The following is a 72,089-nucleotide window of genomic DNA, read 5'->3' on the forward strand; positions in this document are numbered from 1 at the left end:
CACTGCCATACTCACCGTGGTGGACCGCTTCTCCAAAGTTGTGCAATTTGTAGTTCTTTCTATACTCCCTACAGCCGACAGCCTTGTCCATCACGTCTTCCGCCTCTATGGAATTCCCTCTGATATTATTTCTGACCTGGACCCTCAACTCATCTCTCAATTCTGGAGATCCGTTTGTCAAACACTTGGAGGCTCAGTAAACCTGTCCGCCGGCTTCCATCCTGAAACTAATGGTCAAACAGAACGAGCAAGCCAGGATTTGGAAGCAACTCTGCCAAGAACCCGTCATCATGGAGCACCCATCTCGTTTGGGTCGAGTACGCCCGGAACTTCATGGTCCGCACCGCCACCGGAATATCTCCCTTTGAATGCTCACTCGGTCACCAACCCCCTCTGTTTCCCGCACATGAAGATGCCATTTCTGTGCCTTCTGATCAAGCCCATCTCTGCCGGTGCCGCAAGATCTGGAAGGACGCATTCGTGGCCCTGCTCTGCTTAGCCGACCAACCGGAGGGTTGCCGATCGCCATCGAATTCCTGCACCAAATTATCGGTCTGGGCAGAATATTTGGCTCTCGTCAAAAGACATCCCCCTCAAGAATGAACCCAAGAAACTCGCCCCTCGCTACATGGGACCATTCGAGATTGAGAGTGTCATCAACCTCGCAGACTCAAACTGCCCAGATCCATGCACATTCATCCCATGTTCCAACGTCTCCCAATTGAAACCTGTATCTGTCAGCCCTTTGTGCCCTCCTACCGAACCCCCTCCACCCGCCCGGATCATTGGCTACCAGTCTGCGTACACCGTCCAGCGAATTCTGGATGTGCGCCACTGAGGCAGAGGTCTCCAGTACCTTGTCGATTGGGAAGGATAGAGCCCAGAGGAACGCTCCTGGATTCCCCTCTCCTTCATCCTGGACCTTTCCCTCCTCCGTGATTTCCATCGAGACAATCCGAACAAGCCCAGTGGTTCCGCCGGAGGCTCCCATTGAGTGGGTTCGGGTATTTTCACGGTCCCAGTCGTTAATTCCCTATCTTTCTCCTAATTTCCTTTGATTGTTCCACGTTTCTGACCGTTAATTTCCCATTTGCTTATAATTCTCTTTGATGATGGCACACCCGGTTTCCATGTAGACCTGTAGCATAAGAACCCTGTGAATAGACATGAGAGGTGTAGAATAAGTGGGAGGCCCTCTGGGGCCGTCGGTGAAATACCACTTCTCTGATCGTTTTTCCCCTTATCGAGTGAGGCGGGGAGGCGAGCCCCAAGGGGCTCTCGATTCTGGTCGGATGCGCCCGGGCGGCCGGGCGCGACCAGCTCCGGGGACAGTGGTAGGTGAGGAGTTTGACTGGGGCGGTACACCTGTCACACCGTAATGCAGGTGTCCTAAGGCGAGTTAATTGAGTACAGCAACCTCCCGTAGAGCCCCGGCGTTAAAACCACTAGTCGCCAGATTGTTGGTTTTGCCTGTGTGGTAATTTATGTTTCCAGGCCGCATAGGACAGTGTGTTCTAAGTTTTGTTCTAGTTTCAATATTTAGTTATGAAACTCCATTTCTCTGTGTCAAGGCTCCGTTTCAAGCTATCTCCTGTTTGCTGTTCAACGTTCACGTTCGTGTAAGTATCCTAACTCAATCTCCGTGCCTGCGTTCTGCACTTGGGTTCTCTTCATTCGCTGAGTGCAACAGCTTCATTATTAAACTATGGAAAATTAAAAAAAAACATTCTTCCGCATTCACTCCCTAATCCTTAATCCCTTCACCAATTAAGAACCTATCAATCCCAGCCTTATAGTCACCCCATGACCTGCCCTCCGCAGACCTCTATGGTAAACAATGCCACTAAGTGATCAGAGTCTGGCTGAAGAAGTTTCTCCTCACTTCAAAGTTACCTTCATGGATCTTGAAGCGGTTCAATCGGTTCCTGCAATTTAAAATCCCTCTCCACACCTACACTATCCAGGCCCTTCAGTTTTCAATACATTTTAATGAGAGCCCCTCATCTTTCTGATCATCGAGTAGCGCCACTGTGGCATCAACTGCTCCCCAGTCATTCTGCTTCTCATGGTCGCAATACCATCAGATACAGAAACAGATTTAGGTAAATTGGCGCATTGAGCTTCCTCCAGAATTTCATCATTGCTGATGCAGAAGACCAGAGGACCATAAAACATAGGAGCATAATTAGGTTATTCAGTACATCGAGTGGGTCTGCCATTCCGTCATGGCCGGTCCCCAATCCAACTAAACCCACTGGAACTGCCTTCTCGCTTTGTGATTTGATGCCCTGACCGATCAGGAAACTTTACCAGCGTCGCCTTAAATATACCCACGGACCTGGCCTTCACTGCAGTGTGTGGCAGGGCATTGCAATCCTTGACACGAAGCCATCAATTCCATTTTCCAAATCATTGACAAACAATATGTAACATAGCAGTCCCTATACTGATCCTGAGGAACACCAGTAGTTACTGGCAGCCAACGGGGAAAGACCCCATTTATTCCTACGCGCTGCCTCCTGGCTGTTAGCCATTCCTCTATCCACGCCAGTATCTTTCCCGTGACGCCATAGGATTTTACTAAGCATCCTCATGTGTGGCACCTTACCAAATACCATGAAAATCCAAGTAAATGACATCTACAGATTCTCCTTTGGCCACCCTGCATGTTACGTCCTCGAAGAATTCTAGTCGATTTGTCAGACAGTATTTCACTTTACAGAAACCATGCTGACTTAGACGTTTCATAATTAGTCTCCAAGTACACCGAAACATCGGCTGTAATAATAGACTCCAATATTTTCCCAAACACTGAGATTAGGCTAACTGGCCTATAATTTCATTTCTTTTGCCTTCCTCTGTTCTTGAAAAGTGGAGTGAATTTGCTATTATCCAGTCCTCCGGGGTTATGCCAGAATCAAGTGATTCTTGAAAGATTATGACCAACGCATCCGTTATCTCTTCAGCAAAATATTTCAGGACTCCGGGCTGTCATTCACCTGGTCCAAGTGACTTATCCACCTTCAGTCCTTTCACTTTGCCGAACACCTTTTCCATTGTAATAGCAAAGACACTCACTCCTCCTCCCTGACACTTTTGGACCTCAGGCACACTGCTCGTGTCTTCCAAAGTGATGACAGATGGAATGTACCCATTAAGTTCATCTACCAATTCTTTGTCCCCCATTGTTACCTCACCAGCATCATTTTCGAGTGGTCCATTACTACCTTTAACCTTCCCTTTACTCTTCATATAACTGGGAAAACATTTAGTATCCAGCTTTATATTATTGTCTAGTTTGCCCTTATTTTTAATCTTTTCTCTTCTTATAACTTTTTTGTTGTTCTATGTTGGACTTTAAAAGCTTCCCAATCTTCCACCTTCCCACTTATTTTTGCTCCCTTAAATGCCCTTTTTTAGCTTTAAAGCAGACTTTAACTTCCCTTGTTAGCCATGGTTGCTTACACCTGCTATTTGAGAACTTTGTCTTCAGTGGGAAATACCCATCCTGCCCTTTGTGAACTATTCCCAGAATCTTCAGCCATCTCTGTTCTACCTTCATTCTCCAATCCACCTGGGCAAACTCCTTTTTTGCCTCTGTAATTCCTTCTATTCCATTGTGATACGCATACATGTTGACGATGCTACCCCCCCCCCTCCTCAAAGTGTAGTATGAATTGTATCATATTAGGATTACTGCCTCCTCGCTGCTCATTTTCATTAAATTCCTGAGCTATCTCTACCCCCTTTCATGAATAAGGGATCAACATGTGCAACCCTCCGATCCTCCAGAGCATCTCCCCATTGATGATGCAAGAACATTTCCAGAGGCTGGGCAATACCGCCCCCCTCGCCTCCCACAGTAGTCTAGGGTACATTTCATACGGTCTTGGAGACATATCCAACTTAATGCTTTCCAAAAGCTCCAGCACATCTTCTTTCTTAAATTCTATATGCTCAAGCTTTTCAATACGCTGTAAGCCATCCCTAGAATCGCTAAAGTATTTTTCGGTAGTGAATACTGAAGCAAATTATTCATTAAATATGTCAGCTATCTACTCCTGTTCCATACACACTTTTCCACTGCAACACTTGATTGGTGCTATTCCCACACGTCTTATCGTCTTGCTCTTCACATACATGTAGAATGCCTTGGGATTTTCTTTAATGATGCTGGCCCAGGCCTTCTCATGTTCTCTTCTGGCTTTCCTAATTTCATTTTTAAATTCCTTCCAGCTAGCCTTATAATCTTCTAGATCTCTATCATTACCTAGTTATTTGAAACTTTCGTAAGCTTTTCTTTTCTTTTTGACTAGAGTTTCAACATCCTTTGTACACCACGGTTCCAGTAACCTACCACCTTTTTCTGTCTCATTTGAAAATACCTATGCATAACGCCACGCAAATATCCCCTGAACATTTGCCACATTTCTGCTGCACATTTCTCTGAGAACATCTGTTCCCAATTTATGCTTCAAAGTTCCTGCATAATAGCTTCATATTTCCTCTTACTCCAATTAAATGCTTTCCTAACTTGTCTGTTCCTATCCCTCTCCAATGGTATGGTACAGGAGACTGAATTGTGATAACTATCTCTAAAATCCTCTCCCGCTGAGAGACTTGACACGTGACAAGGTTCAATTCCCAATACCAGATCAAGTACAGCCTCTCCTCTTGTAGGCCTATCGACATATTTTGTCAGGAAACCTTCTTGAACACATCTAACAAACTCTACCCCATCTAAACCCCTCCTCTGGGGAGATGTCAATCAATATTTGGAAAATTAAAATCTTCCATTATGCCAAACCTGTTATTGTTACATCTTTCCAGAATCTGTCTCCCTATCTGCTCCTCCATGTCCCTGTTACTATTGTGTGGTCTATTAAAACACCCAGTAGAGTTATTGCCCCTTTCATGTTTCTAACCTCCGCCAGCAGAGACTCAGAAAACGTTCCAGTTCCACATTTCACCAACCTCCAAACCTCTCTCCCTCCACCATCTGGTTTAATCTGCTCATCATCCATAACACAGTTTTTCAATAGACAATAGCCAGTAGGTGCAGGAGTAGGCCATTCGGCCCTTCTAGCCAGCACCGTCATTCACTGTGATCATGGCTGATCATACACAATCAGTACCCCGTTCCTGCCCTTTCCTCATATCCCTTGACCCCGCTATATATAAGAGCTTTATCTAACTCTTTCTTGAATGCATCCAGAGACTTGGCCTCCACTGCCTTCTGGGGCAGAGCATTCCACATATCCACCATTCTCTGGGTGAAAAAGTTTTTCCTCATCTCCGTTCTAAATGGCCTATCCCTTATTCTTAAACTGTGGCCTCTAGTTCTGGACTCACCCATCTGCGGGAACATGCTTCCTGCCTCCAGTGTGTCCAATCCCTTAATAATCTTATATGTTTCAAACAGATCCCCTCTCATCCTTCTAAATTCCAGTGTATACAAGCCCAGTCGCTCCAATCTTTCAACATATAACAGTCCCTCCATTCCGGGAATTAACCTTGTGAATCTACGCTGCACTGCCTCAATAACAAGAATGTCCTTCCTCAAATTTGGAGACCAAAACTGCACGCAATACTCCAGGTGGGGTCTCACCAGGGCCCTGTACAGCTGAGAAGGACCTCTTTACTCCTATACTCAATTCCTCTTGTTATAAAGGCCAGCATGCCATTAGCCTTCTTCACTGCCTGCTGTACCTGCATGCTTGCTTTCCTTGACTGATGTACAAGAACACCTAGATATCGTTGTACTTCCCCTTTTCCTAACAACTCCATTTAGATAGTAATCTGCCTTCCTGTTCTTGCCACCAAAGTGGATAACCTCACAGTTATCCAGATTAAACTGCATCTGCCATACATTTGCCCACTCACCCAACCTGTCCAAGTCACCCTGCATTCTCATAACATCCTTCTGACATTTCACACTGCCACCCAGCTTTGTGTCATCGGCAAATTTGCTAATGTTACTTTTAATCCCTTCATCTAAATCATTAATGTATATTGTAAACAGCTGCGGTCCCAGCACCGAACCTTGCGGTACCCCACTGGTCACACCCTGCCATTCCGAAAGGGACCCGTTATTCGCTACTCTTTGTTTCCTGTCAGCCAGCCAATTTTCAATCCATATCAGTACTCTGCCCCCAATACCATGTGCCCTAGTTTTGCCCACTAATCTCCTATGTGGGACTTTATCAAAAGTTTTCTGGAAGTCCAGGTACACTACATCCACTGGCTCTCCCTTGTCCATTTTCATAGTTACATCCTCAAAAAACTCAAGATTAGTCAAGCATGTTTTTCCCTTCATAAATCCATGCTGATTCGGACTGATCCTTCTATTGCTATCCAAATGTGTCGTAATTTTCTCTTTTATAATTGACTCCAGCATCTTTCCACCACTGACGTCAGGCTAACCGGTCTATAATTCCCTGTTTCCTCTCTCCCTCCTTTCTTGAAAAGTGGGACAAAATTAGCCACCCTGCAATCAGCAGGAACTGTTCCTGAATCTATAGAACATTGGAAAATGATTATCAATGCGTCCACGATGTCTAGAGCCACCTCTTTAAGTACCCTGGGATGCAGACCATCACGTCCCGGGGACTTATCAGCCTTCAGACTCAACAGTCTATCCAACACCGTTTCTTGCCTAATATAAATTTCCTTCCGTTCATCCTTTACCCTAGTTCCTTTGGCCACTATTACATCTGGGAGATTGTTTGTGTCTTCCCTAGTGAAGACAGATCCAAAGTACCTGTTCAACTCATCTGCCATTTCCTTGTTCCCCATAATAAATTCACCCGTTTCTGTCTTCAATGGCCCAATTTTGGTCTTAACTATTTTTTTGCTATTCACATAGCTGAAGAAGCTTTTACTATCCTCCTTTATATTCTTGGCTAGTTTACCTTCGTACCTCATTTTTTTCTTGGCGTATTGCCTTTTTTGTTACCTTCTGTTGCTCTTTAAAAGCTTCCCAGTCCTCCGGTTTCCCGCTCATCTTTGCTATGTTATACTTGTCTTTTATTTTTATACTGCCCTTTACTTCCCTCGTCAGCCACGGCCGCCCCTTACTCCCCTTAGGATCGTTCTTCCTCTTTGGAATGAACCGATCCTGCACCTTCTGCATTATACCCAGAAATACCTGCCATTTTTGTTCCACTGTCTTCCCTGCTAGGGTATTGTTCCATTGAACTTTGGCCAGCTCCTCCGTCATAGCTCCATAGTTCCCTTTATTCAACTGTAATACTGACACATCCGATTTTCCCTTCTCCTTCTCAAATTGTAGGTTAGAACATATCATATTTTGGTTACTACCTCCTAATGGTTCCTTTACCTCGAGGTCCCTGATCAAATCCGGTTCATTGCACAACACTAAATCTAGAATTGCCTTCTCCCTGGTAGGCTCCAGTACAAGCTGTTCTAAGAATCCATCTCGGAGGCACTCCACAAACTCCCTTTCTTGGGGTCCCGTACCATTCTGATTCTCCCAGTCTACCTGCATGTTGAAATCCCCGTAGAACTTAGAAATATATATTTCCCTCGCACTGTCTTTGGTCACTCTTTTAGTTATGTCCTGTTCTAAACTATCCATTCCAAGATTGTATTCAAGAATCACGAACGATGCAACTAGGATCATTTGGACGATGCTCTGTCTCTCACTCGCTCTTTCTCTCTGTTTCGCTCGCTCTCTTTCTTTCGCTCCCTCCCTATCTCTCTCTCTCTCTCTCGCTCTCTCCATGTTCGATGCCTTTCATTATTCTGTTCATTTCGAGCACTGTCTACATCAATACTGAAAGTCGAGGTGCAGTTCAACTTTACTGTTGACCTGCTTCTTCACAATTTCCCGCTGCTTATCATGGCATTTGCTGTGATTCTGAGTTCACAGCTGTCGTTTTCTTGCTTCAATATGATCTTACGGCTGTGTTGTTGCCCATGCCTCAAAAATGCTTCAAATTCATTTGGCAAATTCCAACCGACTATACCCTTTATTGGGCAATTGTTAATTTGATATGAAATAACATGAATTCGTTACTTTGGTATTGAAAGTATTTCTCTCTGCTTCGATCTCATAGCGAAGGAGTAACAAACTGCCATGCTGAGATAAAAAGGAGAGATTATTTATTGGAATTCCAACTGATTGGCTTGATCGAGTGGAACCGTGAGCCGAATCAATCTTTAAGAGCACACAAGACACCTGCATATCGCGTAAATAATATAAATCAGCACGAAGTTATCCTTCCTTTAATTAAATGCTTCTAAAATAACTTTACTCAGAAGAGCTCTAACTTATCTATTAACAGAACACTATATAATAATGTTTAAAGAGGAAGAAACTATTGAATTACATTTCCATTTTTATGTATAATACATCTCTAACAGCCACTCGTGTACTGTAAACGGAATGTGACTTCAGAAACTGACGGAGACATATACTGCATGTCCGTATGGTTTCTACCATTTAAAATTCCAGGATTCTATACTAACATTAAAGACCATTTCATTCCACCGCAAAGTGAGAGCTCACCCTTCTTAATACATAGCTACAATTAACTCAAAATAGATTATCTCGAAATCTGTTTCACAATAATTTGGGCTATTCTTCAATATCATGTTAATTTAAATTCCCTGCAGAAATAGGCGATAAACGATCGTATTCCCTTCAGATTACTGGCTTAAATACAACCTTGTTTTTGTACCACTGCCCTTCGATATACAAAATAACTCCTCTGTTCCAAATCAACAATTAATACATTTCATGAGTATGATTTGTATTTCCAAGTTTTCTAAAACATAGTTTGCTTGAAATGCATTATACGTGGCCGGCATGTCAATCCCTTCCATCAGTAGAGAAGTAAATATACATCAGAAAAATGGCAATAAACACAGCAATAAGGCTGAATGACAGTGGAGAAGAAACAATGTTTTTACTCTTTATCACAGTGCGCGTTTTGGTAGGTTGAACAGTGCGTTCCCATTGCGTAAGAATTGCTTCCCTGGCCTTTTCCCACTTTCCAGGTCCAGTCAGGCGATACTGTATGGTTGTTCATGGTCCAAAGAAGACATAGTAGGCCAGAATTGGGTCACGGAAGAAGAGGCGCATGATATTTGGCTTGGCTCCAATTTGTTCGGCCAATTCGTCCGCATAGGTCATATAGTGCACTTGCATCGGGTATCTCACGGACTTGAAGTACCTTACCGAGAAAAAGGAAAACATCAGAAGAAATGGTACCCAAATACTTACTTAGATATCTGTTGAATGCAGCTAATATACCCAACTGAAGAGCTAGACCTGGCGGTTCATTCGAAATACGCACCAGCCTTTGTAGGAATTACCTTCAACTGATGTCGCTTTTAAATCTCTCACCTCTATTCTCAAAACTACGCTCCCTTGTTTTTAGCAGATCTTCCCAGAGCAGATGTGACTACGTGGTGTCACTCAGTATTTGGCCTTCGTGATCTTCTGTATCTCTGTCAGGCCACCGGTCAGTTTCTTACGTTCCGAGGAATAAAGCCCGAATCTCTTTGTAACTCAGGTCGCCAAGCAGAGACAACATCACGGTAAATCTTTTCTGCACTCGTTAGTTTACCAGCAACTTTCTCTTTAACAAAGCGACATCCAATGCAATGACTGTTCAAATATTCAAATGCTAATAATTCAATCTTCATTACTCTTATTCTCATTACATTTATCTTGAAACATAGATAGTCAAGTTTTCAAAGCACCACACTGCAACCAGCATATGTTTCTAAGAACAGTATCGGACTTCGTCAGAGCTAACTAAGCCGATGACACCGAATCCATTTCTTTCATATTAGGTTTACTTCAAAAGAGCTTCTTCAGCTCCTAATAAATTTTCCCCTTGTATCATCCCTGGCAACATATCCATTAACTGTTGCAAAAGGAGGAGGGTTGGGCTTGAAACCAGGAAACACGTCCCATTAAAAAAAACAGAGCTACAGGAATTCCAGCAGGAGCTCAAAGATTTCATCCGTGTGAGCGGAAAGATCTTCAAGAAAATAGGGTACATCCGGAAACAGCTTGAAAGACTGGTCAAGGACAGATGATTCTGGCGAGTTGCTGTTAGGGGCCTATGTATCAGTAGGGGTGATAGACTTAAAACAAAGCATCTACGCCCGGTATTGCCTTACAGACATCCATCACTTTCAGTGTAAAAGTACGAGACCCACATATAGCCCGTTAATAGCTATTCATCTACTCACGTCGATGTTTGACTAGGTTTGTTGCATAAAGTCTTGAGGGTTATTGTACTGAAATTAACAGTTATGCAATCATCTCTGGATTTAGTGCGCATGATAAGTTTCATCTCGTCAGTTTATTTTATTTTATTTTTATCTGCTGGAGCAGCACGATAGCGTAATGGCTACATTCCGTCCATATTGTAGGAACGCGGGTTCAATTCCCGCCATGCGTTTCTACGCTCACCCCGTGACAGCATGGGCTTCATCCGGGTGCTCTGGTTTCCTCTCACAGTGCAAAGAGGTACCGTGTGGTAATTGATCATTGTGTATTGTCCTTGGAGTTGCTGGGCGGCGTGACTTGAAGGGCCTTTACGGCGCTGTGGCACAATAAATAAGTAATTTAATAAATACCGGTGTGCCATTCTACATTAAATACGATTTGTTAGGTGAGAAATTATCTTCGTTACCAGGATGTTCATGGAATGTATTTAAAATCATCGCTTCAGGTGCAACGAAATATGTGTACCGCTTCTGCTGTTGCAGAACGTAAAGACGAATTCGCTGCGAGTCTGCTGGTGGTAACAGGACCTTTTGAAGACATTTTTCACGGCACCCAGTTAATTTGCGTAGATTTCTTTTTATAGAATAATTATACGCGGGATGCAATCGGTTATTGTCCCAGAACAGCATAGTGTAAACGGGAAGAGGGATTTCATCAGCACTTTACCCATTGAATGACTCAGTTAGTTCATATGGAAATATGCATACCTTTGCGCCATACGTTCTTTTTTTCCCCTTATGTCTGACATCATTTCGATTTCTGTAGGTAATTTTAAGCATCCTGAAGCATAAAATGCACATTTCAAGTTATTCGTTCGATTCAGGAGCTTAGCCGACCGATCCGAATGGAGAATTGTTAACGACGAGTCGCTTGCTGTCCGGGAGATCTTTATTGAGTTTATTAAGAGGAACTCTTCCAAATGTCGACCGTGCTAGGTCATACGACATCAAAGCATTACTGAAAGTTTTGCGACTAAAGCTAAAAACATATTACAATGAAAAAACGCAAGAAAATAATTGTAATGATATTCTTAAGCATTGTTGACTATCCCGCACTGTGCTTTGACAATGCTAACGTAGAGTGGGTGCAATGTAGGATGGAAATTTGGTAATGGACGAACGATACACATTGATAACATCAAATGTATTACACCTCTGCGCTGGAGACTGGAATTTACTAGCAGAGTCTGTTATAGTATTGATTTGTCTGTCATCCATCGATATGAAGAAGGAACGAACTGGATCGAGCACTGGGTGTTTAATTTCACGGAAATTCGCGTTGAAAAAAGAGAAATATTAACATTTTAGAAAAGGCGGATTTATATTTGAAGCAGAAGTGAAAGTCTAGTGGGACATCGAGGGGTACAACGGCAGGTGTTTTATTCAGCAATATCATGGTGGAAAGCTATAAGCAGTAACTTAAATTTTGGTAGATTTTGCCAATGTAAACTGATCATGTTTGACTTTATGGTGTCCCCTTCCTTCTATCCTTTTTTTAAAATGTCGTATCCTAAATGTCCATCTTGGACAACCTTTGTGAGCTGTAAACAGGAAACTGAACATGTTAAATCCCATCTCTCTCTCTCACACGCACGCACACACACACACACACACACACACACACACACACACACACACACACACACACACACACACACATACACACACACACACACACACACACACAAACACACACACTCTCTCCCTCTCTCTCTCTCCTCTGACATCCCCTGTCTGTCATTCTCCGTCGCTGCAGGGGAACAATCCAACACTTGCCATATTCTCCCCTTAACAAGAGTCGTCAGATGCTGCTAATATCCCCGTGAAACGCAAGATCAACGCATCCACAATAATGTTCGACGCGGAATACCTTTCAAAACTCATGATGCCCAACGAGATTGTAGTTCTGATAAGGGGATAATTGATCCCACTGGGTCAATAAGTCCAATCACGAATAGAGTGGGTTGTTCCAATTGAGGCGGTAAGACATTTTTGTAGAGTGAAACGTCGTTTTCATTAACTTTGACGACAGACTCGTCCAGGAATGGAAACGGGAACGTGTACCCAGTGGCAAAGACAACAATATCGACCTCTTCCACACTGCCATCTTCAAATATAGCAGCAGTTTCTGTAAACCGCTTCACGTTGGATTTCACCAGCACAGTCCCCGAAATAATGCAATGCGGCAAGTCGTCGTTGACAGTCGGGGTTTGGCAGGAAACACTGCGTGAGAATTTAAGCGACATCAGAGGAAAGAGAATGGTAATCAAAATCGTGGTTTGAACCACAACACAAAGGCAGAACGTGACATTCATATCATAACATCGCAATTCAATTGGACTACCGATTCAGTGGAAGTTTTCATTTACATGATAAAATGAACCCATTTTAATTACCGTAACAGTTTCCATATACGCTAAAATATCTCAAGAAAATAACTATACGGTCTATTTCCTGTAACTGATAAAGAAAACCAACAAATCAAGGGATATAGGGAAAAATGGAGCATAATATTGAATTTGTACGATCGACCATGATCACATTGAACGGGGGACGTAGCCGTTTGCACATTCCACCTTTCTATGTTTTTCCTCAGTAAGTTGGATCGTGGTCCATAAGCTTTTGTGGATTAAGTATTATTGGAATTGGCAAAAATATAGAAGAGCAGTTAACTATTAAAAATAGTAGGAAAGGAAAGCATATAATAGGTTGGGCAACGTCGATGGAAAGATAAAGAGGTCTCCCCTGTTTATGCCGCAGACTGGTGGCCAGGAAGAACTAATCAGCGAATCGGCGAATCAGCGAAATTGAATAAGGCAAGGGTAGTGGAAGCAGACAATACATAATATCTTTGATCTTACCACGTGCCGGAATGGATGGAGGATGCCGTTTTGTGAGACTGATTTTGTAGGCGGCATTTTGTGTACAGTTTCATGAACTGGTTCTTGCTCAGGGGTGGCTTTTCAGAGCAACTTAAACAGGATATATTAAGTTTTCTAGTTACAATGGACTACAATTGGGAGTATTTCCAGCTAAGAAGCTGTATATTCGGTTGTGTAAATGTGCTAGAACTTAAGAAAGAACAGCCTCTGACCAAAGTAGACTCAAGCAGTGTTTGATTCAATGATCTAAACTGAGTCGGACCAACAGCAAATCAAGTTACCTCAGCCACAAATTTTGGTGCAAATCGATAAAGCCATACTGTTTGTATACAATATGAAGCTGACACGGGTCGTTTCAAAGTACCAGAGCTAACGGTACCGAAAAATAACGGATTGACCTGATAAAGAATGCTAAGAGAATGAAGGGTTTCGGGAGTACAACAAACGCAAAAGTGGATGGTCCTACGTCATACCGTGGAGGTCGCGTTTGGATCAAGGGCGACGTTGGCCTAGCATAGCATTCTATTATCCGGTATTACCTTTTATATGTTTTTTACTGTTCGGGGATAGTCAGGAAACCTACTGAATGTGCGTACAGATATGTTGTTGTGTAAATCCACGGTCGGAATAAAACTTATCGCTGCAGAGTTAATACCTGTGTGTCGGTTGTAGTCCGTAATTTTCGTGATCAAACTTGTTGTTTAGACTTCTTTGAAAATACCAATTCATGAAAGGCGATAGGGCGTTGTTTAATAAGCATACAAAGCGAGTCAGTATCATCATGTCCAGAGGGTATCCTTTATAGCCGATGCGGTTCCATATCCAAGCTCCCCGTCTTGTACTGAGAAATACCTGGAATGTTTGAATAACGAGCTCTATTTTAATGTAATTCAAGGTTCTGGTTAAAAGAGACGGGATTCTGTTATAAGCCCTTCAGCTCAACTCACGCACAGGGACCAAGCCTAATTGATCTAGGCCCATTTCACCGCGTTTTTTGCTATAAGCCTTCAAACCTTTCTTAACTGTATACCTAATCCTTTCTAGCAGTCCTCTACTGCCCTTCATATCGCAGCTTGTTCCAGATATCCATCTCCTCGGTGTGCGAACGGTGCTTATCCAATCTTTCTTAAAACTGTTATTACGCCTTTGATCAGCTCATTAAAATTATAGAACACTTTTTACCAACCACAAAGCTAGGGTGGCTATTTCTAGCGAAGCCTGCATTTGCAAATGTTAGTAGATCCCATCCCTCTGTGCCCCTCCGGAAATCCTTCCTTTCAACAATGAGATCAGCCCATTGTTTTCTGATTCGCCATTTTTCCTCGAGACATTTTGAACTTTCGCCATTTTCCAATCTTATCGGGTATTGAAACGTTACTCCGAAAGCACTAGAGCTGCAGGAAAGTATGGGGTGGGCGAGTTGTCTGCTACGCAAAGGAGAAGAGATTAGAGGTTAAGTCACTAAGTGAGATTATTAACTTTACCAGTAAAACCAAATTAAGTCTCAAGAGAGAAAATACTGTTGCCTATGTTCACAATACCAAAAGACCATAAGACGTAGAAACATAATTATATCATTCAGTCCAGCGAGTCGACCCCAACATTCTGTCATAGCTGACTTATTATCCTTCTTAGCTCCATGATATGTCTTTCCACTGTAAACTATTACACACTTCCTAATCAAGAACCGATCAACCTCTGCTTCAAATATAACTTAACCTCCACAGCCGTCTGTAACAATGAATTTTGCACTCTCCGTCGGAAGAAATTGCTCCTCATTCCTGTTCATATAGGACATCCTTATAATGTGGGGCTATGTCCTCTGCTCTTAATCCCCCCTTCTATAGGAAATATTCTCTTCACAACCATTCTAGCTAGAACTTTAAAGATATTCCAGGTCTGAATCAGAAGCCCTTTCATTCTTCTAAACTTCAGCGATTAAAGGCACAGAAATATCAGGCGCCCCTTATATGTTGCAATATTACATTCTATTTTTACCGGTAAAGTGTGCTCGTAAGGTAAATGCTATTGATATATAGCAATAATAATTTTCCTTACTTATCGAATAAAATCAGATGACAAATAAATTGCTAATATTAAATCAAATAGATACACAGCTTATCGGTTTGATTCTTGTGGAAGAACATTTGAAGTGAACGAGGAACTCAGGGAACCCAGGAACGCAAGTCTTTGCATCTCAGATGCTCATCCAAAGTATAAGTAATATAATTATCCTCGCCGCAAATAAATGTGAACCCGCCATTTTGAATGTTGTCACTCACTTGTTTCGCGAAGCGACTGATTTCAACAGCTAGGTCTCCTCCGGAGTTTCCAGTTCCAACGATAACCACTCTCTTCCCTTCAAATGGCTGTGGTTCCTTGTACTCTTTGCTGTGCATGTATTCACCTTTGAACACAGCTTTACCTGAAATCGATAGGGAGATTCACAAACGGATTAAACCATGAAATGTTCTGTTCGTTGTCATGTGTTCTAAAACTTTGACGAATACTTCTCTACATTTCCACATCCGGCTGGCAAATATAAATATGCATTACTTCACGTGGGCATCGGTATAACCTTCTAACAATCTCTGCAATTCCCGGATTCAATAACCACTGCGCGCGACCATTGACGATACAAATTTTACATAATTTTTCACAATCTGGAGTTTCTTCGTTCTTCACATATATTTTCTTCAACATTAATTTACATCTTCACCATAACCTATTGCCTTTCTTACTGGATAAACAGCGATAAAAATAAATAACGAGAGCATAAGGTAACAAGATATAAAGTCCCTAAGGTGACATAATTGTCTGTGGGAACATCTGTATTACTGGGAAATGAGTATTGCTATCCTGCTATGTACAAGGGATAATGGCTGTTGCGCAGTGAGTGCTCTTAAACTTTGTGGTGCGTGTCTTATGGCTCCTCTACCTTCTACCTGATGGGAGCGGCAAGAAAAATCAATCTCTGGGTGGAAGTGATCTCAGCTGATGGATGCTGCTTTCCTACGACCGCAATTCATGCAGTTAATAGCTGGAAGAAACTTATTATTCTATGGATCTCTGACTATCACACTTCTCGCATGCCCTTCCGAAATTTTAAACACTTCAGATATTATACTTAATAATATTTGTTTCCGTTCCCATTTCTCCTCACATTATCCCTTCTCCTTTTCCCAATCTCTACCTCCCTGTTAGAATGCACTAGCGGCCCCTGAGTTGGGCGGAATTGTCTGCTTCTTGCACGCGTCACCGAACCACACCCTCAAGAATCACCCGCATTTCTTTTCTGCGTTGTATTTCCAAAAAAAGGTGCGTGCGTGTGCGTGTGCGTGTTTTGGTGTTTGGGGAGGGTATATTCTGGGAATTACTGTTTATCCTGACATTAGACTTGCGAATTGTTGAAATCAGGAAGCGATATGGCATTAGCAGTTAATTTTCTTGAATCAGAGAAATTCGGCCCTGCTGTGACAGAGTTACAGGGCGAACAAAATTTCGATGCCTTGCATACCTGTCCGTCTCCCTTACAACTCCCCTCTCCTTTCCCAACTTAATATTTGGCACTGGAGAATTGATATTTCTACTGTGAGAAATACTGTGATTATCTCCCATATAGCAGCATCTTATCATTACATGCACTTCCAACTGGCCACCACACAGCCCCCCAAGGTCTCCAGACAATACGGTTCATGTAATGTGCCATTTTATTCAAGCAAATCCTCGCAGACATCTTGTGTACCATCTCCAAGTACACGCATCCTGTAATATGGTAACCAGAGCTTCACACACTGTTCCCACAGGCTATAACCACAAACGTTTAAATACAGACATAATTTCACTTCGTGATTCACACCGGGGATTAATTCCAAGGGTAAGTGTGGATCGCAATGATGACCAGTGCAGATCATGACGGCATCGAACACGGAACTTGCAAAGTTTCCTTTGCTGTCTTTTGTCTTGACAGTCCATTGTCCAGTGGAGGAAAAATCTTGCTGCTTTGTGACGCTGCACACGTTTGTCTAGAAAAAAAAAGTAAAATGAAACTGTTGTCTTGTGGTTATCAGCATTTATTCTAGGAGTGACCATCACCCCTGGCCCGTCTTGTTCCGACCACGTACGCAAAATGGCCAAAATAAAATCACCAATGCCTTTATTTCCTCTGGTGGCCAAAAATTATAGAGTTTCCTCTATTTCCTTCACCAATGTTGAGAGTTGTACCCCAGGAAACTTACTATCCCAATATATAATGGCTTAGTATGGCAATTACCCTGTCCGTGATCACAGAACCGCAGAGAGGTGTGTACACAGATCAAAGCGTCACAGAAACAGGACTCCTCTCCGGGTACTCAGCTTAATTTTTGCTGCCTCCGGGAAGCACCGAACATGTTAAAAGCCACCAACAACCACTGACATGCTTTATTCTCCTTCCTGGCTTTTGGTAGGAAATACAACTGTTTTAAAGCAAGTACCACCAGGCTCATGGACAGCTTCTCCAGTTGTTCTAATACCGACCGCCTAGTATTGAACAGACCTCACAGTTGATATCTTTCAGGTCTTTCTTGTTATTATCTGTCTGTACTGCACTTTCTCTGTAACGGCATCACTTCTTTATGTATTCTGACGTTTAATTCCACATTGCGCTACCTCAATAAATTGGCGTGATGAAGTGTTATGTATGGACGGCAAGCGACACAAAGCTTTCACCACACCTCGATGTATGTGTGAATAATTAACAAACTTATTTGTTGAGCATTTACTTCCCAGCTCGGTTTCCTTCTTTTTGCTGTTTCAAGATTATATTAGCTATGCAGCTACTTGGAGATGTTGCGGTCTTTTACCTTCTAAACTGGACGAATAGGGTGGAAAAATCTGGGCTTCTAAATGAAAATAAATGAAATCGTCTTTCACCTATGAGGATGTGCTTAGTTATTGGTGAATTTGACAACTGTATTCAAGAAAGAGACCATAGGGTAATGAACCTAATGACAATAGTTGTGGATTTAACTGGAAAATAAACAGAAAGGTTTGAAGGTACAGGAGTTCATCAGGGATGAGAGGGAAAGTGGTTCATCCATAAGGAAATGGCGGAGAAGGTGTCGTTGGGCCAAATGGCCTAATCCCTCTCCTATGATTTATGCTCTCATGGTCCTATCGGTTCTATTGGTATTCGATAAAAAACGCTTAGGTGAAGTCCAAACTGTAATTCACAGGCTCTAACAGTTCCATAGACACATTGAAGAGAAAAAGACGAAGAAGAGGTGAAGTAAACAGTTTTGTGGACTTTTTGGTTGTCGCCCCAGGGAGCACTCTTCACTGCGCGCAGTCCAATTCTATGGAAAAGATTTTGCCAAGAACAATCATGGTCAGAGATCACGATGGTCCAGGTCATGCAGCACGGCACCTAAGGACGATGGCCAGCCGTTGGTGTAGTGTCAATCTCGCCGGGCTACGATACAAATCGACCCAGATTTGAATTCGGCCGACTCCTTGCACGCTTTCCGTCCCTATTGTCTTGAATTTCGAGCTATCAACCAGTTTAAAAAAGAGACAAATGCTGAGGAAAAGGCAAGCTTAACGCCCGATGCGCCAAGTCTTTCAATTTCCACTTTTAATTCAGTATATTTCACGTTTTTCACGAATCGACTTCTGTAAGTTATGTATGTTTCGAATTGGCTTTTCTATCAAGTAAGCTATTCTTGCTTGTTTACCCTGTATTATGTCCGAACGGTTATTATGGATTGTCATTGAAATACTCATGTATTGCAATAACGCACTGCAGAATAAAGGGCTGCAATGACACAGAAAGGGTATTGTGGGCTTAAAATAAAGCGAAAGGTCAAACAGGTTGATACAGAATATATGACAGGGATCAACACAGCATAGAGCAGGCCCTTCGCCCCACAATGCTTTGAGGAACAACTGAAACTAATTACCCCTTTTCCAGCGACTTGACAAAACTCCATCATTGTCTGCCCATTTATTCCCATCAAAGAGTCTGCTAAACTCCCTTATGATATATTTTGTTGCAGCAACGGCCCTGCAAACGAGGAATACAGCATTCTCCGTGAAAAGAATACACTCGTATGTCATTTCTATATTGTCCTATCACAATTAAATTGAAGTTCTGTGGTTCTACTAAATTTATAGGTCACATTTTTATTGATAAGCTTTTGTTTGTTTGTTTCTTAATGTCAGTATAGATTTATCCGGTCACACGGCAATTAATTAATTAATTAATTTGTTTGTTTGTTTCGTTATCTATCTGTCTATCTGTCTGTCCTTTTATTTATTCATAGATACAACACAGAACAGAACCTTCCATCTCTCCGAGCCGCACCAACCACAGCCCACCTATTCAGATGAGAATTTATAATGGACAATTAACCAATTAAGTATTACTTCTTTGCAGCATGGAGGAATCTTCAGCACCCTGTGGAAACCGACCTAGTCGGCGTTCGAATTGAACTTCGACCCCTAGAGTTATAATAGAATCTCACAGTCCGCTACGCTACCGTGGCACATAACATTTTGTACATTTTCATCAATTATCCCTGTTCTCTCTGTTGCAGGACAGAATAGGTTATCATCTTGCTAAATCTGTACTCATAGCACAAGGTATCCTAACAGAAAATAGTGTTGAGCATCTTGTACATGGAGACTTTAAAAAAGTATTTGTCCTCATTGGAAGTGTTCCCTTTTTATTGTTTGAAAACATTGAATCGAGGTCAGCGGGACATGCTCATGGAGTGAGTACTGTTTTAGATTCGCTCCATAGCCTTTACTTTTTTTAACCTTTGATCACCCTTATCCAACTTATTTTTACCTACACCAAAAGATTCTTGCTATTTTTTTGGACTTATCGTTAAGAGTTTATTGTGAATTTTTGAAGATATGCAAACAGAAATGGCTCTTAGATCTAAAGGACGAGAACCGGGGCGCAACCCGAACGGTAATGGAAAGAAGCAAGCTCATCCGCAACGCACTGAATTAACTTATGAACTGTTTATGGAGGTTTTGGATAAAAAATTTGATGAACTACAACAAATTTTTAAACAAGATATAAAGGCTTTTCAAGATTATATGGTTAAGACGGATTTAGTAATTAACCAGCAGCAAGTTCTTATCGAATCTCTGCAAGAAGACGCTCGGAAACGAGATTTGACAATTGAAAAATTGCAACAGGATTTAAATTCGACCACTAAATTGGTGGAAACACTTAAAGCCAAGAGTGTCGACTTTGAGAATCGGTCCAGAAGACAGAACCTACGTATACTTGGTCTCCCAGACGGCATAGAAAAAGACGACCCTTCGAAATATTTTGCTCAACTTTTAAAAGATGCGTTCCCGTCGGTTTTCCCAGATAACCCTCCGTTACTTGATCGAGCACATAGAATTTGGCGTCGATCATCGAGTGCTCCAGCTAAACCTTCGGTTGTAATTGTCCGGTTTCATTATGTACACGACAAAGAACAACTTATTCGTGTGGCTCGGCGGGTTGGAATGGTTAAATTTCAAGATTACTATTTCCGTTTGGTTGAAGATTTTAGTCCTGCAGTTATGAAGAAAAGGCTTCTTTTTAAACCTCTGATGTCTGAATGTTATGAAAAAAATCTAAAACCTGCGCTCTTATACCCTGCGAAGCTTAGAATCTCTCCGCCGAATGCTCCACGCCCAGTTTTCCTTTCTACATCTGAAGCGAGAAGTTATCTGGAGGAGAACTTCCCTACTGCTACAGACACTAATCTCTAATAAATGAGTGATTCTGATCGTGTAAGATGGTTTTCGATTCCTCAAACCAGATTTAGTCTCTGGTTGTTGGTGTAGGTTTATCCTATACTTTATATTTAAGTTAAAGTGTGTTTTCGTTATAGTAATCGCTCTGTTTTGTACACTTTAACCATTATACTATATTTTTGACTATTATTTTTGTTCCTTCGAAGGTGTATTTTTAACCCTTCGAAGGTGAATTTTTTTTTATTAAGATGGTGGTTTTTTGGGAAAATATTCTTGGTTTTGTTTAAGATGGCGTTATTTTTTCTTGTCTCGTCTTCTTCCTACAATGCATCGCTTATCATAGTTTAAATATTTCTTGATTTGTTTGGGTTATAACCCGATTTATAAGCTTTTAGTGATTATATTTTTTTTACAACTAAGTATATTAAGAAGTGTGGTTTTAGTATAGTGATTATAATTTTTAAAGTCGGGGTGTTTTTTTTAATATATATCCTTTATATACGGAGTGGTCTTCCGCTGATATGGGGGTAGAATTAGTCTCATTTTTTCCTTTTTCTAGCCATATTTTGGCTTTTTTTCTTTTTCTTGTGGGGCTGGGGGATGGTCTGTTTTCTAATTTTATTTTTCTTTTACCAGCTTGTTTTAGTTTTTTCATTTGGGCTGTTTCTGAACTTCAAATATGTCTACGATGTCGTCACTTCCGGGTCCGCTCTTAATTTTTGTTCCTCTTCCGGGTGCATGTGTTTATAATTTGGTTAACCCTTTTTATACCAAAGGGTTGATTTTAGAAGCATGGCTCAGACCATTAATTTTGTGTCTTGGAATACTAATAGTTTAAACCATCCGATTAAACGAAAGAAGATTTTCAACGTATTCCAAAGACTTAATGCTCATATCATTTTTGTACAAGAAACTCATGTGAGGAAGGAGGACAAATATCGCTTTTTTAGGTCTTGGTGGGGTGAACAATATCATTCGAATTCGAATGCCATAGTAAAGGGAGTTTCAATTTTTATTGACTCCTCTATTGCATTTGTTCAACACGATATCCTTTCGGATCGGAATGGTAGATTTTTGTTAATTACGGGTTTACTTTGTAATAAAAAGGTTGCTATGGTTAATGTTTATGCTCCAAATGTGGATTGTCCTGATTTTTTAAAGTCCTTATTTACTTCTTTACCTAATCTAAATGAATATAAGTTAATAATGGGTGGTGACTTTAATTGTTGCTTAAATCCTTTGATGGACAAATCTATATCTACTCAGACTGTACCCAATAAGTCGGTCACTTGTATTAACTCCTTTTTGACTGATAATGGAGTTTTTGATATTTGGAGATTTCGGCATCCTAACGACAAAGTGTTTTCTTTTTTCTCACATGTTTATCATTCTTATTCGAGAATTGATTATTTTTTATTGACTCTTGTTTTATTCCATCGGTAATTGGTTGTAATTATGATATTATAGCTATCTCTGACCATGCTCCATTAAAACTTTCTATTAAATTTACGGATACAGCTTCTAATGTTAGACAATGGCGATTTGACTCTACCTTACTGCAAGATCCGGACTTTATTAAATTTATGAAGGAACAGATCGATTTCTTCTTTTCAACTAATTCCACGGATGATATTTCTTGCGGAACACTTTGGGACACTTTTAAAGCGTATATACGTGGACAGATTATCTCTTACTCTGTTGGTCTGAGAAAACGCATTAAGAAGGAAACTCTTTTATTGGTTGATAAAATTAAAGAGATTGACAAGAAATATTCGATCACTCCTAATAAGGAGCTTTACAAACAAAGGGTTGAACTTCAAACGGAACATAGTTTATTACTTACATCTCCGATTGAAAATCAATTAATGAAAACTAGATCTGATTTTTATATACATAGTGATAAATCGGGTAAACTGTTAGCTAGTCAGTTGAAGAATGTTTTGGTTAAACGTCAAATCACTAAGATTCGTCAGCAGAATGGGGATTTGACAGTTAACCATGATGAGATAAATAAGTCATTTCAAGACTTTTATACCTTCCTGTATCAATCTGAATTCCCTCAGGATCATAATACCATGTGTGATTTTCTCGGGAAATTGAATTTTCCAAAATTATCATCCGATGGTCTTTCAATGTTAGATACTCCTATTACGGATGCAGAAATTAAAGGGGTTATTTCCTCAATGAATTCTGGGAAAGCACCAGGTCCAGATGGGTATAAAGTAGAATTTTTAAAATGTTTTTCTGCTACTCTTTCTCCTTGGTTATGCAGGGTTTTTGAAGAAGCAATTAGATTGGGGAATTTGCCACAATCTTTTTATAGAGTTTCCATTTCTTTAATACTGAAGAAAGATAAAGACCCTACTGAATGTGCATCCTATAGACCAATATCTTTATTGAATGTGGACTCCAAGATCTTTTCCAAGTTACTGGCTTCCAGGCTGGAGAAGGTATTACCCCAAATTATTTCGGCAGATCAAACCGGTTTTATTAAAAATCGCTATTCTTTTTTCAATGTTAGGAGATTACTGAATATTGTTTATACTCCTTCACATAGCACTTCAGAATGTGTTATTTCATTAGATGCGGAGAAAGCATTTGATAGAGTTGAATGGCCTTACTTATTTTATGTGTTGGAGAAGTTTAATTTTAGTCCGACATTCATTTCTTGGATTAAACTGATTTATCACACTCCAGTAGCCTCGGTGTTTACTAATAATCAAAGATCTCCCTTTTTTCGTTTATTTCGGGGCACTAGACAAGGTTGTCCTCTTAGCCCTTTACTATTTAACATTGCTTTAGAACCTTTGGCAATTGCTATCAGAGAATCGCAGGATATTTCGGGTATTAATCGTGGGACAGATATTCATAAGGTATCTTTGTATGCAGATGATTTATTATTATTCATTTCTAACCCTGAGAAATCTATTCCAGCAGTTCTATCATTGTTGGCTCAATGTAGTGAGTTTTCTCGGTATAAGTTAAATCTTAATAAGAGTGAATTGTTTCCTTTGAATAGACAGGTCCCAATTTATGGAAATTTACCTTTTAAATTAGTTAATGACTCTTTTATTTACTTAGGGATTAAAATCACAAAAAAACCATAAAGAATTATTTAGGTTTAATTTTTTACCCTTAATTGATCAGATTAAATGCTTGTTTACTAAGTGGTCTCCATTATCTTTATCACTGATAGGTAGGATTAATGCTATTAAGATGGTTATTTTACCTAAGTTTTTATATATTTTTCAAGCGGTACCAACTTTTATTCCGAAATCATTTTTTTACTAATGTTGATTCAAAAATTTCCTCATATAAATGGCAGAATAAAAATCCCAGGTTAGGTAAAATATACTTACAGAAGACAAAGAAGGAAGGTGGGTTGGCATTACCTAATTTCAGATGTTATTATTGGGCAGTTAATATTAGATATTTGTTATGTTGGTTGAAAGACTGGGATGGATCTTTTGGCCCTCATTGGGTGAGTTTGGAAATTAAATCGGTACCAGGTTATGCTCTGGGTTCTATTTTAGGGACTTCTCTCCCTTTTGCTCTTTCTAAATTGCCGAAACGAATTGACAACCCGATAGTTAAACATACTTTACGTATATGGTTTCAATTTCGGAAATTTTTCGGGTTGAATCAATTCGTTTTAAATATTCCTATTGTATCTAATTGCTTTTTCCACCCTTCAATTATAGATCAAGCTTTTTCGGCTTGGAAAACTAAGGGATTACTAAGATTTTCCGACTTATTTTTGGACAATTGTTTTCTGTCTTTTGAGCAATTATCTATAAATATAATTTGCCTAGCTTTCATTTTTTTTTTAGTAATTTACAGATTAGGCATTTTTTAAGTACGGTACTTCCTACGTTTCCAAATTTTGTGTCTTCAGATATTTTGGAGCGTTTGTTTGAATTAAACCCTTTTCAAAAAGGGCTTATATCAAAACTCTATAATATAATTATGAAGATACGTTCAAAACCCCTTTATAAGACAAAAAATGATTGGGAAAGAGAGCTTAATCTTATTATTCTTATTGAGAATTGGGATAGAATTCTTCAATTAGTTAATACATCATCTATATGTGCCAAACATTCATTAATACAATTTAAGGTCGTACATAGGGCCCATATGTCCATGGATAAATTAGCTCATTTTTATTCTTATATAAATCCTATCTGTGACAGATGTCAATTTGAAACCGCGTCTTTAACTCATATGTTTTGGTCATGTCCGCTTTTGAAAAAATATTGTAAAGATATTTTTGATATTATCTCTGCGGTATTGAACATCGATTTACAACCCCATCCTATTACCGAAATGTTTGGTTTACCAATGATGGTCTCACTTCATTTATCTTCTTCCGCCTGTCGAATGATTGCATTTCTCACTCTGATGGCTAGAAGATCTATTTTATTGAATTGGAAGGAAATTAATCCTCCCACTGTATTTCATTGGTTTTCTCAAACTATGTTATGTTTAAATTTAGAAAAAATTAGAAGCGGTGTATTCGATACTTCTATTAAATTTGAAAAGATATGGAGACCATTTATTCAATATTTTCATATGATGTAATATGACCCTGTTCCAAGCTTATTTGATTTTCCAGCTTTAATCTTATTTATGTTGAGAGGATCGGAGTTGACGACACTGATGATTATGTATTCTTGTGAGGTATTATAAACAGCCCATTTTTTTTTCTTTTTCTAGTTTTTCTTTTTTCTGTTTTTGCTTCTTTTTTCTTCTTTATTAGCTATTAGATTTGTAGTTTAGTTAATTTTGCAAACATTTTTTTTCTTTTTTCTGTTTTTTTATATCATATATTATGAAATACCTAGATTTACCTTGTTCATACATATACTGTATGGTTCATGTTTTGGGAAAACTCATTTATACTGTAATCATTGCTTATGTATTCTTTCATGTGCAATGGGAATGTGTATGTCTGTAATCCCTTTATTAATATATCAATTGTATTTTGTTCATATTATTAATATTAATAAAAAGATTGAAAGAGAGAGAGAGAAAACATTGAATCACAGTGGATTAAATTTGACTGATTTTTAACACCTATTAAGAGAAAAAAGACTTGTTTGTCAAAGTGATAGCAGTTCTTCACAAAGTGATCGAAATCAAATATAAGTATGAAGCACAAAATAACTGATTGAGTAAGTACTCACTCCCATTTAACATGACACACCCAACCATCATTGGTGCATCCAACTGGTTTTCGAATGCACATATGTAGGTAACTGGAGATCACTGTGTGCAGTCAATGTGTTTCAAATGATTGTAGTGAAAATTCACTATTTCCGGCAGGATTAGTCAGTATCTTGACAAAAACTACACGAAGAAAAAGGTAGAGCACTTCAGATAGCTCTGCGAAAAGTTTGTTGACAAGAGATGGTAAATCTCCCTAGAGGAGGGCTTCAAAAATTGAGTGACCGTGCAAGAAAGGAACTAGTGAGGGCGGCCACCAGGGGATTTATGAAACTCTAGAGGACTAACAAGCTTCACTGGGAGAAACCGCGCATATCACTCCTGTTTCCCCAGTGTTACATTCGTCGCAGCTTCATAGGAGAGTGGTAAGGAGAAAGTCACTGCTAAAAAAAAAACTAACAAGGACTCTCGGCAAAAGTTTGCCAGAAGGCATGTGGGAGACTTTGAAGTCAGTGGAAAGAAGGTTCTATGGTCTGATGAAACAAACATTGAGTTTATTTTTGGCAATGAGACTAAACGCTATGTTTGGTATGAGCCAAACACCGCACATCAGCAGGAACGCGGAATCCTTATCATGAAGCATGATGGTGGCTGCAACAAGTGTAACATTCTGGAGTGGTTAAGTCAGAGTTCAGACCTCAATCCAATTGAAAAATTGTTGCTGCACTGGAAAAGGGCTGTGCACTCACCATCCCCTGCCAGAGCTTCAGCAGTTTTATAAAGAATGAGGAAAATTCAGTGTCTAGATTTGGAAAGCTGGTAGAGCCCAAACCACATAGACTCAAAGGTGTAATTGTTGCAAAATGTTCATCTCCTACATACTGACTTGAAGGTGGTGAATACTTATGCAAATCAATTACTTTGTGTTTTATATTTGTAATGAATTTAGAACATTCTGAAGAGATCTGTTTTTACTTTGACAAGAAAGGTTTTTCCTTTTGATCCATGTCAAGAAAGCCAAATGAAATCCGTTGTGATTCAATGTTGCAAAACAATAAAACATGAAATCTTTCAAAGGGGTAAACACTTTTTTTAGGCACTGTATGCTGACGAATGAAGTGTCATTGATTTCAATTATGATTTAATGTTTTAAAACGCAGAAACAGGATTGTTCCTGACCGACACCCACCTTGAAACGTATGTATTTCATCAGATCGAAGTTCTCAGCGTAAAGCCTGAAGTACTGCAGAACCTTTGTATGAGGCATGTAGTTTGGATATTCGCCAGGCATCGGAAAGTTACTGTAGCACATCATTTCTTTGCAGGTATTGGTGACCAAGGACTTGTAAATGCTGCCTTTGTCTTTAGAGAACTGACCGTAATGAGGAGAAGCAAAGCAGTGATATTTGAAATTCAAATCTCTTTAGGTAGAGAATCAATGCAGGATATGCAAATCTGACAAGTTACCACAGAAGAGATTCCACAAACTATGGATTCAGTTTCCAGGACTCCTCATCTCATGCTTTCAATACTATTTACTTGTGTATGTATATGTGTATTTATTTTCGAATGTATGAAAGTATTTATTTATTTATTTATTTATTTGCTTTTCTTTACCGATCTATCCATCTACCTGTTTAGTGATATTATTTATTTTTAAAGTTTTGCATTTGCACAATTTGTAGTTATTTGCACTTTGGTTCTTACTTTCCAATTTTCGTTGAATCTTCTGCGTTCCTTTTGTAAGTACAATGAGTGCCCCAAAGGAAAAAAAAATATCAAGTAGTAAATGGCGCCATTTGGATAAAGAATTTACTGTAAACCTTGAAACTTGATTGACACTTAAGTTAATTTACGAACTCGCCGCATTGGATAATTAGCTTGAATTGCAAGTTGGTAGTTTTTAAATCGAAAAGGCTGAAATTCTGATATCTCGGTATAATTGACCTTCAGTTATCTACTATCTATAGGATTAATGCGGTGAAGAGGTGAAATTCAAGAATTCCGATGATGCGATTGAAACAAATGAATCGTTGGAATATATTGCTAATACGGCTTTGACATCCTGCAACGATATATTAACAGCATGAATGATTAGACAAAACAGGAGAAGTAAAATCTATTCTTGGATCTTGAAAGTTAATGCACTTAGTTCAAAGGTAACAATGTTGAATTGATCACTGAATAATAAAGACTGCTAATAGAAACATAGAACACCACAGCACGGAAAACAGGCCATTCTGCCCTTCTAGTCTGTGCCGAAACTTTATTCCGCTAGTCCCATTGACTTGCACCCAGTCTGTAACCGTCCAGACCTTTTCCATCCATGTATCTATCCAATTTATTCTTAGAACTTAACAGTGAGCCCGCATTTACCACGTCAGATGGCAGTTCGTTCCACACTCCGACCACTTTGAGAGAAGTTCCCCCTAATGTTCTCCCTGAAGCTTTCCCCTTTCACCCTAAAGTCATTCTTGTATTTTTCTCTCCTAATTTAAGTGGAAAGAGCCTACTCGCATTTACGCTGTCTATACCCCTCATAATTTTGTAATCCTCGATCAAATCCTCCCTCATTCTTCTACGCTCTAAGGAATAAAGTCCTAACCTGTTCAATCATTCCATGTAACTCTACTCCTGAAGACTCGGCAACATCCTAATAAATCTCTCTGCACATTTTCAATCTTACTGATATCCTTCCATAGTTAAGTGACCAAAACTGCACACAATAGTCCAAACTTGGCCTCACCAATGTCTTATACAACCTCACCATAACATCCCAACTCCTATACTCAATATTTTGATTTATGAATGCCAGGATGCCAAAATCCTTCTTCACAACCCTGCCTACCTGTGACGCCACTTTCAGGGAATTACAGTATGTATCTGAACTCCCAGATCCTGACTCAAGAAGAGAACGATGGAGGTGAAAATAAATCACATGAAAACAACACGATTAAACTGCAACTAGTGAAATCGATATTGCAATGGAGCTGAGAATTAGAAGAGGAAATTTAGATACAATAATATACTGTATTAAGCCATACCAGGAATATTGCAGTTTTTGTCCCATTACCTAAGATAGACATTGAAACATGAATGGACATTCTTAAAGATTCACCAGGCTCATTCGTGGGGTAAGCGGATTGTCTTATTTAAAATGGCTGAACAAATTGGGATTCGTTGGTCTTTAAAAGACCGGTGCTTTCCTTTCTTCAGACATACAAGAAAGGTAGGACAGGAGTGATGCTGAGATGAAATCAAAGCTTCATCCAGCACGGAGCACGGTACATCGACACAAGTAATCGTTGCTGGCTATTTTGCCCATCCGAACTAGTACATCTGATAACATTTGGCATATGATCTTCTCAATATTTCCCATATATGTTATAATAAAACTGTCTTTTAAAATTTGCAATTCTACCTTATTCAATTTTTTTTTCCTGGCAGCTCAATCGATATACGCAATAATCTTTGTGTTCAAATTACTATAAAATCTTTCCTTCCTCATCTGAAATCCAGTTCGTGGTTTCCTCACGTTGTAGAATAGATTGCTTGCATTCACCCTATCCATGTGATTTCATCCGTCACTATACGAGCACTTTTCAGGCTCCTATATTCCGAGGAATAAGATCCTGCCTTGCCCAATGTATCTCTATAATTCAGGCCTTGAAATCATTACAAACACTTAGTTAATCTTTGCTTCTTTGTGCCATGAGACTAGCGGTTAGAGAGACGCTATTACAGTTTTGGGGAATTCTGGAGTTTTTAAGACTATAATCCTGGAGTTTATAAGACTCTATTCTGAGGCTTTGTCATCTGGTCTTAGAATCCCCACCACAAGAAACATCGTCCCCGCATTCAATCCTGATATGGGAGGCCGTTCAACCACGGACTCATTTTTGTAAACCTCATTTGAACTCTCTCCAAAGTCAGTACATCCTTTCTTAAAGGATCCCAAAAATAATTACTATACTCCAAGTGACGCTTCACTAGTGCTTTATAAAGCATAACTATAGGCTTGCTCTTATATACCAGTCCTTTCGAAATTCGTGCTTACCTTCTAGTTGCCTCCATCACCGCCGACTCAACCTGCAAATTAATCTCAGGGAATCTTGTACAAGGCCTCCCAAGTCCTTTTGCACCTTAGGATTTTGAATTTTCTTTTCATTTAGAAAATATTCTATGCTTTAATTTCTGGCACCAAAATGCGTAACCATACATTTTCTGAACTGTATTTCAACTGTCAATTCTATTCTCCTAATCCGCCAAAGTCCTTCTTGTTATAAGGTGGGCGTTGAGAGCAGACCCAAATGCAAGACACACACACACTGAAGTACTAGGGATAGGACTATGTGTGCCAAAAAAACAATGGAAGTGGGGAAGAAACGGCACTGGACAAGACACAGGCCCTGGACGAGACTAGTATACAGGGCCTGGACCAGGACTAGACTGGGAAAGCGGGACCCGGACAAAGAATTTCGAACCTGGACAAGGACTCCGAGCCAGATCCTGGACAGGGATTCGGAACCTGGGTCTTGACTCGGGCTCGGACTCCGGATCTAATGAGGACAAGGCGTAGGAAGGCAACAGGACAGGACATGGGGTTAGGACGCGGGACTCCTGGGCTGGGCGAGGACATAAAGCTCAGACTACGACTTGGCAGACAGGAACGCAGAGCACAGAGCCTTGGTCTTGGCAGACAGGAATGCAGAACACAGAGTCTTGGTCTTGGGAGACAGGAACACAGAACACAGAGCCTTGGTCTTGGCAGACAGGAATGCAGAACACAGAGCCTTGCTCTTGGCAGACAGGAACGCAGAACACAGAGCCTTGCTCTTCGCAGACAGGAATGCAGAACACAGAGTCTTGGCCTTGGGAGACAGGAACACAGAACACAGAGCCTTGGCTTTGGCAGACAGGAACACAGAACACAGAGCCTTGGTCTTGGCAGACAGGAACGCATAAAACAGAGACGGGCCCCCTCCTTGGGAACAGGACGCAGGGCCGGGACTCATACACAGAAAGCTGAACACGACGGGACAGTTCCTAACACTAGGTAGCGGCAAACGGCTGGACCTACCTAGCGAAGGCGTGAACACAAAGAGACAGATCCAAACAACGAAAGACGGTTCCTTATCTGGACACAGCAAGCTTCTGGTCTTGCTCCGGCGGTAGAATCTGACGGCGAGGTTCCAGGCGAAAGGTGGCAGCCGAAGCTCCAGACGATAGGTAGCAGGCGAGGCTCCAGCCAAGGGCTACAGAAAGAAGGTGAAGGGAAGGGAACTGTCCAGGCTCAGGGTAACGGCAAAGACAGCTTGCCTTACCCAACGGAGACAAGGGCAGAAAGGGACAGATCCAACCGCAAGGTAATGGCAAAGCCGGGTTGACTTACCCCACGTAGGCGAGGACAGGATACTGACGAGACGAACCAGCACCTACACTTGAACCCGGGGCCACTTATATTCCAGACCCAATATGAGAATCAGGTGCCTGTGATTAAGCCCAAATAAAACAAGGGACAGCCAGAAGACCCGGAGTCTGGAGTTCACGGACCGGGCAGTGAATCAGAACGCCGACATCACGGACTGAAGCATGACACTTTTGTAGTCTTTCGTATCACCCACAAATGTGACCACAAAACATTATCTTTTCTGTAATCCAATTCACTGACATATAGCGTAAAAGGAAGTGCTCCAAAACGGACCCATCTGGAACACCACTTTTCACCGGCAGCAAACCAGAAAAGACTCCATTTATTCCCACTCTTTACCTCATGCCACAATAAATTCATTCCGGCATGGCTCCGTAGGAGGAGAGAATTTCAAATACCACTGCACATTTCAGAAATGAGAGAAGCAAACAGAAAGAAAGTTGTAGGCCATTTATTCGGACCTCAGTAGCTGCGTCTCTTATTAAGGATATTGTTCCGGGGTACTTGGGGTACATGTTGGAATCGGCCGTATTTCGCATGATTTTCCGAAGAGAAAATCTGCTGAAATCCTTTGAAAAAAAAGTCGGATAGACAAATGGAAATCAATGGATTTTGAGTACTTGGATTTTCAGAAGGTCTTTACAAGGTGGCACGAATGAAATTGTTTAGCAAGATGAGAGCGCATAGTATTATCAGAATGGGAATGGGACGTGGAATTACAATGTGTGGCCATTGGGAGATCCTGCTTTCTCTGGCGGACAGAGCGTAGGTGTTCAGCGAAATGGTCTTGCAGTCTGGCCGAAATAGTCTCACCAGAGAAAGCAAAATCCCCCAGTGGCCTCACATTTTAATTCCACGTCCCATTCCCATTCTGATATGTCTATCCATGGCCTCCTCTACTGTCAAGATGAAGTTAACTCAGGTTGGAGGAACAACACCTTATATTCCGTCCAGGTATCCTGCAACCTGATGGCATGAGCATTGATTTATCTTACTTACGTTAATGTCCCCCTCCTCTTCTTACCCCATCCCTTATTTATTCATCTATCTATTTATCAATCAATCAATCAATCAATCAATCAATCAATCAATCAATCAATCAATCAATCTATCTATTTATCCATCTATCTATCTATCTATCTATCTATCTATCTATCTATCTATCTATCTATCTATCTATCTATCTATCTATCTATCTATCTATCTATCTATCTATCTATCTATTTTATTCATTCATTTTTTCTTCTTTTTTCTCTCTCTGTCTCTCTCACAATCACTCCTTGCCTGCTCCCCATCTCCCTGTGGTGCTCCCCTCCCCATTTCTTTCTCCCGAGGCCTCCCATCCCATGATCCTTTCTCTTCTCCAGCTGTATATCCTTTTTGCCAATCAACTTTCCGGCTCTTAACTTCATCCCTCCCCCTCCTTTCTTCTCCTATCATTTTGGATCTCCCCTTCCCCTTGCAATTCCAAATCTCTTACTATCTCTTCTTTCAACTAGTCCTGACGAAGAGTCTCAGCCTGAAACGTCGACTGTACGTCTTCCTATAGGTGCTTCCAGCCCTGTTGCGTTCCACTAGCATTTTTTGTGTGTTGATTTAATTTCCAGCATCTGCAGATTTCCTGGTGTTTATGTAATTGTGAGGCTTTATAAAGGTCTTCTGTGATCCCACTTGGCGAATTGTGAGGAGGTTTGATCCCTTTATCTGAGCTAGCTCATTCTGAAATTGCAGAGCTCCGGAAAATGATTTCAGGATTCAATGGCTTGTTACCTGAAGAGCGTTTGATGACTCTAAGTCACTCGAATTCGGAAGAATGAAGGGTGACCTAATTTAAACCTATCGAATGATGGAAGTCCTTGATGCAATCTCAAACAAATAACAATGTGACCTACAGGGATGAAGTAATCTCTCCGACGCTGTGGTGTCAATAAATCAAAATCCCTCAATGTCGCAAAAACAAAGGAGCTGGCTGTGGATTAAAGGAGGAATAAAAACGGCATAACCCCTATTGACATCACTGGATCGGGAGTTGAGAGGGTAAACAGCTGTAAGTTTCTCGGCATCCACATTACCGAGGACCTCAAGTGCTGTGTACACACCAGCTGTGTGGTTGTAAAAGGCAAAACCGCGTCCCCTTCACATCAGACGTTTGCGGAAGTTTGGTATGGGCCCCGAAATCCTAAGAATTTTCTACAGGGACGCAACTGAGAGCATCTTGATCGGCAGCATCACTGCCTGGTCTGGGAACTGTGCCTCCCTTAATCGCAGGATCCTGCAGAGAGTGGTGCGGCCAGCCCAGCATGTCTGAACTTGCCAACGTCCCATGATTCAGGGCATTTACAAAGACAGGTGTGAGAGAACCACAATCTATTCCAGCTGCTATCATCCGGGAAGCGGTACCGCATCATCAAAGCCAGGACCAACAAGCTCTTGGACAGCTTTTCCACCAGGCCATCAGACTGATTAACTCATACTCATTTGAGTGTATTTTTATATTACATTTACTGTTCTATTATTATAAATTACAATAAGTTACTATGATCGCACTTTGCACATTTACATGGAGACGTAACGAAAAGATTTTTACTCCTCATGTAAGTGAAGGATGTAAGCCATAAAGTCAACTAAATTCAATTCAGTGATTATGGCAGAATATTTTCTATACTGACAAGGTCTATTAGACTCTAACAGGCAGCCATTTGCTTCTGAATCACCACAGAAGAGAGGGGCGTTCTTTGCGAAGGGAGATGAGTGCAGTGAATCTCTGGAATTCATTATCACCGAATGCTGTGGTGACCAAGTCTGTATGTACAATTAAGGCAGAGCTTGATGGATTCATGACTGATCAAAGCATAAAGGGATACAGAGAGAAGGCAGGAGCTTGGGGTTGAGCGGAAAATTGGATCAACCATGCTAAAACAGCAGGGCAGACACGATGGCTGAACCAAATTGCCTACTCTCTGCTCCCACATTTTATGGTTTTGTGGTGTTATAAATCATGCATAATATTGTAAACATATCCTTTAGTGAAGCAATATTTCCTTTTTTAAAATAATTTATTGTGGGTTTCATATAAATGTATATAAATTGTATTCTCCATCAGCCCACACCTCATGAAGAATACCACCTTTATCGCATCACCATCGACAAGGCAAAGCTGAAGACAGTTCACCAGTTCAGCTACGTGGGGTACACCATCTCGACAGATTCCAAGATCGACAAAGAAATTGACAACAGACTGGCAAAGGCAAACAGCGCATTCGGCAGGCTGCACGAAAGAGTCTGGAGCATCACGCATCTGAAGAAATGCACAAAGATCAGCGTGTACAGAGCAGTTGTACTGACCACCCTACTGTACGGCTCCGAGTCGTGGGTCACCGACCTTCACCACTATGACTCCTTGAATGTTTTCACCAGCGCTGCCTCCGCACCATCCTTAAAATCCACTGGAGTGACATCGTCACCAACAGTGAAGACCTCGAACAGGCAAAGGTCACCAGCATCGAGGCCATGCTGTCGAAGACACAGCTGCGCTGGGCAGGGCACGTCTCCAGGATGAAGGATCATCGCCTGCCCAATATTGTGCTGTATAGCGAAATCTCCACTGACCACCGTGACAAGGAGGGCACCGAAGAAGAGGTACAAGGACTATCTGAAGAAAGCCCTCGCTGCCTGTCACATTGACCATCGTCAGTGCTCTACTCTAGCCTCCGATTGCAAGGTCTGGTGACACATCATTCACCAGTCTGTCTCCTTTGAGACCGCACGCAGGGCTGGCCTTAATGACAAAAGGAGAAGGAGGAAGAACCGTGACACAACAGCACCAAAGGAGAACAGATTTTCCCTTGCAGCCGCTGCGGCCCGGTCTGCCTGTCCCGTATTGGCCTCGTCAGCCACCAGCAAGCCTGCAGCAGACGTGGGCTGCCACCCTCCTAAATCTTCGTTCGCGAAGCCAAGCCATGACAATAATTATTCATCACGACCCCACCATGTCATATTTGCGTCACTCAGTAAAAGTAAAAACGAAGAGAAAACGCTTTCTTTTCCGTTCTGTGAATGTCTTTCTGTTTATTATTTTTATGTTTTGGGGTACTAAACATGACAGTTTTCAAAATGGCAAAATTTTCGCCGTACAAATCTGTTGGAATTATTTGAGGAAATTACAAGCAGGATAGACAACGTAGAATCAATGTACTTGGATTTTCAGAAGGCTGGTTACAAGTTGCCGTAGAGGAGACTGCTTAAAACCGATAAGCCTACATGGTATTACAAGATATATGCTGGCATTTGCTGATGATTGGCTGAATGACAGGTGGCAAAGAGTGACAATAAAGGAAGTCTTTTCTGGTTAGCTGTCAGTGACTTGTGGTGTTCCACAGGGGTCGGTGTTGGGACCAGTTCCTTTGGATGGTGGAATTGATGGGTATTTGGCAATCCTGCGGACGAAACGGTGCTGGGGCAGTTAGTGCTGAAGAAATGCGGTTGCTACAGAAGTGCATACAGTTTAGAGGAATGAATAAGAAGCGGAAAATGGAACATCGTGTCGGAATGTTTATGGACGTGCAGTTTGGTAGAAGGAATAACAGTGTAGTCTATTTTCATAAATGGGAGAACATTCAAAATCTGGATGTGCAAAGACTTCGAAATCCCCATGCAGGAATCATAAAAGGTACATTTCAAGGTTGAGTCCGTGGTGCGTAAGACAAATGCACTTACTGCATACATTTCGAGCAAACTACAATATAAAAGCATGGTTGTAATGTGAGGTTTATAATGCACTGGAGATGCCGCATTTGGAATATTGTGCGTTGTTTTGCGCTACATGTCTAAGACACGATGTGCTGACATTGAAGTCGGTTCAGAAGGTGTTCACGAGACTGATTACTGGAATCAAAATATATGAGGAGCGTTTGATGGCCCTATCGCTGTACTTGCTGAAATTTAGAAGGATGAGCAACGATGCCAATGGAACTATGGAATGTTGAAATACCTAAACAGAGATAGTGCGAAGAGGACGTATCCCCTAGTGTGGGAGTGTGGAAACAGAGGGTGCAACCTCGGAATAGAGGGACAACGATTTAGAACGGAGATAAGGTGGAGTATCTTTAATCAGAGTGTCGTGATTTTGTGGAATTCGCTGTTACAGGTGGCTGTGGAGGTCAGGTTATTCGGCATATTTAAGACTGAGTTTCCTGCTTAAGGTCCCTCGAAGCTCCGTTCCCGCACCTACACATCGAAGTTCTTTTGAAAGTGTACTTTAGCACCTGCCCCAGTCACTTAAAATGGCATATACACACCAGCCTCAAAATGCAAACTTTGCCGCTCAAGTTGCCTTTGAATATTCCCCTTCCCACCCTAAATCGATGCCTCCAATTTATGTGATGCGTGAACCCAACATGATTGAGATGATGTTTTACCTGATTGCTGAGTTGGTACCTTGACCGCAGACACAGCAGAAATCCAGTGTTCAGGGTGCAGGATTGAAAAAAAATACTCGCACGTGTTGCAAGTCTCATAAACGTCTGTCATGTTTATGTACAGTCCAGGTTCCTGTGGTTATCTGGTAATAATATTGCAATCCTGAATGATGTGGGTTGAACAAGTTTAAACTAACTTTGGAATGGGTCGGGACTTTATCATTGGGTGGAATTTTCAAAGGAGCGCATGAGTTCAGCTTTTAGTATTGTTATGTACCCCGTAACTGGGTGTCTTACCAGCAAAGTTAGAAGTGTCCGTTGGAGTCTGGTACTATTTTCAAAACAGTGTTTATTAGTAAAATATACGAATCAATATCAACAATGGAAATATACAGATAATACACGTTAGCAATAACTAAACCTAAAAGTGTGGATATAATAATAATCAATAATAAACAAGCTCTATCGATATCTAGGGGATAATGAATTGTCATATGTGAATATAAAGTTCAGTTCAGTTCATACAGGCTGAGGTAGTTGTTGGTCGATGTGTTGTAATTGTTGGAGAGAGAGAGAGAGAGAGAGAGAGAGAGAGAGAGAGAGAGAGAGAGAGAGAGAGAGAGAGAGAGAGAGAGAGAGAGAGAGAGAGAGCGAGAGAGCGATCAATCTTGATCCATCAACGTGTTGTTGTGGCCATGGCCATTCAGGTATGACCCCTCTGTCCTTTAGCTAGACCGTTCTTCTATGGTGGACTCGTCACCCAGGCAAGGGAGGACACACACATAAGCCCCCACCGGCCTCGCTATAAACACTGTGAGTTAAAATTGACCGATCCTTCGTTCGGTCTCCGATGCCCCACACTTTCTCGTGGGTTCCAACACTTAAGCAGTACTCACTAGTGTGTCTCTTGGTGCGTCTGAAGGGTGTCCCTCCAGACCTCACTTTTATCCCTACTCACGAGGTCTCAGGTGTCAATCAGTTTTGAATGGCTTAGCCCATCAAACCAGCCCACTCCAGCTGTCCACTGAGGAATTTTAATGAACAGAATAGTACCAAGTAAACAGCCCTCTCCGGAACCGTAAGTCTTTACAGGATTCATAATATGGTCTCTCTCCCCCGGTGTTATCTAGCCCTTGTCTGAAGCAAATGTTTCATTCCCAGTATGTTTTGTTCCATCTCTTTCTCTCTCATTAGCAGCCTGGCAACAGTAACGGTTTGTAATTCTCCCAGGGGAGGGGGACATGGGCAACCCTGCACCCTTCTGCCCATCAGAGCTGTTCATCCTTCGTAACAGTATGTCCCTTTTGTTCTTCGGTTCCATACAATATTCTGATATGCACATGTACTTTATTTTCTAATTCGGCCTGCGTGTTTTCTTCTTGGCTGACTGCCGAAAATACCAGGCCAGGAATCTGTAGCGAGTGCCGAAAAAACAGCACAGAATACATCAACAAGTACAAACAAGCTGGATGAACTCAGAGACCCCTCGTCAGGACTGAAGCTTTGACTGTTTGTATCACCGGCTGCTGCCCGACTTGCTGAGTTCATCCAGCTTGTTTGTACGTATTGATTTGACCACAGCATCTGCAGTGTATTTTGCGTGAGCACAGAATACATGTTCATCAAGCGGGATACATAGTTTGGTCATCACGATAGAAAAGTATTTCTCCAAATAAACTATCTCACGTTCCTTCAATAATGTTTGCCGAATGCTGATTTTTGACGAAAAAAGAAAAGAGTAGCTTGAGTTTAGAATGAGTTGTAAGATAAACAATAAGCCAAGGACAATAGAAGGCAGGGAATAAAACAATGTACAACATTTAAAACCATATATTCAATTCATAACTTGGCAGCTGATCTTGTTTCATCGGAAGAATAAAAATATAGCAGTTAATATGCTCAGGGAATATAATATTATCATAAAAATAATGCTTAAGTATCTCAGAAACTGCAGATCGGATGGGATTTTCAGTCTCCAGATTTATACAGAATGAAGCAAAAATCAAAATAAAAGTAAGCAGCTGACAAGAAGGCGGCAGAAACTCAAAATAAACAGGCATCACGACAGTAGTGTGCAGGGTGAATCTGTTAACGCACGAGAAGTTTAAACTTGAATCGACCATTAACCACGAATCTACACTCAGTGGCTAATTTTGTTAGGTGGGGAACGGCCCTAAGTCGCGGTAAGATTATGGCTTTCCACGCTGTTGCTGTATGTCACGGTATTCACCCTGCTCACTATATATCTGCAACAATAAAACAATGCCAATACCAATACAATTTACTTCATATACGTCAGATCGGCTTATCTTTTCGGAAAAATCAGTTGAAAATAATGGAAAATAAAATTTTCAGATCGTGTTGATGACCAGTGGCAAGGAGAGGATAGAGAAGGGGGAAATATGAGAGTAAGGCTTTGCCGTAAGTTTTAATCGAGACAGTTCAATAATACCTGATAATTCCAAATCCCGTCAATGTCATCACTCATCTCGAAGCAAGTGGGCTCCAAATCCTCATCTAAACAACTCTTTATACAGGTCAATCCACTAGCACCGGCACCAATGATGGCGACCCGTTTTGCAGATTTCATGTAAGAGGGCAAAACAACGACATTATGCATACTTAATACAGTAGTGATGGAGTTACATTTCTAAGACAGTATTAATTTCCAAGAATTAGGACAATACAGCAAAGTGAAGCAACGAACAGGAATTACAGTGTCGCAGTTAAAGACGACATCCACATGCATTTCTAGAGCACCAACTAGTTGGGGAAAACCTACACATTCTTTTTACTTAAAGAATACTTAAAACCTGACAGATAGGAAGCTAATTGAATGCTTATTTGGAACTGGATTTCTATGCATGTTACGAAGGGGATCCAGGATGATTATGACAGTATTGAGCAGCAGGAGATTACATCACGGAGATTACATTCATCTGCTTGGTACGGCTCAACATAACAATGTTGAAATTGTTTTATTTTATTTGGGAGACAAAACCTCGTAACAGAGCCTTGTGCCCCAGCAAGCCACCCGGCCCAGCAACGTATCTATTTAACCCTGGTTTAATCATAGGGCAATTTGCATTTAATTAAACCACCAGCTGGCACGTCTTTGGACTGTGGGTGGAAGCCAGATCACACGGTCGTAACCCACTCGATCACGGGATGAAGGTAGAAGCTCGATTCAGATGGCGCCTGAATTGATCTCTGAACTCCAGTGCCTTTATAGAGTCGCGCTATCAGCCCATTTTCACCATATTAAGCGGCTTGTATTATTTTAGTACCGCTGTTAGAAATAGCCGTCTTATTAACCTGACAAAGGAAAGATTGCATCATTTGTCGATATTATGGAAATAGTGCATTCTGGTTTCTAAACCCAATTTCTTTTTCTTTTTTTTGGTTCATGTCCCTTCATTCTCATTTGCCAGTCGCCTTCATTCTCTATCTCTGGTTCTTTCCAATTACGCCAATGCCGGCAATATAACTTTATCTGCAAGTTTTATCATCGAAGGCTAAAACATCTCCAGTGACTGTCCTCATAATGTCAGCATTTTGCAGGACAGCAACCAAAGCTTCTACAAATCTGACTGTTAATTAATCATTGTTCAGGAAGCTTGGAAGGCGAAAGGCGGAGAACTATCCGCTCCTTATATTAGTTACTCCCGCTGACAAGGTGTTAAGGTTAATAATTACAAAAGAAATAACTGATACATCAGACGATGTTCAGGCTTGTGGAAGAAATATCTTATTTTGAAATTCTTCTCGAACGGTCTACTCGATAATTAGCTATAGAGTCTTAAAGCTATATTATTATTGTATTTTACTAATTTAATTATTTCCAACACCCGATAAAAGGAATTCATGCTAAGTTGCTTGCTCAGATTCGCATAACAAATGAACTCAATGTTTGTGCTCCGTTTATAGAAACATAGGGACATAGAAAACGTACAGCAAAATACAGGCCCTTGACCCACAATGCTATGCCGATCATCTACTTAAGGTTACCCAAACACTCACCGTTCTCTGTGTAAAAACACTTACCCTGTCATACTCTCTGTACCTACTTCCATGCGCTTTAAATCTATGCACCCTCGTGTTAGCCATTTCAGCCTTGGGGGAAAAAAGCCTCTGACTACCCACACGATCAATGCCTCTCATTATCTTATACACCTCTCATCCTCCGTCGTTCTAAGGAGAAAGGGGCAAGTTCACTCAACCTATTCTCATAAGGCATCTCCTCAATCCACGCAACATCCTTTTAAATCTCCTTTGCACCCTTTCTGTAGTTTCCACATCCTTCCTGTACTGAGGTGACAAGAAGTGAGCACAGTACTCCAAGTGGGGTCTGACCAAGCTCCTATATAGCTGTAACATTACCTCTCGGTTTTTGAATTCAAACCCACGATGGATGAAGGGCCATGCACTTTATGCCTTTTTAACCACACAGTCAACGTCCGCGCATCTATGTTCAATCCCTGTTATGACAAGCAACTTTCCAAATTATATCATCATTGCGCAATCGGCCTGTAACGCTACATTCGGGGAACTAAGTTCTTTTTCTTCAAGATCCCTCAGTTTTACATCACCTTACTGGACTTTAGATGTGCGCCGGACCGTACTGCAAGAGTTGCTCGTGGAAGTATATTCGTATCAACAATCCTCCGCTACTTCATCAATGACCTTCCTTCCGTCATAAAGTCTGAACTGGGGATGTTCGCTGATGACTGCACAATGTTCTATAACATTCCTGACTGCTCAGGTAGTGAATTTTTACCCTAATGTATTTGACAATATCCAGGCTTGCTCTAACAAATGAATTCGATCCAAGCAAGTGCTTGGCTAGGCTTTGTATGTAAGTTTTCGACCGTTAATGTAAACAACCTTTGGAATTTAGCTGGAAACTTTAGCATTGCAACACCAGATAAAAGGAATCCATGCCAAAATCGCTTACGCAGATTTGCCTAACGATTGAACGTAATGTTTGAAACATTGTGTTCCATTCTGATCAATAAAGTTCTCCAAACTCAGAACTTAACACTGTTCGAAAAGCAGCCTCACTGACTCTTGCATAACTGCAACAGAACTTCCTCGCTTTTGTGCTAAATGCCATGAGTGATGACATCCAACTTTCCAAAAGCTTTCTTCTTCGCTCTATCAACCTGTACCCATAAATTCAGGGAACTGGAGTACTTTTACTTCGAGAACCCTGGGTTTTAAAACCAGGCTTGGGCTATTACGAGTAAAGTAACATTCGAGCCAAATAAGAGCCAGGATAAGACCATTTCCAACAAGTGGGGCTCTTACCATTGTCCCTTGACATTCAGTGGCATCACCATCGCTGAATCCCCGACGGCCAACATCCTGGGAGCTACCATTGACAGGAAACTTAACCTGTCTAGCCATATAAACGGCATGGCTACCACAGCAGGTCAAAGGCTAGGAATCCTGCGGTGAGAAAGCCTAATAGACTAAAAAAAAAAGCCCTTTTCTTCAGCATAGAGACAGAATAGAGGGGCATTCTTTTCTAAAGGTGCTGAGGAGAAATTCTTTTCACAACAGCGTAGTGAACCCGGAATTATTTGTCACAGGCAGCTTTAATGACCGCGTCTGTATGTACATTTAAGGCAAAGGTTGATGGACTCTTGATAGGTCAAGGAATGCAGGGATACAGGGAGAAGGCAGGTGATTGGGGCTGAGAAGAAAATAGGATCAACCATGATTAAATAGGTGAGAAGACTCGATGGCCCAAATGGCATAACTATGCTCCTATATTTTATGGTTTTACAGTGTTATAAAACTTGAATAATACAGTATTGTAAATATATCTTTCGCAGAAGCATTATTTGCTTTTTAAAAAGGACAATAATTGTGGGTTACTTTTAATAGTTACAGAACACAGAACATAGAACATAGAATAGTACAGCACATTACAGGCCCTTTGGCCTACAATTTTGTGCCGACCCTCAAAACCTGCCTCCCATATAACCCCGCACCTTAAATTTCTCTATATAGCTGTCTAATAGTCTCTTAAACTTCACTCGTTTATCTGCCTTCACCACTGCCTCAGGCAGTGCATTCCACGCACCAACCACTCTCTGACTGAAAAACCTTCCTCTAATATCCCTGTTGAAATTCCCTCCCCTTACCTTAAAGTCATGTCCTCTTGTACTGAGCAGTGGTATCCTGGGGAAGAGGCGCTGGCTGTCCACTCTGTCTATTCCTCTTAATATCTTGTACACCTCTATCATGTCTCCTTTCATTCTTCTTCTCTCCAAAGAGTAAAGCCCTAGCTCACTTAATCTCTAATCATAATCCATACTCTCTAAACCAGGCAGCATCCTGGTATATCTCCTCTGTACCCTTTCCAATCCTTCCACATCCTTCCTATACTGAGGCGACCAGAACTGGAAGCAGTACTCCAAGTGTGGCCTAACTAGAGTTTTATAGAGCTGCATCATTACATCGTGTCTCTTAAACTCTATCCCTCGACTTATGAAAGCTAACACCCCATAAGTTTTCTTAACTACCCTATCTACCTGTGAGGCAACTTTCAGGGATCTCTGGACATGTACCCCCAGATCCCTCTGCTCCTCCACACTACCAAGTATCCACCCATTTACTTTGTACTCTGCCTTGCAGTTTGTCCTTCCAAAGTGTACCACTTCACACTTCTCCGGGTTGAACTCCATCTGCCACTTCTCAGCCCACTTCTGCATCCTATCAATGTCTCTCTGTAATCTTCGACAATCCTCTACACTATCTACAACACCACCAACCTTTGAGTCGTCTGCAAACTTGCCAACCCACCCTTCTACCCCCACATCCAGGTCGTTAATAAAAATCACAAAAAGTAGAGGTCCCAGAACAGATCCTTGTGGGACACCACTAGTCACAACCCTCCAATCTGAATGTACTCCCTCCACCACGACCCTCTGCCTTCTGCAGGCAAGCCAATTCTGAATCAACATTGCCAAACTTCCCTGGATCCCATGCCTTCTGAATTTCTGAATAAGCTTACCGTGTGGAACCTTGTCAAATGCCTTACTAAAATTCATGTAGGTCATATCATCTGCACCACCCTCATCTACATGCCTTCTCACCTCCTCAAAGAACTCTATCAGGCTTGTTTGGCACGATCTGCCCTTCACAAAGCCATGCTGACTGTCTCTTATGAGACCATGATTCTCTAAATGCCCATAGATCCTATCTCTTAGAATTTTTCCAACAGCTTTCCCTCCACAGATGTAAGGCTCACTGGTCTATAATTACCTGGACTATCCCTACTAAATGCTCTGAACAAAGGGACAACATTCGCCTCCCTCCAATCCTCCGGTACCATTCCCGTGGACAACGAGGACATACAAATCCTAGCCAGAGGTTCAGCTATCTCTTCCCTTGCCTCGTGGAGCAGCCTGGGGAATATTCCATCAGGCGCCGGGGACCTATTCGTCGTAATGTTTTTTAACAACTACAACGCCTCCTCTCCCTTAATATCAACATGCTCCAGAGCATCAACCTCACTCATATTGTCCTCACCGTCATCAAGTTCCCTCTCAGTGGTGAATACCGAAGAGAGGTATTCATTGAGGACCTCACTCACTTCCACAGCCTCCAGGCACATCTTCCCACTTTTATATCTAATGGGTCCTACCATCACTCCTCTCATCCTATTGTTCTTCCCATAATTGAAGAATGTCTTGGGGTTTTCCTTTATCCTACTCGGCAAGGCCGTCTCATGCCCCCTTCTTGCTCTTCTCAGCCCCTTCTTAAGCTCCTTTCCTGCTACCCTATATTCCTCAATAGACCCATCTGATCCTTGCTTCCTAAACGTCATGTATGCTGCCTTCTTTCACCTGACTAGATTTTCCACTTCACCTGTCACCCTTGGTTCCTTCACCCTACCATTCTTTATCTTCCCCACCGGGGCAAATTTATCCCTATCATCCTTCAAGATATCCCTAAACATCGACCACATGTCCATAGTGTATTTCCCTGCAAAAACATCATCCCAATTCACACCCGCAAGTTCTAGCCTTATAGCCTCATAATTTGCCCTTCCCCTATTAAAAATTTTCCTGTCCTCGCTGATGTTATCCTTTTCCATGATAATGCTAAAGGTCAGGCAGCGGTGATCACTGTCCCCCAGATTCTCACCGACTGACAGATCTGTGACCTGACCCGGTTCGTTACCTGATACTAGATCTAGTATGGCATTCCCCCTAGTCGGCCTATCAACATACTGTGACAGGAATCCATCCTGGACACACTTAACAAATTCTACCCCATCTAAACCCTTGGAACTAATCAAGTGCCAATCAATATTGGGGAAGTTAAAGTCGCCCATGATAACAACCCTGTTATTTTTGCACTTTTCCAAAATCTGCCTCCCAATCTGCTCCTCGGTATCTCTGCTGCTACCAGGGGGCCTATAGAATATTCCCAGTAGAGTAACTTTTCCCTTCCTGTTCCTTACTTCCACCCATACTGACTCAAAAGAGGATCCTGCTACATTACCCACTCTTTCTGCAGCTGTAATAGTATCCCTGACCAGTAATGCCACCCCTGCTCTATCCCTTTCAAAACACTGAAATCCAGGAATATTGAGAATCCATTCCTGCCCTGGTGCCAGCAAAGTCTCCGTAATGGCCACTACATCATAATTCCATGTATGTATCCAAGCTCTCAGTTCATCACCTTTGTTCCTGATGCTTCTTGCATTGAAGTACACAATCTTTAGCCCTTCTACCTTACTACCTTTATACCCTTTATTCTGCTGCTCTTTCCTCAAAGCTTCTCTATATGTTAGATCTGGCTTTACTCCATGCACTTCTTTCACTGCTCTATCGCTCCGGGTCCTATCCCCCTTGCAAATTAGTTTAAACCCTCCAGAACCATGCTAGCAAACCGACCAGCAAGGATATTGCTCCCCCTCGAGTTCAGGTGCAACCCATCCAATCTGTACAGGTCTCACCTTCCCCAGAAGAGATCCCAATTGTCCAAAAATCTAAATCCCTGCCCCCTGGGCCAACTCCTCTGCCACGCATTCAACTGCTATCTTCTCCAATTCTTACCATCACTATCACGTAGTAACGGCAGCAATCCTGAGAACGCCACCCTGAGGTCCTGTTCTTCAGCCTTCTACCTAGTTCCCGAAACTCACACTTCAGGTCCTCATCCCTCTTCCTGCCTATGTCGTTGGTCCCAACATGTATCACGACTTCTGGTTGCTTTCCCTCTCGTATCAGGATGTCATGCACCCGGTCAGAGACATCCCGGACCCTGGCACCTGTGAGGCAACAAACCATGCGGGTTTCCTTCTCACGTCCACAAAATCTCCTGACTGCTCATCTGACTATAGAGTCTCCAATGACGACAGCTCTCCTCTTCTCCATCCCGTCCTTCTGCATCACAGGGTCAGACTCAGTGCCAGATGCCCTGCCATCGTAGCTCACACCTGGTTGGACGTCCTCACCAACAGCATCGAGAACGGTAAACTCATTATTCAGGGGAATGGTTACAGGGGTGCTCTGCACTATCTGACTACTCTCCTTCGCTTTCCCCCATCAGACTGTCACCCAGCGACCTGCTTCCGGCAGCCTATGTGTGACTACCTCCCTGTAGCTCTCATCTATGACTGCCTCATTCATGTGTGTGTGTGTGTGTGTGTGTGTGTGTGTGTGTGTGTGTGTGTGTGTGTGTGTGTGTGTGTGTGTGTGTGTGTGTGTCTAACAACTTAACAATTTAATCCATCCGACTATATTCAAGATTGTGACAGAGGACTCACTGTATGACATTCTCCTCTAATAGTTCGCTTGCTACCTAGTTATCTAGTCTTAAAACTTTATTATTGTTGTGTTATACTAATCGAAAGGTTTTCTCGGCACTGAAGAATTTCCTGGGGTTAATGTTTGTCAAGAATGCTTCCCTTGATATCAATGGCAATATCTCTGTTTCATATTCCAAGTCTCCTTCTATTAAGCTCCGAAATAGATGATTGCAATCTTTGAATCGAGGACGTTGCTTACTTACTTTCCGTCAGAACTTGTCCTGATTAAACTGACATCCAGAATACATGGACCATCATCCAAATTGTAAAGACTTAAAAAAAAACCCACCGTGAAAGTCATCTAAAATAACTCTCGTGTTTATAATGCATTTATCTACTTAGCATTCCCGATATTTTCATCCAGAGTTGCTGAGGTAATCTTTGTCCTTTCTTGTTAAACTTAAACAATACGACTAGAAGATATAGCAGCAGAAATAGGCTTCTTTGCTCATCGAGTCTGCTCCGCCATTTCATCATAGCTGATCCATTTTGCCTCTCAGCTCCAATATCCTGTCATCTCCCTGCATTCCTTCATACCCGAACCATTCAAGAATTTATCAGCTTCCGCCTTAAATATACGTTAAAGACTTGGCTTCCAGACACCCCAGGGCAATAAATTTCACGGATTAACTACTCCTAGCGGGAAGAAATTCCTCCTCTACTCCGTTCAGCATAGTGCAGCATGAGTAGACTTTTCTTCTTGTTCGGTGGTATCAATTTCAAAAAGATTGGATTAATTGAAATTTGTTGTAGATATTTTGTATCGCAGTCCGCAATGCTTTCTCAGTAGTTTATTCTGTTTTATACCTGCATAGCTGTTGTCCTCTGTTAGTCTGACTTTACGGTTATTTTATTACACAGGTTCCTCGAATTGCTTGGTGTGTTTAATGCAAATTCCATCAGCAAATTTCCTTTCTTGGCCAATAATTAATTTGACGTCAAGGGAATATATTCGATACTGTTCATATTAGTCTATACTCTGAAATAATTTCCATTTCTATATCGATTCGCCTGCCCAGTCATTCACTTTGTGACGTGTCGCATCAGAATTCCCTAGAAACAGACGCAGTCACTCCAAGCACTCTTTACGTCTCGTATCTGTCTGTCTGCCAAACTGTTTTTCACTTTACCTCTTTCTACACAGAGACGCAAAGAGACACAAAGATGTTTATGTAACTGACCCTCTGCAAACATCTTGAAGGTTTTCAGCCCGAGTGAATATTGAACCTGCAGTATGTTGCTAAAAAAACGATCATCTCTCTCCCTCCATACTAAAGATTACATGAAGCACTTCCTGCAGTGTAAACCAAGACGAAAATTCTAACGGATTATTTTCAATTTTCGAATTCTTTGGTGCTTTCCCTTCGGAACTGTGTTGTGGGTCACACAAGAAAAAAAAGTGCACACTTGAAACAAAATAAGTGCAAAAGCAACCAACACGCACAAAATGCTGGTGGAACACAGCAGGCCAGGCACTGTCGACGTTTCGGGCCGAGACCATTCGTCAGGACTCCAAAAGCAACTATTTAATTATGACTCCGGCTATCACAACTGTCAGCTGTCACATTGAGGACTCATCTTGGAATTAAAATACACACACACACACAGACACACAGACACAGACACACAGACACACACACACACACACACACACACACACACACACACACACACACACACACACACACACACACACACACACACACACACACACACACACACACACACTCTAGTCTTCACCACTTCTCTTCCACACAATAAGTTTTAGTAGTATTGCCTTTTCCACTGTTTCTGTTCTCTCATTTAATCTATTTGTTCTTTTTAAAATAAGCTATATAGCATTTGAAGTATAAAGTGCAGCTATAAATGAAATTATCTGTATTATTGTTGTTGTAATATTATTATAGCACAATATGGTTGCAAATAGACAAAAATAAATTGATTCACACACAAATCAGTGAGAGAAATGACAGCAACGGGATGAGGCAATCCTTCTGATGTAGGGCCTGTATTCTGTTGTGGCAATCCGGAGACACAAAATGTGTATTGGAGACTCTGTTTTTTTCTTCTTTTTTTAAAATTGAGTTTTCAATGGTTACAGAAGAAGAAAAAAATGTTATCAACCCTTCCCCCTCCCCTTAACCCCTCCCCCTAACATAACATATCCCTATAGAAAGAAGGAAAAAGAAAGAGAAGAAGAAAGAAAGAAAGAAAGAATGCCTGGATATCGAAAGATCCCCATATGCTCCACGGCGTTCATAATAACTTTAGTATATATATTTCTTTCTTTCCCCAAATAACCAATAATTTTATCTTCAGAGCATCTATATATTTAATCCTGTCTTTTATAAATAAGGGTGCCAAATTTTCAGAAATGTTTCATATTTATCTCTTAAATTATAAGTAATTTTTTCAAGTGGAATACAGCTGAAGATTTCCTTCTTCCAACGGTCTATACTTAAGTATGAATCAGATTTCCAAGTAACTGCAATAGCCTTTCTGGCTACTGCCAATGCAATTTTTATGAATTCTTTCTGATATTTATTCAATTTGGGTTTCGGTTTTATCCCTTCGATATCACCTAATAAAAATAGTATTGGGTTATGTGGAAGTTGTGTTCCAATAATTTGTTCTAGTAAAACTCTTAAATTTGTCCCATAAGGTTGAATTTTGGAACAAGGCCAAGTAGAATGTGAAAAAGTACCAATTTCTTGATTGCATCGAAAACATTGATCAGATAAATTTGGGTTTAATTTATTTATTTTTTGTGATGTAATATATAATTGATGTAAAAAGTTATATTGCACTAATCTTAACCGGACATTTGTTGTATTTGTCATACTGTCGAGACATAGTCTTGACCAACTTGTTTCTTCAATTTTAATGTTCAAGTCAATTTCCCATTTTTGTCCTGACTTATGAATTCCTGGTTTAATTGCCTGTTTTTGAATCAAACTATACATACAAGAGATCATTTTTAAAATTTTTCCTTTTTGAATTAAAGTTTCTATTTCACTAGGTTTCGGCAATGACACTGTTTGACCCAATTTATCTTTTCAATAAGCCCTTAATTGGAAATAACAAAAAAGAGTGTTATTTGATATTTTGTATTTATTCTTTAATTGATCAAATGACATTAAAATACCTCCTTCAAAACAATCTCCGATATATCTAATCCCTTTTTGAAACCATTTGTATAAAAGTTGATTGTCCATTGCAAAAGGAATAAGTTTATTTTGAATTAAAGATCTCTTTGCTAATAAAGATTTCCTCATCTCAACGTCAACATTTATTTTGTTCCATAGATCAATTAAATGTTTTAATATAGGAGATTCTTTCTTTTCCCGTATCCATTTGGATTCCAATTTATATATAAAATCTTCTGGTGTATTTTCTCCTATTTTATCTAGTTCTATTCTTATCCATGCCGGCTTATCTTTATCAAAACAAAGATGCAATGAATCTAAGTTGATTTGCTTCATACTAATTCTTAAAATTTGGAAGTTGTAAACCTCCTAGATCAAACTTCCACGTCAATTTTTCCAACGATATTCTTGACATCTTACCTTTCCAAAGGAACTTCCTCACACATTTATTTAACTCTTGAAAAAGTCTCTAGGGTAGTTGTATTGGTAGTGTTTGGAATAAGTATTGTAATCTAGGGAATATATTCATTTTTACAGCATTTACTCTGCCTACTAATGTTATGGTAATATGGTAATAATGGTAATATCATCCATTTATCAAGATTTTCTTGAATGTTTTTTCAATAATGGTAAATAACTTAATTTATGTAAGTTCTTTATATCGTTATCAGCTCTTATACCTAAATATTTTATACCATTTAACGGCCATCTAAATTGAGTTATTAATCGACATTGACTATAATCTCTTTTAGTAAGACGTAGAATTTCACTTTTATCCCAATTTATTTTGTAGTCTGACATTTTCCCATATTCTTCCAATCTAGAAGATAACTTACGCAGAGAATACAAAGGGTTTGTTAAATAAATCAGAACATCGTCAGCAAATAAATTAATCTTGTATTCTTCCTGGTTAACTCTAATACCCTTAATATCTGGGTCCGTTCTAATTAATTCAGCTAATGGTTCTATTGCCAACACAAATAAAGCAGGTGATAATGGACAACCTTGCCCAGTTGACCTTGTTAACTGAAATGATGTAGAAATTTGACCATTTGTCACTACCTTAGCTTTGGGATTAGTATTTAAGGTTTTAATCCATTTTATGAAGGATGTTCCTAATCCATATTTTTCCAATACCTTAAATAAGAAATCCCATTCCAATCTATCAAGTACTTTTTCTGCAACTAAAGCAACTGTCACACTCAGTTCCTCCTTCTATTGTGCCAAATGAATTATGCTAAGTAACCGGGTTACATTTTCTGCCGATTGCCTATTTTTAATAAATCCTGTTTGGTCCATATGTATTTATTTTGGTAAGTATTTAGATAATCTACTAGATAACATTTTTGCTGTTATTTTACAGTCAGTGTTTAATAAAGAAATAGGTCTATATGATGTTGGCTTTAAAAGATCTCTATCTTTTTTTTGGCAATACTATTAAAATAGCTGTCGAGAAAGATTCTGGAAGTTTATGCGTTCTTTCCGCTTGATGTATTAACTCCATAAAAGGAGGAATTAGTAAATCTTTAAACTTCTTGTAAAATTCGGGTGGAAAACCATCTTCTCCTTGGGATTTATTACTCTGAAGTGATCCTAGAGCTTCTTCAACTTCTTTTAATGTAAAAGGCCTACCTAATCCCTTCTGTTCTTCTGAATTCAATTTTGGAAGAGTTATTTGTGATAAAAACCTTTCTGTCTTGATATTATCATTTTTTTGATTCTGATTGATACAGGTCGGAATAAAAATTCTTAAAAGCGTCATTAATTTCTAAAGGTTTATAAGTAATTTTATTTACACTTGTTCTGATTGCATTTATCGTTTTGGAAGTCGGGTCTGTTTTTAACTGCCAAGCAAGAACCTTATGTGATTTTTCACCTAGTTCGTAATATCTCTGTTTAGTTCTTATAATTGCTTTTTCTGCTCGATATGTCTGAAGTGTATTATATTGTAACTTTTTGTTAGCAAGTTGTCTTCGTTTTTCTTCTGTCATATATCTTTGAGATTCTTTTTCTAATTTTGTAATCTCTTTTTCCAATTGATCTATTTCTACCATATATTCCTTCTTGATATTTGAAGTGTAGCTTATTATCTGGCCTCTCAAATATGCTTTCATTGCTTCCCACTGTATACATTTATCATCAAGTGTGTGAATTTGTACCTAAAAAAAAACTGAATCTGCTTTTTCATAAAATCAGAAAAATCTTGACGTTTTAATAATATTGAATTAAATCTTCATCTGTAAATCGATTCCTCTTTATCTATTATTATCATTGTCATTATCAAGGGAGAGTGATCTGACAATATTCTTGCTTTATATTCCGTTTTTTTCACTCGGGCTTGAATATTTGTTGATAATAGAAAAAAATCTATCCTTGAATAAGTTTTGTGTCTTTTTGAATAAAATGAATAATCTCTTTCTTTTGGGTTGATTCTTCTCCATATATCAATCCAATTTAAATCTTTCATCAATGATAAAGTTAATTTTGCTACTTTTGATTTTATAACACCCTTTGTTGATCTATCTAATACTGGGTCTAAACAAAATTTAAAGTCTCCACCTATTAATATTTTATCATGTGCGTCAGCCAAATTCAAAACGACCTCGTATAAATTTTACAACATTTTCATTTGGTGCATAAATATTCCTTAGAGTCCATAATTCTGAAAAAAGTTGACAATGTATGGTTACATATCTCCCCGCCGAATCAATTAATACATTTTGTATTTCAATTGGTAAAGTTTTATTAACCAAAATTGCAACTCCCTTCGCCTTTGAGTTAAATGAAGCTGCAATAACATTTCCAACCCAATCTCTTTTTAATTTCTGATGTTCTATCTCTGTTAAGTGTGCTTCTTGTAAAAAAAGCTATATTTATTTTCATTTTCTTAATGTATGTTAAAATTCTTTTTCTTTTCACCGGTCCATTAAGCCCATTAACATTAAAACTTTAAAAGATCAGTAAATTAGTCATTGTTTTTAATAGGGTTGCTCCAATCTATAATAATACCAAATCTTTCAATTTTCATGGTACCTTGGGGAATCTTTTTAAAATTTTCCATATTGTTATGTGTCTCCCCATCGATCATCCAGGCAAAGAAAGAAAGATAGAAGGAAAATAGATTATAAAGAAAAAAAACCCCACTAATGTTGTGGATGAAAAAAAAACACAATATTAACACCCTCTGTTGTACGGGTCTTGGCAATCGCCATGATTACACACGTGAATCCCATAGCAATCGATACGAAGTTCCCCCAGCTCCCCCGTAACATAAAAATGTATATATATGAGAAGAAAAAAAGTAATATCACTACTCTCAATTAACATTTCTCAAATTTTTACCTTTCTCCCCTTGTATCATATAATTAAGAATATATTTAAATATTCTTCTGTCCTTAAATATCCGTGAATCCATTCACTGTCTCTATCTTCATCTTTAATCCGTTTCACTTTTAAATCTTTGGACATAGTTAGCGAATATTTGGGAGTTTTTGTGCAAGCTCTTCCGCGTCTCGATAATCGGTAAAAAATCTTCTTTTTCCCTCTTCCAAAAAAATTATCAGTGTTGCCGGATGACGCATTATAAATTTGTCACCGGGAGACGCTCATGGAGTGAGTACTGTTTTAGATTCGCTCCATAACCTTTACTTTTTTTAACCTTTGATCACCCTTATTCAACTTATTTTTACCTACACCAAAAGATTCTTGCTATTTTTTTGGACTTATCGTTAAGAGTTTATTGTGAATTTTTGAAGATATGTACTCAGAAATGGCCCTTAGATCTAAAGGACGAGAACCTGGGCGGAACCCGAATGGTAATGGAAAGAAGCAAGCTGATCCGCAACGCACTGAATTAACTTACGAATTGTTATTGGAGGTTTTGGATATAAATTTGATGAATAACAACAAATTTTTAAACAAGATATAAAGGCTTTTCGAGATTATATGGATAAGACGGATTCAGTAATTAACCAGCCGCAAGTTCTTATCGCATCTCTGCAAGAAGACGCTCGGAAACGAGATTTGATAATTGAAAAATTGCAACAGGACTTACTTTCGACTACTAAACTGGTGGAAACACTTAAAACCAAGAGTGTCGACTTTGAGAATCGGTCCAGAAGACAGAACCTACATATACTTGGTCTCCCAGAAGGTATCGAAAAAGACGACCCCAGGGAGTATTTTGCTCAACTTTTAAAGGATGCGTTCCCGACTGTTTTCCCAGACAGCCCGCCGTTACTTGATCGCGCGCATAGAATTATGCGTCGATCACCGAGTGCTTCAGCTAAACCTTCGGTTGTAATTGTCCGGTTCCATTATGTACATACTAAAGAACAACTTATTCGTGTGGCTCGACGTGTAGGTATGATTAAATTTCAAGATCACAATTTCCGCTTAGTGGAAGATTTTAGTCGTGAGGTAATGAGGGAACGGCTTCTTTTTAAACCGCTGATGTCTGAATGTTATGAGAAAAACTTAAAACCAGCGCTCTTATACCCTGCGAAGCTCAGAATTTCTCCACCGAACACTCCTCGCCGAGTTTTTCTTTCTACATTTGAAGCGAGAAGTTTTCTGAATGAGAACTTCCCTACTGCTATGGGCTCTCAGGCCGAATGAATGAGTGATTTTGATCGTGTAAGATGGTTTTCGATCTTCCAAACCAGATTTGGCTTCTGGGTGTTGGTGTAGGTTTACTCTACACTTTATACTCAAGTTCAAGTGTTCTTTCGACATATTAATCGTTTTGTTTTACACACTTTAACCATTATACTGTATCGCTGACTATTTTCTGTTCCTTCGAAGGTGTATTTTTAATCCTTCGAAGGTGAATACTTTTTAACTAAGATTGTGGTTTTTTGATAAAACATTTTTGGTGTTTTTTAAGATGGCGCTATTTTTTTTCTCTTGTCTTCTTCCTACAATGCATCGCTTATCACAGTTTAATTTTTTTTTGGTTTGTTTGCGTTTTAACCCGATTTATAAGTTTTTAGTGATTATATTTTCTTCGTTTTTTTTCTACTACCAATTATATTAAGAAGTCTGGTTCTAGTATAGTGATTATAATTTTTAAAGTTTGGGTGTTTATTTTATATATATCCTTTATATATGGAGTGGTCTTCCGCTGATATGGGGGTAGGGTTAGTTTCATTTTTGCTTTTTCCCGGCCTTTTTTTGGCTCTGGTTTTTTTTTCTCTTTCTTGAGTGGGAGGGGGTGGTCTTTTTTCTAATTCTATATTTTTTCTATCATTTTTTTTTAGTTTTTTCATTTGGGCTGATTTTGAACTACAAATATGTCCGCGATGTCGTCACTTCCGGGTTCGCTTTTAAATTTTTGTTCTTCTTTCCGGGGCATGAGTTTGTAATTTGGTTAACCCTTTTTATACCAAAGGGTTGATCTTAGAACTATGGCTCAGACCATTAACTTTGTTTCTTGGAATACTAATGGTTTAAACCATCCGATTAAACGAAAGAAGATTTTCAAAGTATTCCAAAGAATACCATATCATTTTTGTACAAGAAACTCATGTGAGGATGGAGGACAATTATCGCTTTTTTAGGTTTTGGCGGGGCAACAATATCATTCGAATTCGAATGCCAAAGTAAAGGGAGTTTCAGTTTTTATTGACTCCTCTATCACATTTGTCCAACATGATATCTTTTCGGATCCGAATGGTAGATTTTTGTTAATTACGGGTTTACTTTTTAATAAAAAGGTTGTAATGGTTAATGTCTATGCTCCAAATGTGGATTGCCCTGATTTTTTAAAGTCCTTACTTACTTTTTTACCTAATCTAAATGAATATAAGTTAATAATGGGTGGTGATTTTTATTGTATAAATCCTTTGATGGATAAATCTATATCTACTCAGACTGTACCCAATAAGTCGGCCACGTGTATTAACTCTTTTTTGACTGATAATGGAATTTTTGATATTTGAAGATTTCGGCATCCTAAGGACAAAGAGTTTTCTTTTTTCTCACATGTTTATCATTCTTATTCGAGAATTGATTATTTTTGTATTGACTCTTGTTTGGTTCCTTCGGTAAATGGTTGTTATTATGATAGTATAGCTATTTCTGACCATGCTCCATTAAAACTTTCTATTAAATTTATGGACACAGTTCATAATGCTAGACAATGGCGGTTTGATTCTACCTTATTGCAAGATCCGGACTTTATTAAATTTATGAATGAACAGATCGATTTCTTCTTCTCAACCAACTCCACGGAAGATATTTCTTACGGAACACTTTGGGACACTTCTAAAGCATATATGCGTGGACAGATTATTTCTTATTCTGTTGGTCTGAGCAAAAGCATAAAGAAGGAAACTCTTTTATTGGTTGATAAAATTAAAGAGATTAACAAGAAATATTTGATTACTCCTAGTAAGGAGCTTTACAAACAAAGCGTTGAACTTCAAACAGAATATAGTTTATTACTTACATCTTCGATTGAAAATCAACTGATGAAGTCCAGATCTGATTTTTATATACATAGTGGTAAATCGGGTAAACTATTAGCTAGTCAATAGAAGAATGTTTTGGTTAAACGTCAAATTACTAAGATCCGTCAGCAAAATGGGGATTTGACAAATAACCATGATGAGATAAATAAATCATTTCAAGATTTTTATACTTCCCTGTATCATTCTGAATTTCCTCAGGATTGCAGTGCCATGTGTGATTTTCTTGGGAAATTGAATTTCCCAAGATTATCACCAGATGATCTTTCAATATTGGAAACTCCTATGACTGATGCAGAAATCAGAGGGGTTATTTCTTCCATGAATTCAGGGAAAGCACCTGGTCCGGATGGGTATACAGCAGAATTTTTTAAATGTTTTTCCGCTACTCTCTCTCCTTGGTTATATAAGGTTTTTGAAGAAGCAATTAGATTGGGCAATTTGCCACAATCTTTTTATAGAGCTTCTATTTCTTTAATATTGAAGAAAGATAAAGACCCTTCTGATTGTGCATACTATAGACCAATATCCTTACTGAATGTAGATTCCAAGATTTTTTCCAAGTTACTTGCATCCAGATTGGAGAAGGTATTACCCCAAATTATTTCGGAGGATCAAACCGGTTTTTTTAAAAATCGTTATTCTTTTTTTAATGTTAGGAGGTTATTGAATATTGTGTATACTCCTTCACATAATATCTCAGAATGTGTTATTTCATTAGATGCGGAGAAAGCATTTGATAGAGTTGAATGGCCATACTTATTTAATGTGCTGGAGAAGTTTAATTTTAGTCCGACATTCATTTCCTGGATTAAACTGATTTATCATACCCCAGTAGCCTCGATGGTTACTAATAATCAAAGATCTCCCTTTTTTCGTTTATTTCGGTGCACTAGACAAGGCTGTCCTCTTAGTCCACGATTATTTGATATTGCTTTAGAACCCTTGGCAATTGCTAACAGAGAATCACAGGATATTCTTGGTATTAATCGTGGGACAGTTATTCAAAAGTTATCTTTGTATGCAGATGATTTATTATTATTTCTGTCCAATCCTGAGAAATCTATTCCTGTAGTTTTATCATTGTTGGCTCAATTTAGTGATTTTTCTGGGTATAAGTTAAATCTTAATAAGAGTGAATTGTTTCCTTTAAATAGACAGGTCCCAATTTATGGAAACTTAACTTTTAAATTAGTTAATGATTCTTTTATTTACTTAGGGATTAAAATCACAAAAAACCACAAAAGACTTATTTAAGGTTAATTTTGTACCCTTAATTGATCAGATTAAATGCTTGTTTACTAAGTGGTCACCATTATCTTTATCTATGATAGGTCGAATTAACACTATTAAGATGGTTATTTTACCTAAGTTCTTATATATTTTTCAAGCGGTACCAATTTTTATTCCGAAATCTTTTTTTTAACTAATGTTGATTCAAAAATTTCCTCATATATTTGGCAGTATAAAAAGCCTAGGTTTGGTAAAATATACTTACAGAAGGCAAAGAAGGAAGGTGGATTAGCATTGCCTAATTTTAGATTTTATTATTGGGCAGTTAATATCAGATATTTGATATGTTGGTTGAAAGATTTGGATGGATCTTTTAGCCCTCATTGGGTGAGCCTGGAAATTGAATCGGTACCAGGTTTTGCACTGGGTTCTATTTTGGGGACTTCTCTCCCTTTTGCTCTTTCGAAATTGCCGAAACGAATTGACAACCCGATAGTTAAACATACTTTACGTATATGGTTTCAATTTCGGGATTTTTTTGGGTTGACTCAGTTTGTTTTAAATATTCCTATTGTATCCAATTGTTTTTTCCACCCTTCAATTATAGACCAAGTTTATTTGGCTTGGAAGACTAAAGGAATGCAACGATTTTCTGATTTATTTTTGGATAATTGTTTTATGTCTTTTGAGCAGTTATCTAATAAATATAATTTGCCTAGATTTCATTTTTTTAGATATTTACAGATTAGGAATTTTTTAAATACTGTACTTCTTACTTTTCCTAACTTTGTGTCTTCAGGCATTTTGGAGAATTTGTTTGAATTAAACACCTTTCAGAAAGGGCTTACATCAAAACTTTATAATATAATTATCAAGATACGTTCAGAGCCCCTTTATAAGACAAAAAATGATTGGGAAAGAGAGCTCAACATTATTATTCCTATTGAGAATTGGGATAAAATTCTTCAATTAGTTAATACATCATCTATATGTGCTAAACATTCATTAATGCAGTTTAAGGTTGTACACAGGGCTCATACGTCCAAGGATAAATTGGCTCATTTTTATTCCTATATAAATCCTATTTGTGATTGATGTCAATCTGAAATAGCGTCTCTAACTCAAATGTTTTGGTCGTGTCTGCTTTTGAAAACATATTGGAAAGATATTTTTGATAATATCTCTGCGGTATTGAACATTGATTTACAACCCCATCCTATTACCGCAATTTTTGGTTTACCAATGATGGACTCACTTCATTTATCTTCTTCCGCTTGTCGAATGATTGCATTTCTTACACTAATGGCTAGAAGATCTATTTTGTTGAATTGGAAGGAAATTAATCCTCCTACTGTATTTCAATGGCTTTCTCAAACTATATTATGTTTAAATTTAGAAAAAAATAGAAGTGGTGTATTTGACACTTCTACTAAATTTGAAAAGATATAGAGACCATTTATTCAATATTTTCATATGATGTAATAGGACCCTGTTCCAGGCCTATTTGATTTTCCAGTTTTGATTGCATAGATGTCAAGAGGATCGGAGTTGACGACACTGATGATTTTGTATTTTTGTGAGATATTATAAGCAGCCCCTTTTTTTCTCTTTTTATTTTTTCTTTTTCTCTTTTTTTTGTTTTTTTTCTCTTCTATTAATTATTAGATTTTTTGATTAGTTTTTGCACAATGATTTTTTCTTTTTTTTCTTTTTCTTTTTTTATTTTATATTATGATACACTTAGGTTTGCATTGTCTATTTGTATATTGTATCATTTATGATGTGGGAATACTCAGTTATACTGTAATCATTGCTCTTGTAATCTTTTATAGTTAGTTGAAATATGTATGCGTGTAATCTCATTATATATGTATAAATTTTATTTTGTTGTTATAAATAATGATAATAAAAAGATGGAAAAAGAAAAGAGAAAGATTCTGGAAGTTTATGCGTTCTTTCCGCTTGATGTATTAACTCCATAAAAGGAGGAATTAGTAAATCTTTAAACTTCTTGGAAAATTCGGGTGGAAAACCATCTTCTCCTGGGGATTTATTACTCTGAAGTCATCCTAGAGCTTCTTCAACTTCTTTTAATGTCAAAGGCCTATCTAATCCCTTCCGTTCTTCTGAATTCAATTTTGGAAGAGTTATTTGTGATAAAAACCTTTCTGTCTTGATATTATCATTTTTTGATTCTGATTGATACAGGTCGGAATAAAAATTCTTAAAAGCGTCATTAATTTCTAAAGGTTTATAAGTAATTTTATTTACACTTGTTCTGATTGCATTTATCGTTTTGGAAGTCGGGTCTGTTTTTAACTGCCAAGCAAGAACCTTATGTGATTTTTCACCTAGTTCGTAATATCTCTGTTTAGTTCTTATAATTGCTTTTTCTGCTCGATATGTCTGAAGTGTATTATATTGTAACTTCTTGTTAACAAGTTGTCTTCGTTTTTCTCCTGTCATATATCTTTGAGATTCTTTTTCTAATTTTGTAATCTCTTTTTCCAATTGATCTATTTCTACCATATATTCCTTCTTGATTTTTGAAGTGTAGCTTATTATCTGGCCTCTCAAATATGCTTTCGTTGCTTCCCACAGTATACCTTTATCATCAAGTGTGTGAATTTGTACCTAAAAAAAAAACTGAATCTGTTTTTTCATAAAATCAGAAAAATCTTGACGTTTTAATAATATTGAATTAAATCTTCATCTGTAAATCGATTCCTCTTTATCTATTATTATCATTGTCATTATCAAGGGAGAGTGATCTGACAATATTCTTGCTTTATATTCCGTTTTTTTCACTCGGTCTTGAATATTTGTTGATAATAGAAAAAATCTATCCTTGAATAAGTTTTGTGTCTTTTTGAATAAAATGAATAATCTCTTTCTTTTGGGTTGATTCTTCTCCATATATCAATCAAATTTAAATCTTTCATCAATGATAAAGTTAATTTTGCTACTTTTGATTTTATAACACCCTTTGTTGATCTATCTAATACTGGGTCTAAACAAAATTTAAAGTCTCCACCTATTAATATTTTATCATGTGCGTCAGCCAAATTTAAAACGACCTCGTATAAATTTTACATCATTTTCATTTGGTGCATAAATATTCCTTAGAGTCCATAATTCTGAAAAAAATTGACAATGTATGGTTACATATCTCCCCGCCGAATCAATTAATACATTTTGTATTTCAATTGGTAAAGTTTTATTAACCAAAATTGCAACTCCCCTCGCCTTTGAGTTAAATGAAGCTGCAATAACATTTCCAACCCTGTCTCTTTTTAATTTCTGATGTTCTATCTCTGTTAAGTGTGCTTCTTGTAAAAAAGCTATATTTATTTTCATTTTCTTAATGTATGTTAAAATTCTTTTTCTTTTCACCGGTCCATTAAGCCCATTAACATTAAAAGTTTAAAAAATCAGTAAATTAGTCATTGTTTTTAATATGGTTGCTCCAATCTATAATAATACCAAATCTTTCAATTTTCCATGGTACCTTGGGGAATCTTTTTAAAATTCTCCATGTTGCTATGTGTCTCCCCATCGATCATCCAGGCAAAGAAAGAAAGATAGAAGGAAAATAGATTATAAAGAAAAAAAAAACCCACTAATGTTGTGGATGAAAAAAAACACAATATTAACACCCTCTGTTGTACGAGTCTTGGCAATCGCCATGATTACACACGTGAATCCCATAGCAATCGATACGAAGTTCCCCCAGCTCCCCCGTAACATAAAAATGTATATATATGAGAAGAAAAAAAAGTAATATCACTACTCTCAATTAACATTTCTCAAATTTTTACCTTTCTCCCCTTGTATCATATAATTAAGAATATATTTAAATATTCTTCTGTCCTTAAATATCCGTGAATCCATTCACTGTCTCTATCTTCATCTTTAATCCGTTTCACTTTTAAATCTTTGGACATAGTTCGCGAATATTTGGGATTTTTGTGCAAACACTTCCACGTCTCGATAATCGGTAAAAAATCTTCTTTTTCCTTCTTCCAAAAAAATTATCAGTGTTGCCGGATGATGTATTATAAATTTATAACCCTTTTCCCATAAAACTTTTTTCGCTGGGTTAAATTCCTTCTTTCTCTTCAAAAGGCCATAGCTTATATCAGGATAGAAAAGAACTATTTTCCCTTTTATCATCAATGGCCCGTTTCTCTTTCTAGCATATTGAGCAGCCACCTTCAGGATCTTTTCTGTATCTTGATATCTTAAGAATTTTATCAAGATTGATCGCGGATTTTGGTCAGCTTGAGATCTTGGTCTTAAGGCTCTGTTCCCCATGTCAATTTCAATTAACTGAGTTCTTTGTTCCATTTTCAACTTTTCCGAGATCCATTTTTGAAAAAAAAAATTATTGGATCCTCTCCTTCTATGTCTTCTTGAAGTCCAACAATCTTAATATTATTTCGTCTGCTAAAATTTTCGAGCATATCCACTTTTTCCAACAACTGTTTTCTTTCCGATGTCCAGGCAGCATTATTATCTTCTGTATTATTCATTCTTTCAACCATATCTCCCGTTGTTTCTTCCAGATCTGTAATTCTCTTATCCATTTTGTCTTGTCTCTTCATCATTTTGTCAAACATACTCTTCATATTTTTAATATCTTTTTTAATACTTTTAATGCATCCAATTTTCGCATTATTTGCATTAAAGTTTTTTTCTATATTTCCAGGGAAACTTTTACCTTCATCTCCATCTGATTTATCCAAGGAATCTGAATCTGCCTCAGATTCATTTTCACTTCCGGTTCCGCTCATAGCTGGGATTTGCAGTTATGTTGCTCGCGTTTGCGGATGCTCCTTCCTTCACGTTTGCGTAATTCTTGTTGGTCTTTTTCTTTGGAAATGGTTGATGTTGCCGCAGTTTCCTGTTCTGTATCGCCGGAGATAAAAAGTACTTGAGCCCGCTGTTCTTTTTTAGCGCTGGGCCCTGATTCTTTTCCGATTTCTGTTGTCTTCAAGACAGTAGTTTTCTTCTGTTTCTGCTTTTGAGACATGGTTTGAAACAATCCTGAGTAGTTTATAAGTAACGTTTAGAAAGTCTTTACTAACTTTTCTTCAGTTAAACATTAATTTACTGATTCTTTACGGGTGAGCTGGATTTCCACGTCTCGAGCTTACGTCATCACGTGACGTCCCCCGGAGACTCTGTTTCTGTTCTGGTTCTTGATAGAGTCCATTGAAGAAAACGGCGATTCACATATGTACTTGGAGGGGAATGGTGGGAGTAGGAGCATTGCAATAGCTCCCGTGTTTTTGTATTGAGCGTGGGGAACCACGTTGATCTAAAAGTCACTCACCCCAACGTCCTTGTGTTGTGCTTTGAGTAAATCAGATGCTCCCATTTCCAAGACCTCCATCTGAATAGTTGCCTCATCTATGGAGGGCACCAGCCTTTTGACCTCTGCAGTCATTTGGCCTTCAGCTGAAATGGAGAAGGGCTGTCTCAGGAAGAGGCGGACGTCACCTGAGAGTTTAGTGGAGCTTCCAAATCGTTCTCTGAGGTTTTCTGCCAGGCTCATCACGAAATCCTTCATCACTGGTGCTCCTGCATTTTGTTCTTCCTGCAATGCTTCCGCAGAAGTGGAAAGTGCAATTTTACCCGTTAATGTCTCACTCCAAAAGCTTCAGCTTTGACCGGAAGCTTCAATCACCTCGTACATGTCTGCACAGTGTGGTTGGGGCCTTGTAATTGCAGATTAAGTTGATTTAGATGGGACATGATGTCACACAAAAAAAAGAACATGTGCCCTCACGCTCTGCGGGGCGTAGGTCGAGTGTACGGTGTGGAATGAGGATAAATTAAATTAGGGCAGCGTGCGCTTTATTTACATGTTATGACAAGTACGTTCACGTAACTGCCAAAGGATCGGCGCGGCCCAGACATTTGGTTCTCTCGGTCCGCCTATTGGGGTTGTCTGCCCTTAGTGATGATAAGCAACGTTCAAAAAAAATTCTTCATCGCTCTAGCTCTGTCAACCTGCGACGCTACTTTCCAGGAACTAAGTACTTGTTCTTCAAGATCTCTCAGTTTAACATCACAGTACAGGACGTTAGCGGTCCTCGGGACATCACTGCAGGAGTTCAGCGAAGTGACCCATGAGCAACCATCTGTATCTGCTTCATCAATGATTTTCCTTCGGTCATAAGATCAGAACTGGGAATGTTCACAGATGATTGCACAATGTTCAACACCATATGTGATTCCTCAGACAGTGAAGCAGTTCATACCCATTAGGCTAACAGGTGGCAAGTAACATTCGAGCCACGCAAGAAACAAATCATGACCATTTGGAACAAGAGAGACTCTAACCATCGTCCCATGGCATTCAGAGGCATTGCCATGACTTAATCCCCTACGATCAATAACCAGGGGGTTACCATTGAAAGGAAACTGAAGAGGTCTAGCCATATAAATAACACGTCTACTAAAGCAGGTGAAAGGCTAGTAATCCTGCGACATGTAACTTATTTCCTAACTCCCCAAAGCCTATCAACCATCTGCAAGGCCCAGCTCAGGAGTGTAATAGAATACGTGCTACTCGCCTGGATGTGTCCCGCTCCATCAAAACTCAAGAAGCTTGACACCATCTAGTATAATGTAGCCCACTTAATTGGTACCCCGACCACAGTCATTTAATCCCTCCACCATCGACGAACAGTTACTGCAGTGTGTACTATCTGCGTGATGCACTGTAACAGCACACCAAAGTTGCTCAGCAGTACCTTCTAGACCCACAACTGAGGGAGACTAGAGTGGTAGATAACTGGAAGGAACACCATTTGGGAATCCGTCTTCAAGTCACTCACCACCCGGACTTGTATCTTAATCGTCCCTGGGTCAATCAGCAAGGAATTTCCAATCTAACAGCACTGTGTGTATATCTACACCTCAGGAATTCCAGTAGTTCAAGAAGTCAGCTCATCACCACCTTCTTGAGGGCAACTAGAGATGGGCAATAAATGCTGGCTTAGTTTGCGATGCCCACATCGCGTAAATCAGTAAAAAACAATAAAAAATCACGGAAACTCAACCCTTCCTTACCTTCCCAAAATCCAACACCTCACACTTACTTCAATTAACTCTCCACACCTATTCTTCCCATTATACATGACACACACCACTTTCATGATTCGATTGTCCATCTTTCTTTCCTATCAAATTTCATCACAAGCAGCCCCTTGTTGCCGCCACTTGCAACTTCAGTTTACTCACCATTTCCATACTTTCCCCTTCCATCTGCCTATCAATCCTCTTCAGCTACACAGACCAACTGCTTATCAGCTCTACCGCTTCCATTCAAACCCTTTGCTGAGTATTTCTCATCAACAGATTAAGTTTCGCGTTCGAAACATGGGTGTTCCATTTATGTGCATTAATTTTAACTGACTCACAATTTCCTGCAGCACCTTGCACAATGCTGCAGATTCCAGCAGTGCCGCCTGCTGGAACACAAGACATCTGTGTCTGCCATGAGCCACCCATGAAGCAAAGAGAGAGAAAAAAATAACAACCTCCAGCTCTCCTCTTGCTAGTTACATAATCGTAGAACACTATTCGGCCCAATATGTCCGCGGCGTCTGCCGAAAAGCAAATCCATAGTTACCATCCGTGATGTTATCTCGGTAGACCAGCAATCTAAGTAGAACAGAGAGGAGCACAGGAAAGGAACAAAACCGTCGCCTCTTGACGCTATGCCGAAATAATTCGGAGAATGTAAACTATATTATCAAAATACTTTCGGCCACGCATAGGCCATGCCCCACAATATTTTCCAGATTCCTGTGCCTGTTTCAGAAGTACATAATATATAATTATTTACTATATATTGTAAATCCAAGAGATGTAACATTAATATATATTCATAGTGTCTAATGTTTACAATGAAGTTGTATTACACTATAAATTCGAATATATTGCAATATGCAAATATAAGAAGCACATAACCCTCTATCGTATCTAGTTTCACCATCAGCCTTGGCAGCATATTCTACATGCGCAACACCCTCTGCATAAAAAAATGTTGTTACGCACATCTTCTTTATACTTCCCACGCACATATTCTCCACTCTTATTTTTGGGAAGATCAGAAAGACTGTCTTCTCTACATCGATCTCTGATAACATCATAAACATCTACCAGATATTCCCTTGAACTCCATCGCACCAGAACAAAAGAAATCAGAAACATACATGTCCAACATTACCTTGTAACACATGCATTTACTGCAGACAACATACTAAAACCAGCACTCTCGACATAGCTTCCACACCCTTCGTATAATTGGTAGACTAAACATCAAATGCATCATTCAGATGGGGCCTACGCATGGAATCACAAAGCGGCAAAATAATCTGAAGTCAGCAGCTCCACTGATAAAAATCAGCCTAACGTATGCTTCCTTTAACACAATTTCAGCCGGTACGGCTTATTCTATTATGCTATGGAACAGAAAGTAAATAACCGGCTATTTATCTCTTAGTGGCTACGCTGGTGCATACCACTTCCACATATGCAGGCAGTGTATAAAATATTTGGACTGCACGAAACTCGAAAGATAACGTTTCTGCAATTAAATATGAAATCTCTCCTCCAGAATTCCAATTGTGTGAGGTGTTTATACAGAGATCGATTGAGCCAAGTAACAGACCATGAAGGCCACAATGCTATAAGACATAGGAGCATATTTTGGCGCATCATTACTGCTCCGCCATTCCACCATGGCTGATTTGTTATCCACATCAATCCCGTTCTCTAGCCTCCTTACCGTTACATTTGACGCCTTTACTAATCAACAACCTATCACTCTCCACTTTAAATACACCCAGTGACCTGCTTCCACGGCCATATGTGTCAATAATATCCACAGATTTAACACGGTTTGGCGAAAGAAGTTCTTCCTCATCTCTGTTCGATAGGGACTTCCTTCTATTTTCTAGCTGTGCCCTCTGGTCCTAGAGTTCCTCCAATAGAGGAATCATTCAATCCACATATACTCTATCTAGGCCTTTCAATATTCAGCAGGTCTCAAATAAGACCATCTCTTATTCTTTTGATTTCCATCAAGTGCAGGCACAGAAACATCCAAAGCTTCTCATATATTGAACCTTTAATTCCTGGGATCTTTCTTGTGAACTTTGCATGGACGTTCTCCAATGGCAGCACATCTTTTCAGATTCGGAGCAAGAAGGCTGCGAGTCAGTGGCTGAATTTTCGGAGCGAGGGGAGTTTTTTACTACTGGGGAGTTAGAGAGAGGCGAGGCTGCTTGACGTCGGCCAGTTGAGCGCGAAAAGTTTAAAAAGGCAGGGAATCTTCAACGGTTTTTGATTCGGAGCAAGAAGGCGGCGAGTGAGCGGCTGATCTTTCGGAGTGAAGGATATTTTTTACTACTCGGGGTTAAAGAGAGGCGAGACTGCGCAGGCGTGTGACCTCAACCAGTCGACTACAAAAGAGCTAAAAAGAAGAGCACCCTATCCAGCGGGCAGTGAAGTGAGAGCCAGCAGAGTGGTAGTTCTTTGGCTCAACGGGCTTAAGCATTAACGGGACGAGGCGAAGTAGGTTTAACTGTGTTAATTGCGGAGAGGAGATAGTATGAGTGTGAGACCAGTTTTCTGTGCTCGGTGTCAGATGTGGGGGGTCCTGGAGTCTCCCAGCCTCCCGGACGGCCATATCTGCTTCAGGTATGTCGAGCTGCAGCTCCCGAGGGACCGAGTTGGGGAACTGGAGATGCAGCTCGATGACCTTCGCCTGGTCAGGGAGAGCGAGGAGGTGATAGAGAGGAATTATAGGCAGGTGGTCACATCGGGACCACGGGAGACAGACAAGTGGATCACAGTCAGGAGGGGGAAGTGGAAGATTCAGGTACTAGAGAGTACCCTTGTCGCTGTAGCCCTTGAAAATCAGCAGACCTGTTGGGGGCGACAGCCTATCTGGGAGAAGTAGCAGTGGCCTTGCCTCTGGCACAGAGTCATGCCCTGTGGCTCAGAAGTGTAGAGAAGGGAAGAGGAAGGCAGTAGTGATAAGGGGCTGTATATTTATGGGGTCAGACTAACGATTCTATGGACGCAGGAGAGAAACTCGAATGGTAGATTGCCTCCCAGATGCCAAGGTCTGGGATGTGTCAGATTGCATCCAAGATATCCTGTAGTGGGAGGGAGAACAGCCAGAGGTCGTGGTATATATTGGTACCAATGACATAGATAGGAAAAGAGAAGAAGTCCTGTTAAAAGACTACAGGCAGTTAGAAAGGAAGTTGAGAAGCAGGACCACAACGGTAGTAATCTCGGGATTACTGCCAGTACCACGCGTCAATGAGAATAGGAATAGGATGAGGTAGAGGTTAAATGCGTGGCTAAGGGATTGGAGCAGGGGCAGAGATTCAGATTTCTGGATCATTGGGACCTGTTTTGGGGCAGGTGTGACCTGTACAAAAAGGATGGGTTGCACTTGAATCCCAGGAGGACCAATATCCTGGCGGGGATGTTTGCTAAGGCTACTGGGGAGAGTTTAAACTAGAATTGTTGGGGGGGGGGAGTGTGGGAACCGAACCGAAGAGACTGGGGAAGAGGAGGTTAGCTCATAAATAGAGAAAACTTGCAGACAGTGCGAGAGGGAGGATAGGCAGATGATAGAGAAGCGACGCACTCAGACCGAAGGTTTGAGATGTGTCTATTTTAACAAATGGAGTGTTGTGAACAAAGTGGATGATCTTAGAGCGTGGATCAGTTCTTGGAGATATGATGTGGTGGCCATTACAGGGACTTGGATGGCTCAGGGACAAGAATGGTTACGTCAAGTGCCGGGTTTTAGATGTTTCAGAAAGGACAAGGAGGGAGGCAAAAGAGGTGGGGGCGTGGCACTGTTAATCAGATATAGTTTCGCAGCTGCAGAAAAGGTGGACGCCATGGAGGGATTATCTACGGAGTCTCTGTGGGTGGAGGTTAGGATTAGGAAGGGGTCAGTAACTTTACTGGGTGTTATTAATAGGCCGCCTTATAGTAACAGGGATATAGTGGAACAGATAAGGAAACAGATCCTGGAAAGGTGTAATAATAATAGAGTTGTCGTGATAGGAGATTTAAATTTCCCAAATATCTATTGGCATCTCCCTAGAGCAAGGTGTTTAGATGGAGGAGGTCTGTTAGATGTGCTCAGGAAGGTTTCTTGACACGGTATGCAGATAGTGTACAAGGGGAGAGGCGGTACTTGATTTCGTATTGGGAAATGAACCTGGTTAGGTGTCAGATCTCTCAGTGGGAAAGAATTTTGGAGATAGTGATCATAATTCTAACTCCTTTACAATAGCATTGGAGAGTGAGAGGAACAGACAAGTTAGAAAAGCGTTTAATTGTAGTAAGGGGAATTATGAGACTATCAGGCAGGAAACTGGAGGCTTAAGTTGGAAACAGATTCTGTATAGGTACAATGAGACAGGGAAGTTATGTTGGGGTACAGGAACCATGGTTTGCAAAGGCTGTAATAAATCTAGTCAAGAAGAAAAGAAAAGCTTACAAAAGCTTCAGAAAGTTTGGTAATGTTAGAAATCTAGAAGATTATAAGGCTACTAGGAAGGTGCTTAAGAAGGAAATTAGGAAAGCCAGAAGAGTCCATGAGAAGGCCTTAGCGGGCAGAATCAAGGAACACCGCAAGACATTGTACAAGTATGTGAAGAGCAAGAGGATAAGACGTGAAAGAATAGAACCTATCAAGTGTGACAGTGGGAAAGTGTGTATGGAAACGGAAGAAATAGCAGAGGTACTTAATGAATACACCTAACCAGGTTCATTTCCCAATACCAAATCAAGTAATTCCTAAGGCAGGGACACGTTAGGCAGAACTTTGTGGGCCGAAGGGCCTGTATTTTGCTGTACATTTTCTATGTTTCTTTCAGGGACCCAGACCTGATTACGTAACTGGAAATGTGGTCAAACGAATACGTTATAAAGTTCAAAGCAGAAAGTAAATTTTATCAAATAGACATAATTCGGCATATATAACCTTGAGATTCAATTTCCTGTGAGCATACTAAATATATCTATAGAATAATTACCATGACAAAATCAATGAACGGCCATCCAAAAAGGGCGTTCAGCCAGAGTTCAGAAGGGAAATAACTGTGCGAATACGAAAAATGAAGAAATGATGATTACAATAATAATGATTAATTATCGAGAAGATGAGATGAGAAGTCCTGGAAAGTCAGTCCATTGGTTGTGGGAGCATTTCAATGATGGAACATTGGCTGTGTGAGTCGCCAGGCTCTCGTTTCTTTTTCCGGATGGCAGCAGCCAGAGCAGATAATGTCTTTCGTGGTGGAGGTCCCTGATAATGAATGCTGCTTTCCTACGGCAGCGTTTTATATAGATGTGCTCAGTTCTTGAGAGGAGTTTACAAGCGATGGATTGCACCGCTAAAGTACTTCTATGGGGATTTTCCGTTGATGTGTATTGGTGCTAGGTTGTGATGTAGGCAATTAATATACCCTTCACAACACATCTATAAAATATTGTCAACATTTTAGATGAATCTCCGGAATCTCCTTGGGAATTAGGTGCTGCCGTGCTTTCTTCATAATTGTCCTTACTTGCTGGGACAAGGATAGCTCTTATGAAATAATACCTACCTGAAACATAACGTTGCTGATCCTCTCTACCTCTGATCGTCCGATGTGGACTGACTCATGGACCTTGGCTTCCTTCTCCTGAAGTCTTTCATCAGCTCCCTGGTCTTGCTGACATGGAGTAAGAGGCTGTCATTATGACAACATTTTGCCAGAATTTTGCTCTTCCCCTATATGCAGTTTCACGTCCAGGTTTTTTTTCGTCTTATGACTGTGGTGTGATCAGAAAAGTTAAATACCGATTTGGAGCTTTACATAGTCACACAGTCATGAAATGTTAACCAAGCAGAGAAGGGTACTAAGCACACAGCCTTGTGGTGCACCTGTGCTAATAGAAATCGGAGAGGGAATGTTGTTGCCAAGGTCATTTGACTTGCGTCTGTAAGTGAGCAAATCCAGGATCCAATTAATGAAGGAGGTTTTGAGGTTAAGCCTTTGGAACTTACACATTAGTTTTAAGAGGATAATGGTATTGAATGTTTAGCTGTAATCGAAAATAAGCATCCTGTTATTTGCATCTTTGCTGACTAGATATTCGAGGGTTCTGTATATAAGTTCTACTGGGCGCTTGACATTCAAGTACGTCACCATGCTCTTCGTGGACACGGCTATAACTGAAGCCTGCTTGAGGAAGGTGAGCACCACATACTGTCGAAGCGAGAGGTTAAATATCTCAGTGAACACACAAGCATGTTAAACAGCAGAGGTCGTTAACACTTGGCCACGTAACCCATCTAGGTAAGATGCTTTCGTGGGTTCACCTCCTGAAAGCTGTTCGGAGGCGGGGTTCAGAGACTGAAATCGTAGGATTACTGGGGAATTTGCAGCTCGGAATGTTTCCTCCATGTTTTGACGGCCAAAACCCAGCATAGTAGGCGCGGAGCTCATCTGGAAGTGAAACAATGTTGTATACTATGTCACTTGATTTATTGACGGTATTCAATCTCTGCCAAAACTATCGAGCATCCTTCGTTGATTCAGATTTGATTTGTGAGATGGCTTTCTGTAGATCGTACCTGGATATCCTGTAACTTTGGTTACGAAACTTATATGCCTCCTAGCTAGATCTCAGCAAATTCCGGATCTCATGTTACAACCATGACTTCTTATTGTGAATGACTCAGTTCTTGCGGGGACACACTGTTCTAGAGCTGCTTTAATAGAATTCGGAACACCCATGGTGTATTTATTCAGATCTCCAAAGGAATCCATGAACACCGACTCGAAACAATCCCGTAGCCGCTCTTCTAACTCTCATAACCACATCTTTGTCGTCCTAATCTCTGGAGCTTTCCTCTTTAGTGTCTCTCTGTTTGTAGGTAGCAGAAGGACAGCGAATTGATCCGAGAGTCAGATATACAGGTTGGGTATGGATCAGTAGGCATTTCTAATCTTAGTATAACTGTGGCTATATATGTTAGGATCTCTGGAGTTTCTGGTTATATGGTGCTCTTAATTGCTATGGCTTTCCTCTAACTAGCCTTGTTGGAGACAGCGACAATGATTTGAAATGCGTCGGGATGAAGTGTATTTCTGTTTGGAGACAGAATCATGTACTACCTTGAGCTCTTGACTGTAGTCGGCCACTGGTAGTATCCGAATTGTGATCATAATCACGGATGAAGACTTCTCCGCTAACTTGAACGGGCAACCAAACATCACCGAGAATTTTTCATGAAACGTACAGTGTAAACAGAGCTCATAGGCTCTTACAGGGAGGAGAGTTTCGATATTTATCTCTCTTTAGGTGAAAAATCTTCCCTCAGTGCCCTCCCCAAACCTCTTCCCAATTATCCCAAATCTATACCGTTCTCTTTTACTTAGTTCACGAGGAGTGTAATGGAAGCTGTTTCTTACTA

General features: G+C 39.9%; 1 protein-coding gene across 1 annotated transcript; it reads right to left on the minus strand.

Moving 5' to 3' along the window:
* Window positions 1–12,146: 12,146 nt before the first annotated feature.
* Window positions 12,147–39,489, minus strand: LOC140715820 (flavin-containing monooxygenase 5-like). The gene is made up of 6 exons (XM_073028224.1): window positions 39,352–39,489; window positions 27,241–27,423; window positions 17,008–17,173; window positions 15,431–15,573; window positions 13,804–14,000; window positions 12,147–12,489 (listed from the first exon to the last, which is right to left on the minus strand). The coding sequence occupies exons 1-6, from the start codon at window positions 39,487–39,489 to the stop codon at window positions 12,147–12,149; spliced, it is 1,170 nt and encodes a 389-aa protein (XP_072884325.1).
* Between the last annotated feature and the right edge of the window lie 32,600 nt (window positions 39,490–72,089).

This window comes from Hemitrygon akajei, chromosome 24 (genome assembly GCF_048418815.1).
Source record: "Hemitrygon akajei chromosome 24, sHemAka1.3, whole genome shotgun sequence".
Taxonomy (NCBI): domain Eukaryota; kingdom Metazoa; phylum Chordata; class Chondrichthyes; order Myliobatiformes; family Dasyatidae; genus Hemitrygon; species Hemitrygon akajei.

Coding starts and splice junctions, on each gene's coding strand:
- LOC140715820 (XM_073028224.1), bottom strand. CDS start 39,489: ATGAAATCTGCAAAACGGGTCGCCATCATTGGTGCCGGTGCTAGTGGA. Junction 27,424..39,351: donor ACGGGATTTGGAATTATCAG/GTATTATTGAAC, acceptor CATTACGGTCAG/TTCTCTAAAGACAAAGGCAG. Junction 12,490..13,803: donor GGACTACAACCGACACACAG/GTATTAACTCTG, acceptor ATTCTCACGCAG/TGTTTCCTGCCAAACCCCGA.